This window comes from Delphinapterus leucas, chromosome 13 (assembly GCF_059928025.1).
Source record: "Delphinapterus leucas isolate spDelLeu-1000000601 "Yukka" chromosome 13, BTC_Dleu_Yukka2, whole genome shotgun sequence".
Lineage (NCBI taxonomy): Eukaryota > Metazoa > Chordata > Mammalia > Artiodactyla > Monodontidae > Delphinapterus > Delphinapterus leucas.
In genome coordinates, this window is record NC_143141.1 from 28,030,797 (window position 1) to 28,102,885 (window position 72,089).

Consider the following 72,089-nt stretch of genomic DNA (forward strand, 5'->3'; position numbering starts at 1 on the left):
GTTGCAAAAATCAGGGTTTTAGACAAGTGTAAAAGCTCGTTTCTGGGAGGTACCAGTGAGCTGTAGCAAGGCCAAGGGAGAGTGCGAAGATCATGTTCCCTGGGCTATGTTTCCTGAGACCTCTTCTGTAGCCTCTAGATGTGTGGTAAACCTGAAGCCTGCCCCTCAGGTTGAAGCTCCAGGACAAGTAAATAAATTCCTTTTTCATAGGAAGACTGGGATTATGTCTCATTTTTCTTTCTGTGGTATGCCCTGTGGGGTGGTAGCCTGCCAAGAACTCTCTCTCCAATTGTTTCAGTCCTGTAGGGCTCAGAAACACTAACTCTGCTGGCTACTAGTGCCAGATGCTCAAGGGACATTCCCTGTGTGGACTGTGTGTGCCTGCCAGCTTTAGCAGTGACACAGGAGAATGTGGAGGTACAGCCTGCCTGCTGGTTTTGGCAAGGCTGCAAAAGAGTATGGGGGGAGGGCATGCCCCCTGGCTTAACAGGGCTGCAGGAGAGTATGGAGGCAGGGTGTGCCTGCTCCTGTTAACAAGGTAGAAGGAGAGTGCAAAACTGGTACCCACCACCACCTCCATCCCTAGAGAGAACCCCAACAGGCCCTTGCCCCTTCAGCACACACTTTAAGATTAGCAAATGAATCTCCTTTGCATATAGTCTAGGTGCTTTTCAAATTATTGTTTTTGTGCTGGGTCCTGGGGTGAGTAAGCCTGCACACAAGCCCTTTAAGAGAGCAGGATCTCAATTCCATATAGCTCTTTGGGTCTCCTGGACATAAGCCCCACTGGTTTTCAAAGCCAGACAATTTGGGGGCTTATCTTTCCAGTGCAGGTCCCAAGGTTTGGAGTGCCTGACATGGGGAAAAAATCCCTCACTCCTCAGGGAAAAGCTCTTTACTTGTGAGATTCCTCCTGATTGTAGGTCACTGTGCTGGGGGTGAGGTTTTGGCAATCTACCTCTCTTACCTGTCTCAATGTGGCTCTTTTTTCCTTTGTTCTGGAAAAACTATTCAGCTAGTTTTCAGGTCTTTTCAAAGGGAATTTTTCCATATGTAACTAGATTTGGTGTGTCCATGGGAGGAGTTCAGGATCTTCCTACACCCCTGTCTTGAACAGCTGCCTCTGAGTAAAAGTTTTAGAGGACAATGCATCGTTCACTCAGACATTATGGAGTATGTGTGCAGGTAGATCACAGTTCATTCTGGGTCTCTGAGTCCTCCAACCATTGCTGACCTTATATAGCATAAGTAAAGTGTAACATTTTTGTGTTGCCACTGAGATTTGGGGGTGTTTATTATACTTCAGCATACGCTAGCCCATTCTGAGTGCTACAGTTGGTGATGCAGGTTTGAAATAGTAAAGTTAAAATGTCTCCATATTTCAGAAGATAGAAGAATTTCATAGTGACAGACATCTGTTAGTAAGAGCTAACTCCTAGTGATAAAGTGAGTGTAGATACCAAAGAGCCAGTAGAGTCACAGTAGTCTGAACCAGAAATATTTTGTTGGTCTTAATTGTGGAGTTTCCAGAATCAAAAGTTATGAATGGCCACTTAAGTTTCAACTTAGCTTATATAACCTCAAATTTCCATGTTTGTAAGGTATATCCTAAGCCACCACAACAGATCCTTGACCCCTAAGCCAATTTCTAGCTCTAGATAAGTTAATAGACCTAAAATCAATTGAGAAATGGAAGTTTAGACACACCTGAAGGAGACCACACAGTAACACTATAAATATATACTAAGGTTATTTCTCTTAATTATTACCAAGGGACTCTAGACAACTGTCAAAGTCATTGGATATGGAAAAAAAATTCAGCACTTTGAGGAAATATTAGACCTGAATCTGAGCTATTATAAATTCTTGTGAACTAAAGAAAATTTTAGTTTATAACTAAGTTTGAGAGCATATGGGACTTAGGTGATAATTACAATTTTGAGAGAAATGCCTCAGTATGTTGTAAATCAACTATACTCTAATAAAAATTCAAAAAAAAACTGTAGCCATACCCATACACAACTGTTCAGATTTTCCATTTTTATGATAATATTTCATCTGATTTAAGTGGAAACTATCAACTCCTTAGATTTTTCTATATACACTCAATTGTGTACTGAAAGTTAAGAGCTAATTTTTTTTTTTTTGTGTGTGGTACATGGGCCTTTCACTGTTGTGGCCTCTCCCGTTGCAGAGCACAGGCTCCGGACGCACAGGCTCAGCGGGCATGGCTCATGGGCCTAGCCGCTCTGTGGCATGTGAGATCTTCCTGGACCGGGGCACAAACCTGTGTCCCCTGCATCGGCAGGTGGACTCTCAACCACTGCACCACCAGGGAAGCCCCAAGAGCTAATTTTTGATGCTTTAAAAACAAAAAAAAAGAAGAAATGCCTCAGTATGTCCAAATAGATCACCACATATATTCTCACTGTAATTTCTGGGACTTTGTAATTGTAAACATATATAAATATATAAATATAAATATATATAGCTTATTTTGGAATCTGTATTTTGGAAGAAGAGTCAGATGGAAATCCCTAGAGTTTACAGTCCATTTAAAAAAACAACAAACCAAAACAAACAACACACATACAACCCTCTACAAATGGATCATTCTTGGTGGAACTGCAGAGATCTGTCCACATTAAAACCTTGAAATACATGAAAATGATGATTGCTAACACAGTCTCATTAAATTATCCACTTCAATTGGCTCAATAGACAGATGGGAATTAGAGAATGACAGATAATCATCAGTTTAATTGGGTGATGAATCTGCTTACAGATGCTGTCCAGATGTAGTCTCCCTACTTGAGCAAATTAATAAAGCTACTTTTATCTTGTATTATATATCTATTGATGAGATTAGTTTTTTTCCCACCCTTGTGATAAGAATTAATAAGAGGAGGAAATGTTCTCAAAAGACAGTGACAAAAGTACATATTTCATTCTACTCTTAGGGAATGAATTACCCCTCTAGTTTTGTACCAAAATTGAGTCTCTAGGAAGGATAATTGCTCATCATCACAGATATTCTGTTCAACATGTTGATGACATCATCCCTCACAACCTGAAGGGCAAGTATCCGACCTTCTAAGAGAGCTATGATTAAGTCAATTGTCACAAAAGAGAGAGATGCTTTAGGGATAATTCAGTGGTCTGACACTTCTTTAAAGTTTCTTGTCCAACCAGTGGTGTAGACAGGGTAAAATATTACCTTATAATTGAAGGAAAAAGTTATACTCTATCCCTTCCAGCACTAAGAGGACTAAGTTTTAGTTGGACTGCCTTTGAGGAAAAATATATTCTATTTAGATATGCTATTTTTACCTATTTAGTAAGTAACTAAAGAAGTTTCCAGCTCTGAATGCATTCAGAAGGGTTTCCAGCTTTTCACACAGTGGTAGAAGCATTTGACTACGTGGACTATATGGACTAGTTGTGGAGACATGATTAATTCAGTGTCTAAGGCAAATTCTGTTGCAGCATGGGACCCATAGCAATCATACAACTGTGCTTTACTGTTTTTGGTCAATAAATCTTCTCATTTATTTTTAAATCTTATTTTTAAATCTTCTCATTTATATTAGGGCCAGTGGTTTTCCACTGGCCCTAATATAACATGAAGCCCAAGTGAACATGAAATCCAGGCTGCCTCTCCCAAACTTACTCTGACCCACCTAGCCGTTACATTAGGTAAATCTAATTAACAATGCCAATTAAAGTGTACAAAAGAGATTGGGCACAAGAATGTCCTGAAGCCATATGTATACTGTGTAAGCAGATTCTTCACCTTCCCACAGTGACTTTTCCTGCTGAAATATCCTATACGTGTGCTGCAATGGGGGTTATTTTTAACTAGTTGCCTGCTGAGGGTAAAAAACAATTGGAGTTTGGTAAACGGAGAGTTATTTAATTTATTCCCATCAGCCAGAGTGACCTGCTACAAATTTATATCCCGGCTCATTAGAATCTCTGAAGCACCACAAAGCTGTCAAATACAAAGATTTATCTTTAAACAGTACATCTCTACTCTGCTTAGAGTGTGAGCTCCTGTATATAAAGAACAAATGAATTCATAGGAAGGTGGAGTTTGGGGACATCTCAGAATAAGTTAAGGGTTTGCCCCTTAGGACTTCTATAGTGAAGATACCTTGAATAGAAAGGTTAGCAAAATGACTTACTGCCTGAATGTTAGTAAGCTTTTATCCCAGTTCTAGATAGTCTTGTCCAATGAGCTCATGATCAAATTGTCATGATGGTAAAAATGAAAACTGAATAATATGCATGGGTTAAGTACATTTAACTTGTACTTAATTTTACTGCTAAATGTTTCATTTGCTGGCAGAAGGACAATTCATTGGTTTCTATACTTAATCATACCTTGGAAATGCCAGCCATTTACCTACCAGCAAATCGACAGTACCAAACTCCTCCCATCGTGAAATGGAGTATTATTTACTCTTACTGAAAGAGACACTTACTCTAAACTAAGGTGTGATTTCCATCTGTGCATTAATCTACCATCTGTGAGCATACTAAATATCACTAATACAAAATATATTTTCCTATATAACGTTTCCCTGACCAAAGATATGTAAAGCGTCCAATTAAAAAATTCCATTAATTAGTATCTTGGAGACAGTATTTCGTGAAGTTGAGATATACAAATGTATGCTATGCTCTGACCCAACACACAAGATTTCTTTTCTTCCATTATCAGAATATTTAGGTATGGAACAAAGAAACATAAATAGGGGGGAAATCTCTTAAGATTACATCTAATGACCCACTTACAAAAAGTGCTTTCGTTTTCAGATACTCTGGGCTCTGATAGTTACAATATTTTATGTTTTAATAAATGCTTAATATTTTATTAAATAAATGCAAGCATTCAAGGAGACAAATATTGCCAAGAGTCTAAGAACAGAGATGTGTGAAAATGTTTGCCCAGTTTAAAAATTTTAAAGTAGTTCAATATTGATAGATAATTTATAACCATTCAAAATATATATTGAATACATACTGAATGATAAACATTATTAGATGCTTAAAAATGACTACTGAACAAAAAAATTCGAAGATCCACATCTGTTAGAATAATAAAATTGTTTTATACCAGAGTTTTGGGGTGGTTTATTATGTAGCATTAGATAATGAAGGTTTTTTTTTAAAGTTAATGAAAAGCCATCATTTTTCAAGACACATATTTTGTGTATAGGATAATAGTCAAATTGAATATGGCTGTGGTAGAAATCACTACTCTTGCATCTTTCAAGTCCTTGAAGGCAGCATTACTCTTTGGAGTCCCTCTATATTTGCCTTTAACTTACTACTTGTGTAGATAAAGGCATTTGGCCTTCCCTACAGTATAAATCATCATTCCATGGATCATAAAAACCAATGAGAAATTGCTGCCAGTTGTTTAGTATGTCTGTTGAAACAATACATTCTGGAACTGGGGAAATAACCACAGAGAGGTTTGAGGAAGACCTGAGCCAACTGTAAAATGAACCCCAGTTGAAACTCTATTGATTACCAGATATTCGTAAAGCTATTCTCTGACTGGTTGAATACAATGACAGTTTTGGTCTCCAGATAGTAGTTTCAGTTTAAAGCCAGCATTTCATAAACTCTGTTTATTTCCCCTTCGCTAATGTACAATTACCCTTGTAAATTGTCCTCAGGTGCCTCTTTTGTTACTGTGGTAAGAACATGGGGTATGAAATCTATCCTATTAAAAAAAAATTTAAGTGTATGATACAGTATTGTTAACTATAGGCACAATGTTGCACAGCAGATCTCTAAAACATTCACCTTGCATAGGAATTTTATATGTGTTGAATAGCAACTCTGTATTTTTACTTCCCTTAGCCCCTAACAACAACCATTCTACACTGTTTCTATTATTTTGATTACTTTAGATACCTCGTATAAATGAATTATGCAGTACTTTTCCTTCTGTGACTGGCTAATTTCTCTTAGCATAATGTCCTCAGGGTTCATCTGTGTTGCTATCTATGGCTGGATTTTCTTTTAAGGTCTACTAAAGGGAAAATTACAGGGTAACACATGGTTAAGTAGCAGGATACTTCTGTAAGAGGATATAACTTCACCTTTATTTAAAGTTCTTTGACTCTGTTAGCTGGCTCAAGTCTTGGAATTAAGTACTATAATTGTAACCAGTATGGTGATTCTAGTCAATTCTGTTGAACAGATATGGATATTTCCTGCATATGCAAAACAAATATAACTTCTGTAGGCTGCCCATCTGTTTCCATTGTTGGGATCTTGGTCAACCAGCCACATCAAAAATCTCTGTGACCCAAACAATTCTAATTCTTTGACTCTGCTGCCCATTATGGTAACCATGCCATTTGGCCACAGCCGCCACAGATTCTGTCATCTCCATTCATTTCAGTGAGCTCAGTTTCATGGCATCACTTCCACTGGCATTCTCTGCCTGCAGATAGTAGCCCCGTGTTGTTTGAAAATGCTGAGAAATCTCAATCACAGTCTTTATAAAGAACTTTTTTCCTTCTAGAGAAAATGGGTAGAGAATGATTAAACAAGTTTTGTATGATAGATCCACTTTAAATTTCTGATTTCTCTCACTCCCTCTTTTTCTCTTGACATCTTTTTCTACAGAATAACAAGGAAGTTCAGGAGTTTCAACTATATTTTGTTAAATCACCTTTGGGTTTATGATTACATCAGCCAACCAAGAAAAACGCTAATCATTCCCAGGCACTTGAGTCAACACATGGAAACCAGAATTTCTCCTTGTTCTGCATAAATCAGCACATTTCAAGCTGATCCAACACTACATTCCTTAGATCCTGATGCAACTCCTTTAAGACCTGTTCCTATATTTTTTCCACAGGCTTAGTATTAAAAACATACTCAGAAAAAGGTAAAATTTGAAATAAATTGTTAATTATAATTTTATGAATTTGGATGATATAAGCAAATGATAAGCAAATCCCAGGGAAGTAGAAAATCGAAAATAATTATATGACTAAAAATTAAAGAATTTGAAAAGAAGAATTAATAGAAAAAACAATCAAAAACATTAGAAATTCTTTAAAAATACCAATAAATTTGAAATAGGAATTAAAAATTAAACTAATAAGGATTGTCAAAATACCAAACTCAGGAATGCAGGTTTTATTCCTCCAGATTCTACTGATACTAAAAAGATAAAAAAAAAAAATAAACATGTGTAAGTAAATCAATTTAAAAATTAAATAAAATTACAAATCCAGAAAAAAAGAGAACTTAAAACCAACAAAATAATAAATTTAACACACACATGTGCATGTGTGCACACCCACACACATGTATATAATTCCAGACCAAAATTATTTAAATGATTTAAGGGTGAATTGTGTCAAATATTTAATAAGTAAATAACACAAAACAATGAAATATGGAAAATGAAGCATTTTCCAACAAATTTTATGAAAACCCAATAACTTTGCTAAAACTAAACAAATAAAATAAACAAAAGACAAACCTGAAAAAGGTAGATCATTTTGGTTAATAGCTCAATTTCTGTCATGAACATGATATAAAAATCCTCAGCAAAATATTAACATATCAAACTTATTGATACATAGGACACTATGCCATGGCAACTCTAGTTTCCAAGAACTTAAGGAACCTAAAAGAACCTCAGGAACCTAAATAAGACATTAGGAATAGCTAAGTAAATGGAATATATGAAGTTCATAAAGCTGAAGCTTTTAAATGGAAACAACTTTAATCTTCTTCAAACATGAATAATTAGTTTAGTCCCAGTAAAAGTCTTAGCAGATGTGTGTAAATTCACAATCCAAATTACATATCAAATTGCGAGCATCCCATGATAACCTAAACATGTTTGAAAGAACAAATTTGAGGACTTAGGGTGGCTTTTTGAAAATTGTTAATATCTATTTAAGATAGTGTGGTTATTGTCACAGGAATAGCTAATTAGATCAAAGACACCAAATATAGAGATCAGTACACATAAGGTTGCACTACAATACATTGTGAAAGGGATGGTGCTGATACATTCGATTTCCATATGGAAACAGTGAATGGTGTATCAAAGATTCTAGAAAGCAATAGTATAGCTTCCTCAAGTTCAGATGGGCAAGTATTTCTTTAAAAGGACTCAAATTTCTTGCTGTAAAAAAAGATAAATGAATTCCATTAAAAAATTTTAAGAATTTTGGTGCATCAAAAGGCATACAGAAAAAAATAATAAAAAGGGCAAAGAATAAAAGTGGAAGAAATATATATGTAATGTTTTATATATATGTATAAATGTATGTTATATATGTGTGCATATGTACACACACACATTGGGAAAAAATGGTTATTATTACTTTAATTTTTCTTCTCATCCCCACACTGTCCTCTGTTGCTTGGTCTGCAATCACACATATGTTGGACAAATGGAAATTTCCTCATGGATTACAGAGGCTCTGGTACTTTTTAAAAAATACTTCTATTTTATTATCTTGCTATGCCTTTACATTTACTGATACACTTTTGGGAAATTTTCTGCCTCTTGTCATATTTTGGTAGGATACTGGTCATGGTATTTTCTTGTTGAGTGACTGGATTTTGTTTTCTTTCTTAAAGAGTGCTGTAGTTTGTTTTGTCTGGCTGTTAAATTATTTGCAAGTCAATATGATACTAGCTGTTGTAGAGAATATAAACTATAACATTTTCTCCAGGGATAGTTCAGCCCTATTACTAAGACATGAGTCTTCTGGTGTCTCCACTAAAGGGCCCAGGTGGTCACCAAAAACTATTCATTTGGCCTGTAAATACCTCCAATAGCTACTTGCCCTGCGTGATTAGTGAAAATAGTTTTAAGTTTACAATTTTTCACTTTTTCTTTTCCTGGGCTTTTAGAATTATTCTCCACACTTGCATAATTTCATATTCAGCAAATATCAATTGGGACACTAAGCATATTTCTGGATTTATTTTTCTTCGTAGTTCCCTTTTTCTAGAACCTAACTTTGTAAGTTTCAGCCATCTCAGCCTCTCCAGATTTCTAGTCTCTACCTCCTCATCTCAGTAAGGCTTTGGACTCTGCTTGGTTTCCCATACCTGATCTTAGAATAAAAAAAAAAAATGTAATAGGCAGAAAATCTGAGTTAATATCAAAGATAACATTTGTTTTCTTTGTGTCTGTAATCAAAATCATACTTTAGTGTCTAGTGTCTGAAACATTCGTTTGTCTCTTGTCAAGCTTTTTTTGTTTGTTTTTACTATAGTTATTTTTAGGGCATAAGTATGTCTTGTTCTTGTTACTTAATCATGATGTAATTGGATAAATTACCTTAAATGTAGACAAATAAAATGAGAATTAAAAGTATGGTTTCACAGTATTTTATATTTTATAAATACAAGTGCAATGCAGTCATTATTCTCAACATAAATGTTATTAATTCTCCTAAAAGTTAGCATGACAGAATTTTGGCAATTGGCATGTCACCTAAGTAAATAAGTAATACCTGAGGCATATTAATTTTTTATGGTTTTTATTGTAACTAATGACAAACCTGTGAGTAACTTGGTGGAAAAAAAATTTTTTTAATGAAATATCACTGTTTTATGTGATCTTCATGTGAAGAGAAACTATATCATTTCCCATCACGTATTATATTTTAATAAAGTCAAGAAAAATAAGCATAACATTGGTTAAAAAGTAATCATTCTTTTCAAAAATCTTCATGTTAATTCATAGATTTTACACTGCAGTCAAACAGAAACATATATATATATACATAAATATATGTATGTATAGTTGAAATGTCAGAATAACCCAGAACAGTACACAGTAGGCAAACTACATTATTCTTTATTGTTAAAATATTGGTTTCCTACTTAATAACATATTTAAGGTTCTTACTTAATCCCTCAAATAATTTTAAGTGAGTGTATTTATTTGTTCTGATGGTTTTATAAATATGATAATTTAAGCCAATACATTTCTTCTTTTTGCATTAAAATGTCATTTATTTGTTAAATTTGTCTAACACGCTGGTAAAAGTAAGAAATCATTTTGTGTAGCATGCTGGTAAAAGTAAGAAAAGCTCAGTTTGAAAGAATTATGTTATTTCACATTAATGTTTTTAAGAAGCTAAGCCTTGCAACTATACTACTCGTGGCAGATTGATTCATCTTTCTTTAAAGAGCATAATTAGATATTACAAGCACTCCTTTTTTGTTTTTCCTTTTTTTAAACGTTTTTATTGGAGTATAATTGCTTTACAATGGTGTGTTAGTTTCTGCTTTATAACAAAGTGAATCAGTTATACATATACGTATATCCCCATATCTCTTCCCTCTTCTGTCTCCCTCCCTCCCACCCTCCCTATCCCACCCTTCTAGCTGGTCACAAAGCACCGAGCGGATCTCCCTGTGCTATGTGACTGCTTCCCACTAGCTATCTATTTTACATTTGGTAGTGTATATGTCCATATATACGCTACCACTCTCTCACTTTGTCCCAGCTTACCCTTCCTCCTCCCCCTGTCCTCAAGTCCATTCTCTAGTAGGTCTGCGTCTTTATTCCCGTCTTGCCCCTAGGTTCTTCATGACGTTTTATATATATGTGTTACATACGGTATTTGTTTTTCTCTTTCTGACTTACTTCACTCTATATGACAGACTCTAGGTCCATCCACCTCACTACAAATAACTCAATTTCGTTTTTTTATGGCTGAGTAATATTCCATTGTATATATGTGCCACATCTTCTTTATCCATTCATCTGCTGATGGACACTTAGGTTGCTTCCATGACCTGGCTATTGTAAATAGAGCTGTGATGAACATTGTGGTACATGACTCTTTTTGAATTATGGTTTTCTCAGGGTATAGGCACAGTAGTGGGATTGCTGGGTCGTATGGTAGTTCTATTTGTAGTCTTGTTTTTTTTTTCTTGTTTTTTTTTTTTTTTTTGCGGTACGCGGGCCTCTCACTGTTGTGGCCTCTCCTGTTGCGGAGCACAGGCTCCGGACGCGCAGGCTCAGCAGCCATGGCTCATGGGCCTAGCCGCTCCACAGCATGTGGGATCTTCCCAGACCAGGGCACGAACCCGTGTCCCCTGCATTGGCAGGCAGACTCTCAACCACTGTGCCACCAGGGAAGCCCTATTTGTAGTTTTTTAAGGAACCTCCATACTGTTCTCCATAGTGGCTGTATCAATTTACATTCCCACCAACAGTGTATGAGGGTTCCCTTTTCTCCACACCCTCTCCAGCATTTATTGTTTGTAGATTTTTTGATGTTGGCCATTCTGACCAGTGTGAGATGATATCGCATTGTAGTTTTGACTTGCATTTCTCTAATGATTAATGATGTTGAGCATTCTTGCATGTGTTTGTTGGCAATCTGTATATCTTCTTTGGAGAAATGTCTATTTAGGTCTTCTGCCCATTTTTGGATTGGGTTGTTTGTTTTCTTGATATTGAGCTGCATGGGCTGCTTGTAAATTTTGGAGATTAATCCTTTGTCAGTTCCTTCATTTGCAAATATTTTCTCCCATTCTGAGGGTTGTCTTTTGGTCTTGTTTATCGTTTCCTTTGCTGTGCAAAAGCTTTTAAGTTTCATTAGGTCTCATTTGTTTATTTTTGTTTTTATTTCCATTTCTCTAGGAGGTGGATCAAAAATGATCTTGCTGTGATTTATGTCATAGAGTGTTCTGCCTATGTTTTCCTCTAAGAGTTTGATAGCGTCTGGCCTTACATTTAGGTCTTTAATCCATTTTGAGTTTATTTTTGTGTATGGTGTTAGGGAGTGTTTTGATTTCATTCTTTTACATGTAGCTGTCCAGTTTTCCCAGCACCACTTATTGAAGAGGCTGTCTTTTCTCCATTGTATATTTTTGCCTCCTTTATCAAAGATAAGGTGACCATATGTGCGTGGGTTTATCTCTGGGCTTTCTGTCCTGTTCCATTGATCTATATTTGTTTTTGCAAGCACTCCTTTTAAGAAAAGAAGGATAAGTTAGCTTATGTCTCATATATATCACATACCTAACAGTGATTTATTATTCTAAATGTATTTGAGTACTGAAATTTAGAAAATCCTAACATGATGTAGGTTTATGGTAAATTTTACGCTATTGGCACCCAGGTGTGGGTAAAATCTTTGAGGAGAAATAGCCAGAGGACATAGAAGTATAACTCCTCAGGATGTCAAAGAGAGGAATGGTCAGTTGGAAACAAACAAAAATTTATTTTACCAGTGGTGTATCTTTGTTATACATTGAGTTGATTTCAAAACTGGAGAATTCTAATTATTGAATGGAAACTTAAAAGAGTAACAGGACTATATATAAAAAATCTTACTTAGCTCTGAAGTAACTCAAAATTAATCAAAATTATTAAAAATTATGAGAAGTATATATTTCAATAAATGTAATTGGGTATTGCTTTCAAATTTTAAAGAATAAATATGAATCAAAATACTATTTGAACAAAATAAGAAAATAACAGGTGCCTATAAAATAAAAACACAGGGTACAAATACTAGACTATATTAAATATTATAAATTTTTCATTCTGTGTAAAGTATTAATTGGCTATATTTTAGCCATTTAAAGAGTAGAAAAATGCTATAAAAGTTTAATATAAATATTTAGAATAAGCAGTAATACAAATCAAAAAAAGCTAAGAATGAGCATTAATGCTTTTATATTCTACCAAGGTAACAAATTGTTCTATTAGATGTTTGGGTTACTCTGAATTCTGACATAATAGGAAATGCCAGACAAGTGTGTAAGTGTATGGGCACGTGCACACATACACACACACAGACCTACACACAGATTCATGCACAGGGACCTAAGTACAATATATTTCTTTGTAAAATCTTAGTGGGCATTTTTCAAGTCATTTTTTCATACCTAAATGCAAAGCCCTCTCATATGTAGCATAAACACATGGCACAAGAAAACAATTCAACAATTGGCATTCCAAATTTCTCAATAATTTAGTTAAATATTTATTCATAATGGAGTTCAATGTTATACTATTTAAATATTATGATTAATTCAATATCACATTATATTAATTCAAAAGATCATATGTGTTTACATTTAGCCTTGCTATTGGTCATCTATCTCCATCTCTAGCTGAAAGACAACATATTACTATGTTTATGTTTTAATGGATATTTTTGTGATTTTATTCATGATTTCAAATCCAATGTCTCAGTTTTTTTTTAATAAATTAATCATTTGTTTTTTGTTTTTTTGGCAGTACACGGGCCTCTCACTGTTGTGGCCTCTCCCGTTGCGGAGCACAGGCTCCAGATGCGCAGGCTCAGTGGCCATGGCTCACGGGCCCAGCCACTCTGCGGCATGTGGGATCTTCCCAGACCGGGGCACGAACCCGTGTCCCCCACATCAGCAGGCAGACTCTCAACCACTGCGCCACCAGAGAAGTCCTAATCATTTGTTTTTATATGTAGTCTGGAACTTTTCCACAAGTAAATCATGTATATTAGAATATTTCTGTCCCCATTGGCATAAAGTAAAGGGAATGCTTTATGATATTTGGCTACCCTTTTCAGTGTTTCACAGAGGTATTAGAATCTATGATATCTTCTCTGTGTCTTGCATCCTTACAAATTTTAGGTGGATTCTGTCTGTCTGGATAACTATATAATAGTGATGGTGATGACAGCAGTTATGAATGCCAATCCTCTTAACAAACATAATTTACTTTTTCTCAATTTATTCATACTTTGCTTTCAAATTTATCCAATATGCATATAGGAAAGATAATAGCACATGGACAAATTAATATGAGCACAGTGCATTCCAGGTGGCTTACTCTGGGAGGAAAGAATTGTGACCAGAAATGAGTTTTCTCAAATCTGTACAAAAAGAGCATTTCAGAACAATACAATTTAATGTAATGTAATGGATATATATGGTTATAGAATTTTAAAATTAGTATTCGTATTAAAAAAGATTGATTAAATAATGCAAGAAGGGCTTCCCTAGTGGTGCAGTGGTTGAGAGTCCGCCTGCCGATGCAGGGAATGCGGGTTCGTGCCCCGGTCCAGGAGGGTCCCGCCTGCTGCAGAGCGGCTGGGCCCATGGGCCGTGGCCGCTGGGCCTTTGCATATGGAGCCTGTGCTCCACAGCGGGAGAGGCCGCAGCAATTAGAGACCCAAGTACCGAAAAAATAAAAAATAAAAAAATATAATACAAGAAAAGGACTCAATGAGTTAATTACTGACATTAAAAATAAATGTATATATGCAAGTCTTACTATACAAGGCATAAAAGAAAATACACTATAAAATTCTGATTATAAATATTCAGATATAAATCTAAATTCTATTTTCCCCAAAGGCTTGTGGTTTTGATGGCATTATTTTGGATAGCACATTAATTTTAATCAACATGTATGTCAGGTTTTAGCAAAGCTGGATGTAATTGTTATGAATTTGCTGAAATGAAGTGATAAATGAAAGAAATAGAGGAAGAGAGGATGAAGCAGAATGGAAGACAGGAGAGAGGAATGGAGAGAAATGTAGAAAGAAAGTTCCAGGCACTGTGGTAGGGAACTTAGCATGTATTAGTTTATAGAGACAGAGGGACAAATAACTTAAGTATTGATGGATATATATTAGATAGGTAGAGAGTAATGTGGAGGGTGTTAGTGGTGGGATGAGCATCATGATCAATATTTGGGAGTTGAAATGAGTACTGTAGAAAGATCAGCTCTCTAATCAGTGCACCTTTACTCCCAGAGCATGGGATTTTTCTAAGAGCAGTTGTTAAGCTTTGAGAATATTGTTGATTTAGTTCTGTCTTCCTGTTGAATATCAGCTTTCCGAAGGAGTAACACATTTATCTGAATTTCTATCTTCAGTGTGTAACATTTCAATGTCTTGTAAAATCAGTGTCTGATGTATAGAATATCAATAGATTGATAGTGGCCAAATTAATGGGAGAGTCAACATAGGAAAGCAATGTTGAATAATTTTGAAATGCAAACTGACTTCTAGTTTTGGAAGCCTTTAATGTAACATTAAATGTTTAGCTCCATTAATCTATAACGATTGACCAGCTGACATATATTGAGACTCTGATGTGCCAAGCAGCTAGCTACTAGACAAAGTTAAAAGAGAAAACAAGATTCCTCCTAGAGTAGTGGGAAAAAAACATACAAATAGAAAAGTTCAATAAATTCCCATATGGGCTATGAATCATTTATGTAGTTGCCATATTAGGACACTCTTATGGGTTGAATTATGTTTCCCTAAAATTCATATGTTGAAGTCCTAAACTCCAGTATCTCAGAATGTGACTTGATCTGGAGATAGGATCTTTATAGACTTAATAAAATTAAAATGAGGTCATTAGGATGGGCCCTAATCCAATATAGAAGGGAAAAGTTGGACATACACACACAGAGGGAAGATAATGTGAAGAGACATAGGAAGAAGACAGCCATCTACAGGTCAAGGAGAAAGCTCTAGAACAGAAACTTCCCTCACAGCTCTCAGAAAGAACTAACCCTGCCGACACTTTGGTTTTGAAATTTTGGTCTTCAGAATGGTGAGAAAATAAATTTCTGTTGTTTAAGGCCATACAGTCTGTAATACTTTGTAACAACAGCCCTAGACAATTAGTACAGGCACTCTGACAGATATTGTGTATTGGTTCCAAGTTCTGTTCCCATCCTCCTTAGCTCTCCACAGTTTCACAGGGGACCTAAAAACCACACTGCCTAGACTCCCTCAACAGCTGTTTTCTACTCAGTTGCTGTTATTGGGATTCCCTGATAGGAAATAAGGGAATATAAAAGAGAAAGTGTCATTTCTCACTCTGACTGCAGTAGAAGAATCAGCAGATTTGGGTACCTCCAGGAAACTGTGGGCTGCAACACCATTGGCAGTACAACAGGGGAGGCTCCAGATGAAAAGGTAGACTAGTGGGCTCCAGCTAGGATGGTAGCATCTTCCACATTTCTATGAAATCTTCATTTTTCCTTTTTGCAATTTTAGGCCATCTAAAATAATTTGTGACTAAATGTTTATGTGCTTGAAACATCCAGAAGATGTTTTAGTTCTCCTGTCTGTACACTGACTGATACAGAATAGGCTACAGAAATGAGTAGAAGAGAGAGAAATTCAGATGAAGAAACACCTTCAATGGGGAAATAGGATTACAGGCTAGAAGGTGTGAAAGTTTCCAACTGGTTGTGGTAACAGTACATAATATAATAAAATTACAATAGCCTACTTTGTTGAATAGAATGTGTTTGGAGGTGAGGATGGTAATATAGGGGTAGGCCAAATCAAAAAGGGCAGCACAGATAGATTAAGGAGGTTTGATTTCTCCATAGTAGTTTATATTTTCATATTTGTCAACAGCTTTGATGTTGTAAAATTTTTGTGAGGAAGGACAGGCAGGCATTATTATTTCCATGTTACAAAAAAGCAAATTACAGGTCAGTTGAAGTTAGCCAGTTGTATGGCTAATTTAATATTCGAGTTTTACTATTTTTTTTCACAATTTTTAAAAAAATTAACAAAAACATATTTTTGAGGCATTACAACTGTCTTATATTGATTTGGTTCTGAATATCATTCCCTGTGATGTTATCCAACATGTTTTAGCCTGTTTCTCAATATTATTTTTTAAGAAGATATTACAGCTTCTTTCTTATTCAACTACTTTAAAAAGTAGTTGAAACATGTTAATCTTAAATCTCAATTCTCTGTTTTCTTCAAATTTTATTTAAAAAATCTTATTTACACAGATGTTATAAAGTAAATTCAAATGCAAACTATCAGTAGAGAATATACAAGGGAAGGATGGAGAGTCTCTTTTATGCTAAAAATGAATGTCTAGATATTAGTCCGTTCAAGAAATATTTAACTCTATTACAAACTAATTTATGGTAGCATTCAAGAAATGATGTGGAAGCTGAAAGTCATTCTGCTTTACAAACTTCAATCCACATAAGTAAACTTACTTGAGACGATATAGTTTGACAAAGAACATCCTTGAATATCAGAGACCACAAACTATATACCTGGGGAAAAGCCAAGCTCAAAAGAATTTCAGAGCATAAGAAGTGTATAAAAATGAGCAGGAATTAATTACATTTCTGTGATTGTGTGTCTGACTGCCAGCACAGACTGCCCTGCATTTGATCTCTTCTTTATAAATTATGTCAGTGTACATAAAAACACATTTGACATCCTGGGAAGCAATTAAATCAATAGAAAAGGTAATAATTATATTAGACTTAGGCTAATATTTTAAAACATTTAGGAAGATGGACATTGTGAAATGACACTAGCCACAGTAATAAATATTCTTAGGTTAACTGATATGTACACATGGGTTTTCATTTCTCAGTAATGAGAATGGGTGGGAGAAATTTGGGGATGTCAGTGGGCAATGAGCTCATTCTCTAGTGGAAGAAAATATTGAATTTATATTCTGGATAAGTCACTTACTAACTGGATAAACTTCAGTGAGACATTTATACTCTGTAAATTGAATTACTTATTTATAAAAATATGGGATAAAAAACCTCAAACATTTGTGATGACTGAGATCTTATTTAACATATTAAGATTTAGGAAGTGCTCAATAAATATTTGTTAATAGCCTATTTTCAAAATGCTTTCATCTTTTATGAAAGGAATTATATATGGTAAAAAACTGTTTGGAGGAGAAATAACAGTGAGCCTGATAATGGTAATAAAAATGTCAATTGTTAATGTTCATTATATTTACTTTATTTTGTCGCTAAAATCAGCCTTAAAAAATTGGAAATTTCTACCTCAGTCTATCCTTAGCTTTGCAGTACAAATTCAAGTGTTTTCACTTATCACAATTTAGAATTCTTAGTAAATATTTCACAGTAAACTCGAGGAAAAGGCTACCCATAAATTAAAGAGTGATTAAGATACATAAAATTTAACTTTTATTATTTCCTAAATTAAAAATTTTATTTTCCTCTCTGTTTTTTTCTACATGACACCAAAATAAACTAAGTGCAACTAATTAGAGGGTGATAGGTTTATGGACAAAACCTATGGTGATAGGTTTTGTGTGGATCTATAGTGGTGTAAGGCCAGGGGAGGGGGATGTTGAAATTTTCGATAAAGGCAAGATAGATCTGAGTGAGAAGGCAACATTTGAGTGAAGTTATGTAATAAGAGTGTGATCCAAATGAATTTCTGGTACAGGAAAGCTCTAGTAGGAGGGAAGAGCCAGTGCAGGAGGAGGGCCTGATGCAGAATTATGCCTGGAATCTTTGGGGAATATCAAGTTCAGTTTGAACAAATGGGAAACTAAAAGGAGAATGAAGTAAGAGAAGTCAGTGGGAAGTAGGGAGAGAATGGGTGCAAACATTTAGGGCTTCTTAGGTACCTGCTACTGAGAGATAATATATTATCATGGCTGGAAGCGTAGACTCTGCAAAAAGACTTCCTGGCCTCAAATCATATACTACCATTATTAGCCAGAGAGTATGGGTCAAGAAAATGACCCTTTTGTGCTTTAGTTACTCCATTTGTAAAATTGTGATAATGCTGCCAACATAATAAGATTGTTCTTAGCTATTATTTTATACTAGAGACATAGGGAGCCATAGACTTTTTAGCAGAGCAGCAATATAATCTGACTTATTAAAAATTTACTCTGGTTCAAGTATTGATAATATGCAGTAGGAAGGAAGCATGAAAAAGTAAAACTAGGAACACTCAGGAAGCTATTACAATAATTCATGTGAGAGACAATTGAATATCTTGTGCTGATAGTGGGGGTATTGAGAAGTTTTAGATTTTAGACATATGTTGATGAAATGTAAACAGGAGTTAATGACTGATTGGATATGGGACTATGATAAACAAGAGTCAAGGAAAACTTCAGTATTTTTCACCTGAGCAACAGAAATGATGGGACCACCTGAAATGGAGAAGAGTGGTATAGAACAAAAAATGAGATATAAAGCCAGTAAGTTTTGAAAGTAGAAAATTTGAGCTTTCTATCACATACTGATTGGACAGTTGGATATAAATATTGACTAGACAGTTGGATTGTATGAGTGGAGAGGGAATAAGGCTTGAAATATAAATTCTTAAATGTCAGAATATTGATGATATTTAACCCATGAAACTATATGAATTCACGGACTAAATCGACATGCACACACATGCTATATATATATATATGTAATTTCCTAAGGAGATATATACCCACACACTTTCTTGAACATAATTGATGAACTGATGTGTTTTATAATATACACCTGGAAGAAAACCCTTAACAATATAGTGACTTCTGTTATGAATCAGTCATTAAATTATACAAGTTTCTTCCTGGGCAAACTTGTCTTGTATATATTATTTGGCAAGTGGTAGATACTTGAAAAACAGAGAAAGCCAGTATCTATTTCTGAATCATGGCTTATAGCATGAAAGGACAAATTGAGTGAAGGGTCAATAGAGCAGAGCTGAGCACAAGATCTCTCCTGCTGTGAACACAGACTTGCCATGGATGTCACATTCAGCTTCTTGAGTAGCTTCAAAGTGTCACTATGAGCCATCCTCACCATCAACTGAAAAAGACAGCCTCACAAATCAACCAGACCTCTAATGCTGAATTCCTAAGGAGGTGCATGAAAGTAGGTAAAGCTAGAAATTGTTTCTCGGTTTATTACAGAGAATCCGCTAAAGGATAAGCTGGGAGCACAATGTCAAGCAAAAAGATATAACTTAAGACACATTAGAATATTTCCACCTGGTAGATGAGAAGATAGAAAAAAACAGAGTTTATTTTGAGGACTGAGAAAATCTTTGCCTAGTGCAGCAAACCAATAACCAATGTAAATATAGGTCTAAAGGATTGATTGAGATGTGAACAAATATAGTAGCACTAAAAGCTTAGAGATTTTCATAAAGGGTAATGAAAAAGGAAATACACCCCAGTCCTATTTAGTAAGTTCTTTATCTTGATGAACACATATCACTATTAAGAAATATAAATTATGGTTTCTTTATAACATTACTTAAATTGTGTGTTGGACTTCAGTAATAGAATTGCAATTATTTATTTTTATTCTGAAAAACTAGATTACAGATAAAATGATTTAAAAATTTATGCAATAGTTTGCAAAAAAAAAGGGGGGGGCATTCTAAATGCCAGAAGTGAAGAATGCACTGAGCACTAGACAGAGGTAAATAAGATGATACAGCAACAGTCCTGTGAAATTATTGAAATAGTGATGGTTTGAGTACTGTGCTTTCAGGCGTACAAAATTCCTATAGAGTAGATTCTGTCAAAGGCCTTTAGTATTAGTGGTAAGGGAACTAACTAAATCTGCCACCAGAGAAAATTAAGCTTGCCTTTGTCATAACTCTGTGTGGGGCAACAATTCTCACAAGAAATCAAAAGAGTAGCCCTGCAACTTTGATGTGTTTGAACATGAATTTACACTATGCTCATAATATGGGGATATCCTAAGCTGAGAAAGTAGCAATTAAAAAATGATCCTGGTGTCATGAAAATCCTAGGGAGTCTAGAAATCAAATGCAAAATTGTTCTGGAGGGACACATTGGTCCATGTAGGATTTATAAAGGGGAAAATCAAAAGAGGCCAGATTAAGATGAGCTCACAAGCTCAAAATCAGAAATTACAAAGTTCATAGTAAGTGAAAGTCATCAGTCACAAGCACCAGGAGAACTCAAGCTATTGGATTTAAAACCTCAAAGTAAAACCCAAGAGCATGAGATCATGGGATGACAGAAAAACTGCACACACATGTATACATACATATAGCCTAAATGTCTAAAAGGATTAAAGAGATAGCAGTGCCTTCTGCTTACATGCAGTAAGCTTGGGAAGACAGAACCTTAATTTAGCAGTGGGGAAATTTAAGAATGAAGTAAACCTATCCCCATAGAGCTTCCAGAAGCCATACTAATTGGTGGCAGTAAACTCTGAAAGGTAAAGGAAGGTGACCTTTACAGCAGGTGGACTGGTTGAAAGTCTAAGTGAGAAGAAATTATACCCAAGTATCCTCCCCCATTCCAAGCAGGCAGGAGATTGTAACTTCCCTACTTAAGAGAAGACTCAGAATTATACTCTAGAGTGTAAAATATAAATTTTCTTTCTTGGAGGAAAAGTTGAAGCTTGGGAGACAATCACATGAGGATTAAGGAACACCCAAGGGCTTTTTCTGCTACTTGGTATTCTAACTGGGACAAAGGTATTCACACTCAAGGCAGGAGACGGACATTATCTTCTCTACAATATATGGGAAGTCCAAGCAAATGAAAAAATAACTAAATAAAAAATATTATCACCAGGGATTTCTACACTAAGTGCCAGCAAGATCAGTCTACAGTAAGGATAGAGAGGCCAAGTATTCCCACACACCTGTTAGTTGACCTTGCTTTTTAGTATCCCTATCTTATACATAAGATGCTTGATCAAGATCACCAGGAAAGAAAATAATATGAAAACAAACCAAAGCAACTTGAGAGAATCAATTTATTTATGGGGAAGAAATACTGCTATTATCCTTAAAGATATGAGAGAATACTGCATCCTTCAAAAGTCAGATGTAATATACCTTTATATTAATATATAATACATATATATGGCATAAATATATATATGTGTGTGTGTATATATATATATACACTTCTGATACAATGCTGAATAGAAAGCAGACAGTCTTGTTCCTGAGCTCAAGGGGAAAGTATTCGATCTTCCATCGTAAGGAAGATATTTGTTGTAGCCTTATCAAAGATGCTCTATATCAGGATAAGGATGTCTCTGTGGCAGCCAGGGGAGTGCTCCACTCAGAACTCTCTTCAAGAGAGAATCTGTGTTGGAAAGAGTAAAGTTACTTGAGAGCCTCCAATTGCCATAACTTAAGGATCTTCCAGAACATTTTATCAAACCACACTCTTCCCAGACTACTCCCAGCCAATGACTGAACATTGTTCAGGTACTTGAGCTATGATACATATTCCTGCCTAATATGTGATTCCTTAAATGGGACATCTTTGTCCTGAGGCTCTGATCATCCTGGCCAATACTTTGTCAGAGCTGCATTACAGGCTGAAGCTCTTTCTATCCTTCCTTTTCTTCTCTCCCTGCATTTAGGTTTGAGGGTCCATTTTTCTCTATGCTCCATTTTTCCACTACTGCTCCATTTTTCTCTATGCTCCCCAGTGTAGAATTCTATACCTAGTTAAATATCATTTAAAATGGAAACAAAATAAATATTTTATAACATGAAATATGAGATAATTATCTCCAGGAGATCCATACTGAAAAATGTTAAATGTTGTTCTTCAGACAAAAAGAAAGTAACAACCAAATGGAAATAGGGATCTACACAAAAGAATAAAGAGTACTTGGAATAAACATGGGTCAGAAAATAGACTCTGCTTAAATTATACTAATATAGAGTTGTTTTTATGGTCCATCTTATTAATTACCTTAGTTAATTGTACTATGTACACTTGAGAGGAATATTTAAGCTTCAGTGGTAAGTTGTATTTGTCCTTTAGATGTCAGTTAGGTCAATTAGATCCACAGAACTTAAGTTGGTTGATAGTACTGATCAAATATCTGTATCTTTACTCATTTGTCTACACTTTCTCTATCAATTACTAAGAGAGTATTATTGAAATATTTAACATTTATTATGGATTTGTCTACTATTTTTAGCTTTGTCAATTTTTCTTCAAGTATCTTATAGCTCTGTTAGTGGGTAAACACTTAAGATTGTTAGATCTTCTTGAATAATTGATCCTCCTTTAATTATAAAATACCCTTTTTAACTCTGGTAATACATTTGACTTGAAATCTACCTTGTCAGGTATTATTATAGCCACTACAGCCTACTTTAGCTTAGTGTTTTCATAGTATGTAATTTTCAACATTTTAGTTTCAGCCACTATGTCTTTTTTTTTTAATGTGTTTCTTATAAGCAACATATAATGTGGTCTTACTTCATCATCTGGTCTGAAAATCCTTGCCTTTTCATGAAGAATCTTAATTCAAACATATAAAATTAATAATGGATTTGTCTGGGTTAAGACTCCTGTCTTGGTATTTGGTTTTAATTTATCCCATTTGTTTTTGTTTTTGATTTTTTTTTGTTCATCCTCTTGAACAATTTTATACAAGTTTCCTGGTTAAATATTTTATTCTTCTTCATTAACAATCTTGTCTCTTACTTTCCTGGCAATACCTTTTTTTTAAAAAAAAATTTAATTTTTTATACAATTTTTAAAAGTTACTTTCCATTTACAGTTATTACAAAATATTGGCTATATTCCCTGTGTTGTACAATACCTCTTTGATCCTATCTTACACCCAATAGTTTGTACCTCCCACTCCCCTACCCCTACATTACCCTTCACCTCTCCCACTGGTAACCACTAGTTTATTCTCTTTATCTGTGAGTCTGCTTATTTTTTTAATATTCACCAGTTTGTTGTATCTTTTAGATTCCACATATAAGTCATCTCATACCATATTTGTCTCTCTGTCTCACTTGTTTTACTTAGCATAATGCTCTCCAAGTCCATCCATGTTGCTGCAAATGACAAAATTCTGATCATTTTTATGGCTCAGTAGTATTCCATTGTGTGTATATATATACCATATCTTCTTTATCCATTCATCTGTTGATGGACACTTAGGCTGCTACCATATCTTGGCAATTGTAAATAATGCTGCTATGAACATTGGGGTACATGTATCTCTTCAAATTAGTGTTTTTGTTTTTATTTCTTTGGTTTTTGTCCTCTGCCTATTTGTGGTGAGTGTACCCTTTATTGACTTATTATCTATATATTTTTGAGTTTGCTATGCTAGAGATATTAATACATAATAATATGATATTTCATAATCATTTTACAAAACATCAAACCATATCACAGTAAAATATATTTACTTCCCTTCAAATATTTGTGGACATCTTATATTTTACTTCCTTCTGTATTATAAACCCTCTAACATATTTTACTCTAAAGAGTCACTAGGTTTTTAACAATTTAAAAAATATAAAAATACAAATACTAAAACAATGATGTTCTGTTATTTCCCTAGAGATATTCTTTTTCTGGGTCTTCATCACATATATAAATCTGGCTTTTTATCTGTTTTCCATTCCACTTGAAGAATTTAGTTTAACCATTTATTATAGTGCATTCACTAGATGCAAATACTTTCAGGCTTTGTCTGGAAATGTCCTTTAAAATCCATTAAAATTTAAGCAATATTTTTACTGAATATAAAATTGTAGCTAAAAATTAGTATTTATTTTCTATTTATTTATGTTTTATTTTTTATTTATTTATGTTTTCCCTGATGGGATGTTGACATCATTAGTCACTCGTTTTGTTGTTCTACTATATGTAATGAGTATTTTTAGCCTTGTCCCTTAAGATTTATCCTTTTTTGGTTTTAAATAATTAATTTATAACATGCTGGGTGTGGTTTCCTTTGTATATTATTTGCTTGGAGTTTTGCTGAATTTCTTGCACATATACAATAATATCTTTCATCAATCTGGAAATCCCCAACTCTTTATTTCTTCAAAAAGTTCTTCTGGTTTATCCTATCTTTCCTCTCCTTCTTGGATACTAGTTACATACAAGTTTTTCATTTGCTGATGTAACACATATCAGCCATGCTCTATTCTTCTTTGTTTCTCACTCTTTTTTCTCTTTCTGTTCCACTTTGACTAGTTATTTTCAACCTGTCTTCAAGTTTTCTGGCCTTCCTATTTCAAATCCAGTCTGAAGTTAAGGCTATCTAGTGGAAAATATTCAAAATGAAACACAGAGAGGAAAGAATAAGGCAGCACAGAAAGGAGCATTATAGACAAGTGCAAAGTGGTGAAAAAGTTTAGCCTGCATACAATTTGATTTATAGGGGAAAAGGAGAGAAGAAAATGGAGTAGAAGTAATATCTGAAGATATATTCACCATGAATTTTCTAAAACTGAAGAAAGATACCAAAACACAGATTCATAAAGCATTGTGAACACCAAGTAGTATAAATGAAAATAAAATGACATCTATAAACATCATAGTAAAATATTTGGGAAAAACAGGGAAAATATTCAAGAAAACAATTTTTTAAAGACAGTATTTTAAATTAAGAACCAGTAAAACTGACATCTGACTTCTCAGCAAAATCAGTGGAATCCAGAAGACAGTGGAATTATATCATTAAAGCAGTGCAATAAATATAAAATTCTACAAATAGTAATCTTCAAAAATTAAGATATTTTATAATACTTTAAAACAAACAAAAATAAAAGTAATATTTCATCAGCATTCCTATACTACAACACAATTCTGTAGAGTGAAGGAAAAATGATCCCAGTCAGATATGGGGATTAAGGGGAAAAAAGTGTACTTGACAAGGAATTGAATGTCAGGGTAGACAAGTTTGAAATTTTTAAATTAATGTGCCAAGTAGATGAATGGATTGATAAAATGAATTTAAAGCAGACAAAGATAAATTAACAGAGAACTAATATACAAAGAAGATAGCTGTATAAAGGGAATAGAAACAATTATTCTACCACTTTATATTTTTAACTATCCCAACTTTAAAAAGTGATGAGATTATGTGAATTGAAAGGGACCATTCGTTTTCAGGGAAGTGAAATGTTGAGGAGCAATGTCCAGGCTGCCAGTATATTGTTCCAGGGAAAGTTAATGAAAAGTGAAGCAGGTTGAAACCAATCTTATTTTTTTGGTTTTTTGTTTAATTAAAGTGCATTTTAAATAGTTGATCATAAACAAGGGGAAGGGAAGCACAATAGCAAAATAAAAGCAAAACTATCATAGCTTTCTGAAAATCTTCTTCAAAATATTTCTGGTTTAGTACCTTCTGATTTACTCATATCCAAGATGAGAGATGGGTCTCAAAATTTCAAGTTTGTTTTCTTAAGTCCATTAGTGTCCATTTATTGGATTCTGTTGAAATGTGACACTAGTATTGCCCACCCTTACTTAATTGCACTCTCCATAACTACCAGCTGATCTACTTGACAATCTAAAATTGTCATCATTCTTACGATACTAAAGTTTTGACTGCATTTATCTCTACATTCAGTATTTCTCAGGTGGATCAACCTCCCAGAATGCAATGTTACATTATTGGCCCCTCTCACTCACATCCTGTCTTGTTTCTTAAAGTGTCACCACACAGGGACATAAAATAAAAGAGCTACTAATAAAGGATAGGTACAAAATCCATTTTTGAAGAAAAGTGTGGCTGCCATACAGCAGCAATTGCAAGAGAGGTGTGGCTATTTGGGTTTGTAACCAGCTTGAAGGCAGTAGAAAAGCTTTTTTTTTTTCAAGCAGTAAAATTTCTGTATAGATTAATTAGTCAATTGTATCCTTTATTTATTGCCTATAAAATGTATTTATCTATGAAACCTTGAAAAACTGTTTAACACTTTTCATTGTATCTGTGCCTTTGTGTGCCTTAATTTATCATTTTTCAAGTGTATTTAAAATATGTCTTTTATCTCATTTGATTCTTACTCAATGCTCTGAGATAAACTAAGTGTTACTAGCCACATTTTAAACATAAAGAAACTAGAGACTAGTGAGGTTTTAATAGCTTGCCCTGGTGAAAGAAAGAAAACGGGATTGCAGAGGTTGTTGTCATTTCTATTGGGTTGGCCAAAAAGTTCATTTGGGCTTTTCTGAAACATCTACTCCTGCCTCTCTGTCTTAAGAATAAAATGAGGCCAACTGCTTTTTTTGAAACATATTTGGATAAAATATAGATCCAGTTTTTAAAGTCTATACTTCTAATTGCATCTATTGATATTGTCATTTAATTTGCTTTTAGTAGGCTACAGTTTGAATATATGGGAGACTTTTTGTGTATTCTTATGTTTCGATTATTTCCCCCAGGATTCCTTCCTTCCAGAGTATGATCTTATTTAATCAAAGAGAAATAGTCCATCATCTCAGTACTTAACCCTAATATAATGTGCATCCTCAGCAAACAATATATAAAACATGATGCCAATATAATACATACTGGTTTCTATCATGAGAATAATGTTATGGAAAAGTAGCAATGGCAATGTTTTACTGAGTGCTTACTATGTGTCAGAATATTTCTCTGTCTTTTACATACATTAGATCATTTAATTCTAAAAAAAAAGAGCAAAATAAATTAGAAAGGTATTATTGTTTGGTATCCATCCTCTAGAGATGAGGAGTCATTGGGAGGAAAGCAAATAATTTGCCCAAGGTCATCCAGCTAGTAAGGACAAGGTTAGGATCAAAACCTAGGCAGTCTGGTCCCTGCTCCTCTACCTTCACACTCATCCACATTTCCATGTCCAGCTCCCAAATCTGCTTCTCCCCAACTTGTCTTATAAGCAGATTGAAAAGGAATTCCTTGATACTCCTATAAAACTCAGCAGTTTCCTCTAGGTTGCAACAAGATGTGTTGTATTTCCTGTTTTTGGCTTCATCACACTAAGCTCCTTGACCTTATTTATACTTTGCAACCCAAGCACATCCCTAGGTAAGAATTCTTACTCAATAAACTATGGTTGAATAATAAATGATAGGATGAACACATTATCAAATTTTATTGAACACCTGCTATGTACTGGGCGTGATCTAGATACAGTGAAAGCAGCATTAAACAAAAAACTAGCAAAATATTTTGTTGCCATGGAGATTATAATTGTTCCAAAGGTCTTAAACAGCTTCATATGATCCTGAAAGACTAAATCCTATTTCAAATTAGTTGAGTTTCCTGGCATCTGAGGCTGAAATAGACAATATTTACTAATTTCAAAATGATGCAAATGTCAGTTCATTTAATTTTTTTAAAAGTCTAAACCTGTGAACCAAGCTTGTCAAGATGGTGCAACATAAGTCTTTCTCCATACAGTTTAATTAGACTTTGTTAAGTAGAGTCATTTGTGCTTTTACTTACCACTTTTTTTAATCCCACATTAAATAGGGCTACTCTGCTGTCCTTATCTACTTTTTCTTTCTGTATTTTGTTTCCACTCTGTATAAACACCTAGTCTTTGACTATTTCAATTCAATCATAAATTTAGTTTAAAAAAATCTTCTTCTGCATGATCAAACCTATTTGAAGTGCAGGAATCAGAAATCATCCTGGTCGATCTTATAGTTTTTGTCAGAACTGAATTTACCTCTGAGAAGGGAGCTAAGTGATTCATTGAAATATTGTAGAGTTGTCTCCTAAAAACCTCAGTATACTTGTGTGATTCAACTCATCACAAAAATCATCTATTATTTAAAAAATATATGTACTTACCAAAGGAAATAATTTATTATATCATCTCTGAATAGATAAGTTCAGTTTTTACTACCTTTAATATCACTTGTATATATATGAACGTTTGCTAATTTATTTATAAAAATACATTTTAAAAAATGCTTTAATTTTTCTATGCTTTGTCATTTTACGTTCTATAGCAATAGGGTGCTACAAACTACGAGCCAAATTATGTGTCTGAATCTACTTAGCGTTTGTGTACTTTCTGTGATACCTTGTGTGTTCTTTCTTTTTAAAGTTATCTGGTTGATTCCCGTTGGTGTGTTGAAAGACTTACCATTTCTCAACCATATAATTTTAGGCCTTTTACTTAATATCGTAATGGCTTATTCCCTACTACCACCACTAATGTAGAGATAATAATACTTGCCTCAAAAGGTTATGGAAAATGTCATCATATTAAACAACTAAATGTGTGAAGTATTGCCTAACATGTAGTTAAGTATTTATTAAATCTAGTTTTATTTTCATATCCTGATTTCATTCATTCATTCATGAAATCTTTTTGGATAACTTTTCATGCCAAGAACTGCATAATGGTTGGAAATTTTAAAAATATATATATATATAATAAAACATTCTCTACTTCATGGTGCTCCCTGGGTATCATAGGCGTTTAAGATGATGACACAATACAATATGCTGAATGTCAGAAGTGGAATTATCTGCAGTCCCAAAGTAGGCCATTCCATGTGTACGGGCACACAAAGAAGGGGCATTGATCCCAGTTAGAGAACTAGAGGGAAAGGAAGGAGAGGAATTGGGATTGGTAGGAAAGAACAAGAAAAGCAGGTACGTAGGATGAAAATGTGGTGACCACTAAAATCGCTGATGTAAATAGAGAAATCTAGAAAGCAGTTGAGATACATGTCAGAATCTAGAGAATTATTCTAAGCATGAAGTATACTTGGAGATGTAATCAACATCTAGAGTGAATAATAGCATCAGGGGAGGAGGGCAAGTAGAGTGAAACAGCCAGTTAGTGGCTAGCGAAGGGAAAGCTAGGGAACCCTAGCCTTTAAGGAGCATGGAGAGGAACTCTTGAAGAGTGAGAGGAGGCAGCCAGAGCTGTCTCAAAACTACATGATGGGGCTTCCCTGGTGGCACAGTGGTTGAGAGTCTGCCTACGAATGCTGGGGACAGGGGTTTGTGCCCCGGTCTGGGAAGATCCCACATGCCGCGGAGCGGCTGCGCCCGTGAGCCATGGCCGCTGAGCCTGCGTGTCCGGAGCCTGTGTCCGCAATGGGAGAGGCCACAACAGTGAGAGGCCTGCGTACTGCAAAACAAAAAACAAAAAAAACAAAACAAAAAAACTACAAGATGGGTATAAAGTTTCCAAATACATAAGAACTGAGGAGCAAAAAATTTTGCAAAAAGGTCAGTTGATTTATATAAGGATTGAAAACCTTTTCAGATTTAGAATTAGAAGTTCCCCAGAGACTTCATTTTTTTTAGTAGTAATTTTTAAAAATTTTATTGGAGTATAGTTAATTTACAGTGTTGTGTTGGTTTCAGGTATACAGCAGATTGATTCAGTTATACGTATGTTCATTCTTTTTCAAATTCTTCTCTCATATAGGTTATCACAAAATATTGAGTAGAGTTCCTTGTGCTATACAGGAGGTCCTTGTTAGTTATCTATTTTATATTTAGTAGTGTGTGTATGATAATCCCAAGCTCCTGATTTATCCCCCCCCCCATTTTTCCTCTTTGGTAAACATAAGTCTGTTTTCAATATCTGTAAGTCTGTTTCTGCTTTGTAAATAAGTTATTTTGTGTCATTTTTTTAAAATTAGATTCCTTATATAAGTGATATCACATGATATTCGTCTTTGTCTGACATACTTCACTTAGTATGATAATCTCTAGGTCCATCCATGTTGCTGCAAATGGCATTATTTTGTTCCTTTTTATAGCTGAGCAATATTCCATTGCATACATGTACCACATCTTCTTTATCCATTCCTCTGTCAATGGACATTTAAGTTGCTTCCCTGTCTTGACTAGTGTAAATAGTGCTGCAACGAACACTGAGGTGCATGTATCTTTTCGAATTATGGTTTTCTCCAGATATATGCCCAAGAGTGGGATTGCTGGCTCACACATTAGTTCTATTTTTAGTTTTTTAAGGAACTTCCATACTGTTCTCCATAGTAGTTGTACCAACTTACATTCCCACCAACAATGTAGGAGGATTCCCTTTTCTCCACACCCTCTTCAGCATTTATTGTTTGTAGACTTTTTGGTGATGGCCATTGATTTTACATTTCTCTGATAATTAGTGATGTTGATCATCTTTTCATGTACTTTTTGGCCATCTATATGTCTTCTTTTGAGAAATTCCATAATGATGAATATAAAAGCATCAAATCTCTTTGGACAAAAAAGTGTAGAGACTGTGAATGGCCTGTGTAGTGGAAAATACAAAACAGTGGAGGAAAGTGTAAGATATGGCATTCACAAAAACTGATCTAATTATATGCATAGAAGGATGGTTTATTATTGCCAAGTAAAGGACCTGACAATTATCATCCTGTTTTTCTTTCTTTTTATTCTCTCTCCAGAGACTTTAAAATTTGAAAATTTCAGTAAGATTATTTTCTAGATTATTTCAGTAGAGTAAATGTAAACTACTCTCTCAAAACACAAGATAAAAAGAGAACATATAGGTAAATTTTTCCATTTGGGTTATCAGTCAATATTATCACTAAATATTGACCACATGCAATTTAAAAGCCTGTTTCTATATTTTTTCTATTTAATGTTTCTAAATATGAATATGTAAATTGTAAATGTAAATTTTTAAAAATTGTTATTAAATCTAAATATTTTCTGAAAAGTGAAGATATTCCTTTTAAGTTCTTTGCTCAAACTCTCCTATTTGATAAATTCTCTAGTTGGATTTTAATGGAATTTTTCTTCCAAATTGTGCATTTTTCCTATATAAAATTCAGGTCATTATCATTCATTTCTGCATTAAATTTCTTAATCTTTGAAAATTTTTTCATTTAAAAATTAATAACCTATATTCTGTATAAAATTCATATTCAATTTTTCAGAATAAAGAAAAAATTGAGTATTAGGACTTCAAATTGTAAAAATTTACATATACATTTTAAAATGTTTTTCTTTGCTATGATTTTTTCACAATCTATTGTTTTTTTCTTTACATGTACCCACTTACTTCCTGACCTAGTAAGGCAGCTATTCTATTTCATATACAAATGAAGAGAGGAAGGACGAGCAAATCTGAAATGTTAATTGTATGTGCTTTAAAAAGTCAAACAAAAACCCTTAAATGATCTTGGTGCTTAGACTATAAATTCAGTGACCCTATTTTGGTCTTTTTGGTGGTTAGTTTCTTAAAGTCTGAATATCATGTATGCTGAGTTGATAGTTATGGATTTTTTAAAAATCATAAACCACTCAGGTGATTGTGGGCTTCTATACTTTTTCTGCACCTATTATTCCTATATTCTACCCTGTCTTAATTTTTTTTTAAGTTATAAAAGGAATTCTTTGTATCATCTTTTTGTATTCTCTCTCCCACGTCTGCCTCTAACTGTAACCCATTCTCTCTCTATTATCACTTAATTTTAGCCTCTAATTATGTCCCTGCTGTCTTTTTATTTCTCCCTCTTTGTCCATATTAGCCCTTTGAACCATAACTTTCTGAGAAGATGGAAATGCCCTCCATCTGCACTGTTCAATATGGTAATGAGTAGCCATGTGTAAATACTGAGCACCTGAAATGAGGCTAGCAAGTCTGAGGAAGTGAATTTTTAATTTTATTTAATTTTAATTAATTGAAATTTGAATAACTTCACATGGCTAATGGTTACCATATAGGACAGTGCAGCTTTATACCCCTTATTCGTTCTCATTTTCTCATTCTTTCTCCTCTGCCTTGGTATATATTTCTTCTTTGTCTCTGTCTCTAATTCTAACTGTAGTTATTTTTTTTTTCAGAACTTAGGGTCACTTGCTTAACCCAAATGAAAGGCAGAAGCTATACTTCAAGTGCAACCACAAGACAATGATCCTGTTCATAACATTAACTCCTCTTCCAGCACCTCCAGGGGCTGCTGACTGGAGCTGTTTGAATCTTTTGCTGGTTCAGTTGTGATAAACTCTGAGGGGGTTTATCATACACTACTTTTTTTTTTGGTTATTGTTCTTGAACTCCACAAAAATCAGAAGCCATTAGGACACTTTCAAGTTTATGATTCTTGAAGTGAGTTGAAGGCAAGGAAATGTTGCAAATGACTTTAAGCTTGAACAATGTAGGCCTTTACTCTCATGATCTTTTACTCTTTCCAACATTGTTCCTCGCATTATTTGCCCTAACTCACTTATCGATCTTATACATTTTGCATCTCCTTTCAGATACTACTCTATTAAAATACATCTTCAGTCTATTCTTTCAATACTTAAGCCATGTCCAAAATTTGATATATCCCATATTTTAGAGATCAGGTGAAGCCTCAACTGAAGCAAAGACCATTCAGTTTTAACTTTTACAGCATTATTTCTAAAACCACTGTATTATAAAGCTGTTTACTTTTCAAATTCTTAGATCCATGGGAAATTTTATTTTTGCTTATATACATTGTAGGATTTACTGCTTCGTTTAAGAAAAGTTAACTTACTAATCAGGAAAATGAATCAAAAGCCTTTAAGTATTTTGTATAACACTAGTAAGAACAGGCTAAGGATTTTTTAAAAGGGCTGGCTAAGCTTGGTCCCAGAAAACTTGTGAGCACATTACAATTGCATGTTAAATTGTAATCTCTCAGTAAACTGATTCTGTCATTTTAAATTGTGTGAATCTGTGCCTTCCTAATGATTTTATTTTTCTTTGTGATAGAATGCCTCCTTTTCCCTTTCTGTCACATATACATGTGCAGACACACACACAAAGGTTTTCAAATTCTTGTGCTGGATTTGAAAAGCTCTGAAAGCCAACCAAACTAGTTTCACTCCCTTTGAAATAAAATAAGCAACCTGTCATCTACTGAGTTTAAAGCACTATTCCAAAAATATGTTCAATAAAATTTATATGTTTTAAAGTTTAACTTTGGATTTTTTTCTTTTTGTTTTGTTGCTTTTTAAAAATGGAGACATTCATATTTCATGACTATTTTTTTGGAAGAATTTTCAGAAACATTTTAAAGAAGAAACTTTAAATTTAATTCAAAATTAATTTATTTATACATTCACATTTATAGACAAGTTTTAAGATTCCTGAGAAGCCCCAGTTTCCCAAACAATACTAACGCATTTATTTTCACCACAAAATGAAATCGATCCAAAAAAATGACTTTTATGATTCTATAAAACCAATGCTTATCATCTTACCAACAATGACCAAAACTATATTTGCCTCTGAGAGGTGGGATAGGGAGGGTGGGAGGGAGGTGCAAGAGGGAGAAGATATAGGGATATATGTATATGTATAGCTGATTCACTTTGTTATACAGCAGAAACTAACACACCATTGTAAAGCAATCATACTCCAATAAAGATGTTAAAAATAATAAAAGCTAAAGTGATATACACAGTGTTTCACTGCTCCAACTTCAGGTAGTGGGTAAATAAGAACGACAGTAAAATACAGTGTGTGACAGGATGAAGTCAGGTAACAGGAATCCAGTAGATCTTACTGAAGTCACCATTCATCCTGCTTATACAGGTAACAAAGCTTGGCTGACATGCAGGTGATAGATGGCTGGCTCTATCCACTCACTGAGTGGAACATGTAGATGAATAATCGTGATTCAGATCTGTGCCTTAGTTATTCAACAAGTTACTCTGTATAGTGATTTTGGGGGGTATCTTGTGGGTATCACAAGAATAAACACAAAAGTAAAATCTGCCAATATTAAATATGTAAATTCTAATTTTTTCTTATCTGGACTATTGTCTCCTGTAAATAAGAAAATTTAAAAACTGTCAGTGTTGGCTAAGAGAGTTTCATATATACTGTATCCATACTTTTTGTGCTCTTATTGTTGTTTTAAGATTTTATGATTTTTCTTGTTTCTGTTAACTCAGGCCAATTAAAGCAATTCCTTTTGTGGGCATTTGGGTCATTGTTTTCAAGTTTATTGATTCAATCGCATTCTATAAATATTTGTGAAAAATCACTTCTTGTCATACTCCATGCCAGATGCTGGCAAAATAAAGATAAATGAGGCACAATTACTATGGTGAAGGAAGTCACTAGATACCATAGTAGATGATGGAGTTCTACAACTTGAGTATGGAAGAGGGCTGCAGTCTGTAGTACCTTATTACCCACAGAATTATGAAGACAGAACACATCAGTGTGGAGATTTTGGTGTGTATATTAGATGTCACCTCCAGAAAGAATTGCAGTCTTTTTTTCCAGTTTGCCTGGTGCTATTAAGAAAGTACAGATCCACTGAATTCTGAATACTAATCTTGTGACAAGTACTTTCAAATGTATGACAACTATAGGTTTCATGTTGTGGACAGCTTGGCTACAAAACACTAAATAAATGGAGAGCCTAAGTATAGTGACACTAGGTGGGAACACTTAGGCTTTCCTGAGAGTAGAGTAATGAGTATCCACACAGATCTGCATTGCTATCAAGGAGCAAGGCTAACAGTTTCATTGATGTCACTCCCCACTCCTTGATTGCAAGTCTGTTAAATAAAACAATGTAGGCTGTCTTGGACACATCATGTGCTATGTAAGATATTAAGTTTCAATTCCTTGTCCCATAAAGTTGACAGGTTCTTATATTATACCATAAAAAATCCTCTGTCTCTAGCAGAAACCAATCGACATATAGGAAAGAGAAGATACTTAATATTATAAAAAGAATGTAAAGTTAAAGGCAATGTAGTAAAGAATTATTGGCAAACAGTTGCTATTTGTGTTGATCTTTCCTTTCTTTCCAAGTTTTGATTTTAGATTTTAAGGATTTTTAGGTTAGCAACATCATATCTAGGTTTTCTCATATTTTTGTATATCAGCAAGATTTCACACTTCTTGATATGTTATGATTTTAGACGTTTGTGCTTTAAGAGTCCCCCCAAAATGTATCTTGGGTATTGAAATTCACAGAACAGGGACCATGTCTTATTTTTTTTTGTATCCCTCACAGATTGCTTTGTAAATAACTATTTATTTACTAAGATATAGGGTTTACTAAATAATATCTGAATGACAAGTCAAAAATAAGTAGTTTTTTTTTCTAATTTGTCCAGGCACTTAGGAAAAATTCTCGCTAACAATTTATAGCATAACACCAAATGTAACACGTAGGGAACATAATGCATATTTAAATGCTATGTAAGCGGGATTAGACATGAATTATCTGTGGAAAGATCATGTTTTCCTTAATTTACAATCCCTAGGTACATATTATTTATTATATGTGAAACAGTGTTCTAACACACTGTTTTTCCAAATAGTCTGAGACTTGGTAGGTAAATTAAATTTCACTGGTGCTACTTTCCTAGTGATGGCTCACACTCCTGTTTCTTGAATTCAATGCTGCCCACAACCTGGGGTTATGCTTTTGTTATTTGATAAAGCAATGACCATGTTATTGAGGAATAAACATCTAAGTCCCTAAAATAAGCTCATATTTTTCTCCACTTACCCCAAACATAACTACCGTGTAATATAATAGATGCTGAAGAACTGAACATTTCCCACTGACCCTTGCTAAACACTAGACCCAACTATTCCTCACTACCCCTCTTTTTTAAAATTAATTTTTTATACTGGAGTATAGTTGATTTACAATGTTGCATTAGTCTCAGGTGTATACCTATTCAGTTATACAAATACATATATCCATTCTTTTTCAGATTCTTTTCCCATATAGGTTATTACAGAATATTGAGTAGAGTTCCCTGTGCTATACAGGAGGTCCTTGTTGGTTATCTATTTTATATATAGTAGTGTGTATATGTTAATCCCAAACTCCTAATTTATCCCTACCCCACCACGTTTCTCCTTTGGTAAGCATAAGTTTTCAAAGCCTGTGAGTCTGTTTCTGTTTTGTAAATAAGTTAATTTGTATCATTTTTTAAGATTCCACATATAAGTGATATCATATGATATTTGTCTTTATCTGACTGACTTCACTTAATATGATAATCTCTAGGTCCATCCATGTTGCTGCAAATGGCATAATTTTGTTCTGTTCTATGGCTAATATTCCATTGTATATATATACCACATCTTTATCCATTCCTCTGTCAGTGGACATTTAAGTTGCTTCCATGTCTTGACTATTGTAAATAGTGCTGCAGTGAACACTGGGGTGCATGTATCTTTTCGAATTATGGTTTTCTCCAGATATATGCCCAGGAGTGGGATTGCTGGCTCACATGTTAGTTCTATTTTTAGTCTTTTAAGGAACTTCCATACTGTTCTCCATAGTGGTTGTACCAATTTACATTCCCACCAACAGTATAGGAGGATTCCCTTTTCTCCACACCCTCTCCAGCATTTATTTTTTGTGTGTAGAACTTTTGATGATGGCCATTCTGACCGGTGTGAGGTGATACCTCATTGTAGTTTTCATTTGACCACTCCTCTTGTTATACCCAAGTTGACTCACCAACAGAGGCTAAGCCTGGCTTCAGACATAATGTCTTTATATATGATCCTGTATTTGTCATAACCACATACAAATACTCAGAACAAACAAATCTGACTGATCATCTTCAATCTAAGGTATATAGATTTGGCTGAGAATCAGAGCATGGCCAAGGAAGACAGAAGGAGAAACCAGAAAGTAGTTAGCTGAAATACAGGGCAAAGCTGATGAAATTGGAAACTTGAATTTATGTGGTTTTCAAGGTCACATATAATCTTTATCAAAATTGTCTATATTGGTTGCTGAGAAGTTATTAACAAAGATTGAAATCAGATATATATATATATTAATCTATATGTATCCCCTTTTCTATAAGTTATTTACATGTTAAAATGACCAAAAATTTTTGTTATATAAAGGAATGATCAAGGTTGAATCTGGAAACAATTTTAACTTTTATCTTTTGCACCCTCCTATATAGTAATATACACATATGTATATCTTTATTTTACCATGTATATGTTTATATACATATATGTACATATATAAAATATATCCATATGTGTGTCTATATACACACACATATATGCAAAGATGCACATTTTCTAGAAATATATCCCAAAATTTCTATCCCTGTGCTTCTCCTAAGTGTATAGTACCCCAAGTTAGTTTTCTTTGACTCTTAGAAGCATGTAATCTGTTGGAAGAGAAGATATTGCATTAATAAGTAATTTTTATCTTTAAATGTATAACTTCCTATGGATACTTACATTTGTATACTCAAAAATAGTTCAAGTCAACAAAACCCAGTAGCAAAAACTACAGTTGATGGCCAGATCTTGTTCCGTAATACCATTCTCCAAAATGCAACCAGTACTCTTTGGAGAAATGGCTGTTTCTAGGACTGGGACAGAAAATGTGTATGATGATTGTAGAGTATTTTGTAGTGCCAGAGAGTAAGGAAGTGACACACACACACACACACACACACACACACACACACACACACACAATGATGAAGAAATACAAAAGTGATACAGGGGCCAGCCAAAAGACCTGGCACAATTTGAGAAACAAAATAGAATACTTTTAGATTATAAGGTATAAAATATCCATGCATTCATGTTGATATAAAGAAATGGTTGAATAAATGAGGAATAATAGACAAATTTCCTGCACAGAAGAATTTAAAACCATTTATGTAGATATGCTACCCTTCAGAAGGTACAGATTAACTCCCCACAGCTTAAGTGTGAGCTGTGCATAGTGACTGTTTTCAGGAGTACAGTATGGAAAGGGAAGAAAGTTACTTGACAGTGGAGAAACCTAATAAACACTACCTCAAGTTACATGAACAAGGTTAGCATCAAAAATGGTGTCATATTGACAGTATATACTCATGAAGCAATGTGCTAAGGATGGCATTTTACTTCTGAGATCTTCCTCCAAAAAATACACAACCCCAGTCTAATCATGGGACAAAAGTCAGACAAATCCCAATTGAGAGACATTCTACAAAATGGTGAACAGTAATCAAAACTGTTAAGATCATCAAAACCAAGGAATGTCTGAGAAACTGTCATAGACAAGAGGACTCTAAAGAAACAACACTATTAGATGCAAGATGGTATCCTGGATGAAATCCTGAAACTGAAATGGGGCATTAAGAAAAAAATGAGGAAATCATAATAAAGCATGAACTTCAGTTAATAAAATATATCAATATTAATTGTGACAAATGTATCATACTAATATAAGATTTTAATAATATGGGGGACTGGGCATGGGGTATATGGGAACTCTTTATCTTCACAATAATTCTGTAAATCTAAAATTGTTCTAAGTTTATTAACACAAATAACTCAATTTACCAGAAAAATTATATTTATATCAGTCCTTAAAGCATATTTTTGTGTATATGTATTAGTTCATAATGTTATTTGCTTTCACCCACTATTCCATATCCCTTGGGGTATAGTATGCTTTTCTTCTGCACAGATTAGGGATTTGCCTTTGACTTGGTTTGTTCAATGATCTGTGAGTGGTGTTGGTTCTTGTGTGGTTTGGCTTGAACTCTTTTACTCCTGGGTCGACCATGAAAGTAATATCCCTGGGTAGTGCTTGCCCACGGAGAATGCGAACACATGTGGAATATATCTGAACCCTACTCAAATCCCAGAGCCAAGTTGAGCTCACTGAAATATGATGCAGTGTCACCCAGTTGTTAAACAGACCATGAGTAGAAGAATAAATGCTTGCTAGATAGGCCACTGAATTTTCTGGTGGCCTGTTAGTTTATTGCAACAATAACAGAATAATTTAGTGTGTAACACAAATCTTCATGGAGATGACCGTTGCTCTTTGCTGTAATGTATGTGCATCCCTATTAATTGTGTGTGTGTGTGTTCAGTATGAGCACAAGTCAAATTTCTAAAAAACTTGTTCTACTGGGAAAATGCCAGCTAAGTGTATAATACTATTATAACTAGTATTCAATAAATCAGTAAAACCATATGTAACTGACATACTTTGATTATAGTCTTTTATTTAGGAAATAATTTTAGTTCATCATAGTTACGTGGTTTTTTTATTCAAGATTTTGTGAAGCAGACCCAGTCCAATTTCACAGTCATGCCATTTGTAAAATGGTGTAATCCAGTGAATTATGAATGTTGGAATGGACTCATATATTAGGGGCTCTCTCTCTCTGTGAATATTGAAATGTATTTTGCTGATATAAGTGATAATTGTTTAAAAAGAAATTTAACAGCATCAGCAGTAAATGAAGTACTATTTGAATATATGTATATGTCTTGATTTTTTAAATACATGGTGCATACTCACGATATGTTTTTGTGCATATATAACGTCATGCATTTAACACACAGAGATATATAAAATCTCATGTACGCCTCCCTCCAAATATGTATAAATGAGTAAATACCTAGGCAGTGAGCTAGATGGCGATATAGCATATAAAAATGTAATTTTACTTTAGAATCCATGGATTATGACCCCATAGGTCTAGGTCTTGAGAAACTCTAGCAACAATAGTCTGTATGAAATGCATTAAGTATTATTTTTCTCTTATTGAATAGAATTTAATTGTAAATATATGGAATATAATCTTCCTGAGTCACATAAAAATGGCACTGATAGTAAAGGAAAAAGTTTTAGCAAAGAGTATTTCTGTTATGCTCCTTATATGTTGAAACATTTTTCATAAGAGTTTATATAGTTAAATACTGAACTATCAAAATGTGTTATTTTTGGCAATGTGCTTTGCTGATGAGATAAGCATATGTTTATTGTTTTAATTTATATATTTCACTTTTTATTTTTACAAGCTTCTTTCTTTGAATAATGAAAAATATTGGGGGCATAATATTTAACTTAATATATGATATTACGTTGAATGGCAAGTAAAGTGTTTAAAAGTTTTTCTTACTGTGGTTATTATATTAGCCATAATTTCAGGTTTCAGGGCCAAAAGAAGGATATCCTAAAAAGCACAGAATGTTTCATAGCTTTCCATCCTTCTTAACCTTCTACATTGTCCTCCTGGTAACACATCACCTGTCAGGAGATCATTAGGCAAATGCAGATAGTTGGCAATTTTGATTAAACGTGAAAAAAACTATTTTGTAAAGAAATAAAAACATGTATCATAGTGGACTAAGTGTCCCTAATAACTGTGAGTAGGTTGACACATATAGTAACTAGAAAATGACTCTAAAATAAGACATTCTGTACACACACAGACACACACCCATAATTCCATTGATTTTTAAGTTACATGTAGCATCCTGAAGGAAAACTAACAAGAATAGTAAGTCAATACTTTTACAAAGGTCTGAAAATTTAAGGGACAAACTTAACAGTAATATCCAACATCAAATGTATGTGTGCAAAGCATTTCCTGAACAGAAAGGAAAGAAAAGGCATGGTGAGAATAGGTTGAGGATGGAATAATAATATTTGTGGACAGGGAAATTATTTGTCCAGTACTGTGTTAGTTTTCTTAATATTGACTATAATTGTATCAAAACTCCTTTCATATTTATTTTCTAGCCATCTTTCAAATATGCCACTGAGAATTATTCTATTCCCAAAGTGATTTTCAATGTGTTTATTGAGATGTCAAATACCATAAAATTTGTGGCCCTTGTTTTCTAACAGTCACCATCGTGGAGGGTAAAAGTAGTTGGCTCTGTACTTTCATGATGCTGGATGTCAGCAGTGGAGGATTCCATGCTTTATAGTAGGAGATATGAACCTCCCTCCCCATTTTTTAAAAAATATTTATTTATTTATTTTTGGCTGCGTTGGGTCTTCATTGCTGCACGCAGGCTTTCTCTACTTGCGGCAAGAGGGGGCTACTGTTCGTTGCAGTGCACGGGCTTCTCATTGCGGTGGCTTCTCTTGTTGTGGAGCACAGGCTGTAGGTGCACAGGCTTCAGTAGTTGTGGCACGTGGGCTCAGTAGTTGTGGCTCGCGGGCTCTAGGGCGCAGGCGCTCAGCAGTTGTGGTGCACGGGCTTAGTTGCTCCGTGGCATGTGGGATCTTCCTGGACCAGGGCTTGAACCCGTGTCCCCTGCATTGGCAGGCGGATTCTTAACCACTGCGCCACCAGGGAAGCCCTCCCTCCCCATTGTTTTTACCCACTCTGTTATCTTATCACTCTTAGTCTTCAGTTGGCTCTATACTTAGGGCCACACGGAGACAATTCAGGTATCCCTTTTAAGTTGCACCCTATTAACAGAGCCTACTGAATTGAGAAGTAGGAGTGTAAGGCCAATTAATAATCAAATGCTTTTGCTTTTTGTTTTTGTTCATGTTTGATGTTTTTCTCTGTTGAGAATCTCAGGAGAAGGAGTGTTGTCTTATCTGGTAACAATCCAGTATTCAGTAGTCTTAGGATCATCATATCTTATATTACATTTTGCCTAAAATGTATAATTGTGGGCTCTAAAAATAAATCTAAGATTAAAATATGATTGAAGTAAAAAATATATATATAAACAACATTTTTGAATGCTGTCAGAGACAATTTTCTTAAATAATTTTCTCTAAAAGAGAATAATAATGGTGGTTGAAAATGTTGTTTCATGATCCAGGCAACGCAGGAAAGCAAAATTTTAGAATTGCTTAGAAAATAACACATTGATTAGAATTAAAAATTTTATTTTCTGCTTTTTAAAAAAATTTTGGGTTTTAGTGTCTTCACTCCTTTATGTCTTGCTTACTTTTGACTTTTTCTTTTTACCTGGATTCAGTTGTCATCTCCTAGATGAACCAATCTTGCTTACCTAAACAAGTTATACTTAATTAATTGTAATATTTGTACTAGTGTTATAAGCTGAACTGTGTTCCTCCAAATTCATATGTTCGAGTCCTAACCTCCAGTACCTCAGGAAATGACTATATATGGAGGTAGGGTCTTTAAAGAGGTAGTTAAGTTAAAAATGAGGCTGGTTTGGTGGGCCCTAATCTATTCTGACTTGTGTCTTTATAAAAAGAGGAGATTATAACATACAGAGAGACACCAGGGGCACATGTGCACAAAGGGAAGACCAGGTGAAGACACAGAGAGAAGGTGGCTATTTGCAAGCCAAGGAAAGAGATCTCAGAAGAAATAAGACCTGACCATATATTGATCATGGCTTCTAGCCTCCAGGATAGTGAAAAAATAAATTAGTCTTCTTTAAGCCACCTAGTCGGTGGTATGTTGTTATGGCAGCCCTTGCAAACTAATACAAATAGTAAGCATTAACCTTAACATTTTGGAATGTTGACTAATACTTTATGCATTTTACGAGTCAATGCTCATGTGAAAAGTAGTTTTTCAATCACATAGCACATTTCTCTTCTTAGGAAATAGTAAGATGGGCTGTTTTGCCCAAGAATCATGGTAGTTCAATATTACTGGCATGGTGCACATTTGATCATGCTCTTGAGTTTCCTCCAGTTAAATATTATGAAAATGTAGATGTCCAACATGACTAATGATATCACTAGTTTATTCCTTTTGTATGTCCTGAATTTACATTTTACAATTTGATTGTATTAATCAGTAAATATATATATATATATATACATTTAAAAAATTCTCTCTCTATATATAGATATAGATAGAGTTTTAATACTTTCAAAGCAAACGAAAACCCTGCCGCCCTCCACATAAAAGAGTTTGTTTCCTTATTGAACAATTTGTTTTCTGCTTTGTTTACTAAGTTCCTAAAATATCACAATAATATAAGGCAGGTCATAGAGGAATTAATTTCTAATATAGCAAAATTAACTTTAGTGTTAAATAAAACCCACCAATATTCATTCATTTATTCAAAAAAATACTCAGCACCTCTTAGGTACTAAGCACTGTGTTTTACATTGCAGATACAATTTTGAACCAGACAGAAATGGCCCCTAATCCCCTAGAGTACAAACCATATTGACTGAATAGAGTGTGATTTTCTTTTCCCGACACTGATAAGTAAAAAAGTTTTGAAACAGTGCCATTTATTAATAGTCTTTTATACCTAATGATTATCTAATTTATACGTGTACCTCAGAAAATCAAACATTAATAATTTAACCTGTTATTATGATTTAATAGAAGAGATTGCAAAATTTGGAACGAAGACATTCCTTAGTTTACAACCTAGCTTTGCTGTGTCATAGTTTTATTATTTTGGGCAAATTACTTAAACTATTCAAACCTGTTTGCTTATGTGTAAGCCCTCATTATTAATATTTACTTTGAAGCTTGACTTAAAGTCAGAGATCATAAGAAGTACATGGTGGGCCTATAATAATTATTACCTTTATTTTTATATTAAAATTAATAGTATTAGGTTTAATCAGATAAAATTATGTCAGAACACATATGTCAGAATTACTTTCAAAGCAATCTTGGGTTCCAGATCAAGCTACTTGTTTTTTGATGGTCAGGCTTTTAACCATTGTGCATTTTACTTAGCAAATATATAAATTTTTTAAGAGACAAACAAAAAAACCTTTTATTATATTCACCAGAATTAAACACAGTATCCGATATGGCAATATGGTTCCAGTTTTTCATTTCCAAGTGTCATTCTAACAAGATTCAAATATAATATTTGTTAGTGAGGTTCTATATAAATTCACTAATGAGAACAGTTGTGTTGTTTTAGCTTAATTTTTTTTCTGCCTCACATTGTGCCTGAGAATTCTTTTTTATTCTTATGGTGTGTGTGTGTGTGTGTGTGTGTGTGTGTGTGTGTGTGTTCATGCATGCATGCATGTGTTTGTGTGTGTTTAGTGTCCTGTTCTGATTCTATTACCCTAGGGCTTGATTTTCTTTTGTGAGTTTTGAGATTCCGTAGAAAGAAGACTGCTTTCAACATGTAAATGCTTCTGCCACTTTACATTTAGTGAAGCAGGTCGTTTTAGCTTCCTTCCTGCAGTAAGATTCATTATTTTAGTGAGTTTTGACATAGGCTCTGATTGGTTAAAAAATCCATGTTCATCATTTGCAGTTTTACTTTTGTTTTGGTATTAGGAAGAATATAGAACATATTCAGCAGTAAAACCCTAGTCAAGTGATTTAATCTGTAAGAAAAATAAGCCTTACCTTGAAATGCTTTTAAATATGTTTTTTGTTTATTTAGGGGTTGGAGGAGGGAAAGGTCACTGTTAATAGAGAGCTTTAACCAATTCTGACAAATCTGTAAACTAAAATGATGGTTCATCATAAGATTATGAAAACTCCTAAAAAGGACACAATGAAATATTTAAACTTTCTACTTTAGGATAAATGGTATTAAATCATGACCCTCATAGTCATCCTACATAAAGTTATGCTGCGATCACTGATCTTTCCTCAATCTCCTCTGGAAAGTGGTATCAACAACATTGACACATTAAAAAAGGAAAGATAAACCCACTAGCATTTGATGAGTTAATGTGATAATAATTGGCATTATGCTATTCATTTAGAAGTATTTAGAAAAAGAGTAAAAACCTGCAGAAACCTATCACCTTTATATGAGGCTCCCAAGCTGTCTCTAAGCAGACTGGCTGTGCCTCAGTGGTCACATGAAGCCCCCTTTGTCATATGACTTTAGGGGCATGAACATATAACTACCCTCTTGAAAACTGTATCTGAATTTAAGTTTTAAATGATACTAATTAAAATGGTACTAATTAAACGTAAATGGTACAATTACTCTCACAAGAATAGGTACAAAATATTTTTGAAGTAATCTGCACTTCTCAAATTTAGGACTATGTTTCTAGTTATTTTTGTATATTTTCTTGAACATTCTTGTTTTTCTTATCTTCCAAATGATGCGCCACTGGTTCTTTTTTTTTTTTATCTTTATTTTTGGCTGCGTTGGGTCTTTGTTGTTGCGCGTGGGCTTTCTCTAGTTGCAGCGAGCGGAGGCTACTCTTTGTTGTGGTCCGCAGGCTTCTCATTGCGGTGGCTTCTCTTGTTGCAGACCATGGGCTCTAGGCATGCGGGCTTCAGTAATTGTGGCATGGGGGCTCAGTAGTTGTGGCACATGGGCTTAGTTGCTCCGTGGCATGGGAGATCTTCCCGGACCAGAGCTCAACCCCATGTCACCTGCATTGGCAGGCGGATTCTTAACCACTGTGCCACCAGGGAAGTCCCATTCCACTGGTTCTTGTTTTGGATTTTCATATTACCATTACTCGTTTTAGTGACTCTAATTCTTATTGAAAAAATTAAAAAGCTACATACCCATTCCTAACAAAAACAATTGGACTTCCCAAAAAACATAAATGGACTCCATAGATCAAGAATCCCAACTTTGACAACCTTTAATAAACTTAGAAAATGATAACCCATTTGTCTTAATATATTTATTCTAATATTTTCTACAATATACATTTTTGAGGCTGCTAAATACTCTGTGTGTGTGTGTGTGTGTGTGTGTGTATACACACACACACATATATATTTCTGAGATTAAATTTGACCAGCTCCTAAATCTGAGACTTGGAAGATTTGGATATACTTTTCTCTCTCTCTTTTTTTTTTTTTTTTGCGGTATGCGGGCCTCTCACTGTTGTGGCCTCTCCCATTGCAGAGCACAGGCTCTGGACGTACAGGCTCAGCGGCCATGGCTCACGGGCCCAGCCGCTCCACGGCATGTGGGATCCTCCCGGACCAGGGCACAAACCCGTGTCCCCTGCATCGGCAGGCAGACTCTCAACCACTGCGCCACCAGGGAAGCCCCTACTTTTCTCTTTATGTTAGAAGATGAAAGTCCCTTTGCATGCCGTGGAAAAATACACAATTCCCAGGCTTTTAAAATACTATATCCCATATAGTAGTATTTATTGATTTATTACAATATAACACAATTTCCACTTCATTGAGTGGACATTTATTACTATCTAGCCTTCAAGTTAATTTCAGTGATATTATTAGGTCAGTTTTAACTTTTTGCACAAAATGTGAGCCCATATCCATTATTGGATGTCATTAACGTATCTAAAGGTGTAATCTGGCCATTGAATGTGAAAATAGGTATGCTTTTCATCGCCTGTCAGTGCTATTAAACTACAGTATTTTTCACTTCCATAGTAATTTAACTGTATTTTTTTACTTGATGTTTCTACTATGATTTTTTTTAATTGAGCTTCATACTATGTCTGCCATCAAATTTCATCCAAAAACCTATCTCTGCCAGACTCAAATGGATACAACTATTTTCCTAGAAAAAATGTGAGCCTGGAATATGTCCACTTTGCTTCCGTTTGAACTAATCTAAGCTTTTATGATTTTAAAGTTCTCCATGGATATTCTTGGGCATGTCAGAGATCTTTTACCTTTGTTCATCAGTATATGTTGCTGTGAGTTGGTTCTGGTTTGTTAAGCACTTTAAAGAAATGGAAAACTTTAAATTCTACAGGGTTAAGAAAGGGAATCTTATAGAAGAAAATATGCTTTACTGTTATCCATGAATTTAATCTTTATCTTTTAAATATTTATTATTTATACTAAGTGAATTTAACAATATATGTGATCAATAATGAACTTTTAAATATAGAAAGATGTGTGGAGAACATGAACTGAACATTTTATGGCTATTTGACCAATGTGAAACTATCCCTGGCTAAAGAAATTTCATTTTCTGGCTCCTAAATCTTGAAATAAAGAATGTTTAACATAAAAACATCTTTATAATTGGCTCTAATATGGGCAGAAGGAGACCGAACACACAATTAATACATAATCTCAATTTAGGAATGATTTCAGAAATTTCTGGAAAAACAAGTGATTTCACAAGAAAAATAATAGTTGTAGAGCATCTTGGTCTGATTTCTCTGAGCTTTATTTGCAAAGGAAAGAAGTTATGAACGACTGTTGAAAGAAGGTAAAGTCCTATCTGATCCAAAAAGACTAAGCTTCCTGAAACACTATTTTTTATAATACAGTCAGGCCACCATTCAGTATGGTGTTAAAATAACAATCTGAACTCTTTTATTTAACTGAATATTCGCAAATAATAGATTTTCCTGTGACCTCACCAAGCTCTACAATGTCAAGGCTACCTCCTTAAGAAAGGAGGCAGAATTAATGCCCAAGCATGCCTTCCAGTTATATCTCACTTTGGCTTTCCTGTGTCCAAGGAAATACATTTCTGTCTCTTGTACCCTGCTTTGAGTGGCATTAATTTCTATTGATTGATTATTCCATTTCTAATTATTTCCATAAATGATACAGGGAAAAACATTAAATACATTTTATCTTCTAATTTGTGTCTGTAAGATATTTCGAGTAATCCACCTATTTGTTATTTGTGTTAAAATTTGACAGGTCAATTTGCCCAAATAAGGGTAACCTGGATGCCTCAGGATCTGAAAATAATATCAAATGAAAAATGATTTAAGAGTTGGAAAAGGCATTTAATCAAAAATCATGTGACATATATGGACACCTTATCTTTGATAAGGGTGCCAGGAAAGTACAGTGGAGAAAGGACAGCCTCTTCAATAAATGGTACTGGGAAAACTGGACAGGTACATGTAAAAGTATGAGATTAGAACACTCCCTAACACCATACACAAAAATAAGCTCAAAATGGATTAAAGACCTAAATGTAAGGCCAGAAACTATCAAACTCTTAGAGGAAAACATAGGCAGAACACTCTATGACATAAATCACAGCAAGATCCTTTCTGACCCACCTCCTAGAGTAATGGAAATAAAAACAAAAATAAACAAATGGGACCTAATGAAACTTAAAAGCTTTTGCACAGCAAAGGAAATGATAAACAAGACCAAAAGACAACCCTCAGAATGGGAGAAAATATTTGCAAATGAAGCAACTGACAAAGGATTAATCTCCAAAATTTACAAGCAGCTCATGCAGCTCAATAACAAAAAAACAAACAACCCAATCCAAAAATGGGCAGAAGACCTAAATAGACATTTCTCCAAAGAAGATATACAGAATGCCAACAAACACATGAAAGAATGCTCAACATCATCAATCATTAGAGAAATGCAAATCAAAACTACAATGAGATATCATCTCACACCAGTCAGAGTGGCCATCATCAAAAAATCTAGAAACAATAAATGCTGGAGAGGGTGTGGAGAAAAGGGAACACTCTTGCACTGCTGGTGGGAATGTGAATTGGTTCAGCCACTATGGAGAACAGTATGGAGGTTCCTTAAAAAACTACAAATAGAATTACCATATGACCCAGCAATCCCACTACTGGGCATATACCCTGAGAAAACCAAAATTCAAAAAGAGTCATGTACCAAAATGTTCATTGCAGCTCTATTTACAATAGCCCGGAGATGGAAACAACCTAAGTGCCCATCATCGGATGAATGGATAAAGAAGATGTGGCACATATATACAATGGAATATTACTCAGCCTTAAAAAGAAACGAAATTGAGCTATTTGTAATGAGATGGATAGACCTAAAGTCTGTCATACAGAGTGAAGTAAGTCAGAAAGAAAAAGACAAATACCGTATGCTAACACATATATATGGAATTTAAGAAAAAAAAAAGGTCATGAAGAACCTAGGGGTAAGACAGGAATAAAGACACAGACCTACTGGAGAACGGACTTGAGGATATGGGGAGGGGGAAGGGTGAGCTTTGACGGGGGAGAGAGAGTCATGGACATATACACACTAACAAACGTAGTAAGGTAGATAGCTAGTGGGAAGCAGCCGCATGGCACAGGGATATTAGCTCGGTGCTTTGTGACAGCCTGGAGGGGTGGGATACGGAGAGTGGGAGGGAGGGAGACGCAAGAGGCAAGACATATGGGAACATATGTATATGTATAACTGATTCACTTTGTTATAAAGCAGAAACTAACACACCATTGTAAAGCAATTATACCCCAATAAAGATGTTAAAAAAAATCATGTGACATAAAAACCATGACTTTTTATCATCTGGAATCCTAAATTCCTGCTTCCAGCTCCACTATCTAGAGCCAAACCTGGCTAGTTCAAATCAGACAGGTTTAATTTTTCCCATATTGTGGAAGAGATACTCATATGCCTAAGAAGTTCATAAAAGACTGATGCAAAATAAAATCTTACCACATGGTGAGGGACATGAATATATCCTGATAAATTGTGGGAAGAAGGCAGAGGTTAAGCAAACAGTAAAATAGTGACCCCGTCTGCTCATATTACCTATGTAACTTGGAAGAGAATTAAAAGTTATCAAATGCTTTACAGAACATTGTCTTTAATATCCTATTCAAAATCAGTGCTTCAACTTGTCTTAGTAACAGAATATCTATTCCCATTTCCCAAATCTATGTTATAGAAAGGCAGCAGGGCTCCATGCACTTAAACACAGCTGTACAATAATACTTATTGGTTTACTATTCAGTATTAGCCACCTGAATAATATTTGGGCTTTCTTAGAAGCTCGATTTGGTTTTAGTATATATTACACTAAAGACACAAAGTTAAAATGTTGTATTCTAAAGTCATTTGAAATAATTATCTTTTGTGCATGTATGTTTAGGTCCCCAATATGATATATGGTTGGATTAATTTATTTTAGTTAGTTTTCAGTTAGAGGAAATTGCTTTTGTAATTAATTTGGTTTTTATTTTTTTAATTGAAATACATTTAACATACATTGTTTAAGATGTATTACATGTTAAATATGTATTGTAATATGACTGACATTGTAGTGATAATTAGTAGCTCTTTCACATCACATAAGTATTTCTTTAGTTGGAATAATTAAGATAAGTTTGATGATTATAATACAGTATTGTTGTCTATATTGACTATACTGTGCACTAGATCTCTAGGGCTTATCTACTACTGGTTGCAAGTTTGTACCTTTCAACAACATCTATCCTATCCCTCCCACCTCCATTCTTAGCCCCACCCCCTGGTAACCACCATTTCACTCTCTGTTTTTACAAGTTTGGCTTTTTTAGATTCCACATATAAGTGATATCATATGGTATTTATCTTTGTCTGACTTGTTTCACTTAGCATAACATTCTCAAAGTCTATCCATGTCACACATGGCAGAATATTCTTATTTCTCATGGCTGAATAATATTATATATATATATATATATATATATATATACACACACCCCCACACCCCCACACACCACATCTTCTTTATTCATTCTTCCATCGATGGACACATAGGTAGATTCTGTATCTTGGCTCTTGTGAATACTGCTGCAATAACATGGGAATGCATATATCTCTTCAATGTCATGTTTTTATTTGGGTATTTACCCAGGAGTGGAATTGCTGGATCATATGGTAGATCTATTTAATTTTTGGATAAACCTCCATATTGTTTTCCATAGTGGTTGAACCACTTTATATTCCCACCAACAGTGCAGAAGGGTTTCCTTTTCTCTATATCCTTGCCAACATTTGTTATCTCTTGTCATTTTGATGATAACCATTCTAACAGGTGTGAGGTGATATCTTATTGGGTTTTGATTTGCATTTCCCTGATGATTAGTGATGCTGAGCATACTTTCATGTACCTGTTGGTCATTTGGATGTCTTCTTTGGAAAATGTCTATTTAGTTCTTCAGGGCATTAAAAATTTTTTTGTTGTTATAGAGGTGTATGAGTTCTTTTTATATTTTGGATATTAATTCCTTATTGGATATACAGTTTACAAACATTTTCTTCCATTCTGTATGTTGCCTTTTCATTTTATTAATTGTTTCTTTTGCTGTGCAGAAGTTTTTGGTTTTATATAGTCCCATTTGTTGAATTTTGCTTTTGTTTGTGTTTTTGGTGTCTTATCCAAAAACTCATTGCCAAGATCAATTATTTTCTTCTAGGAGTTTTGTGGTATCAGGTGTCATGTTTAAGTTTTTGAAATTTCAAGTTAATTTTTGTGAGTGGTGTAATACAGGGGTCCAATTTTATTTTTCTGCCTGTGTTTATCCAGTTTTCCCAGCACCATTTGAGGAAGAGACTATCCATTCCACAATGGGTGTTCTTGGTTCTCTTGTCATATATGAGTTGACTGTATATATGGGGGTTTAATTCTGGGCTCTCTGTTCTGTTTATTTGTCTATGTCTATTTTTATGTCAGCATCATACTGTTATAATCACTATAGCTTTATAGTATAGTTTGAAATCAGAAAGTGTGATACCATAATTTGGTTTTTAAATATGTAAAATTATACCATTCCAAAGGCAAAACTATAAAATGATATTTAGAAAAACAAACGCCATATTTCTCTTCCTATTCTCTCCAATCTATGCCTTTCACTCTTTAAAAGAAACAATTTGTATTATAATTGTGGTTATTTCAGTGTTGCCTTTTTCAAATATATATTTGCATATTTTCCTTCATTTCTTTCATAAAATACAGCTAATATGTGTACATACACATACAAACTCTCTTGCACCTTTTCCTTGTCTTCTTAAGAATATTTGCATGAAGGTATGACTCCATACCAATGTATAAAAATTTTCCCCATTCATTTTTATGGATTCTTTGTATTCAATTGGGCAGGTATACCAAAACTTATCCATTTAAGCCCTTCCATTAATTTGGGGTTGTTTTAAAATTTTAATGTCATAAATAACGCCAAAATGAACATATTTGTGTATAAGTCATTCTTGGAGAAGAGATCAGTATTATCTTTTACAGCTTAAATTTTTTAATTTATTTTAGGTTTGAGAAGAGAAAATAAAATTTATATATTTGAGGTCAGTGTGTACAGACAAAAATGGTTAACAGGCTGATTTTATCTCTTGCAGCCTAGGTTAAGTTGGAGGTCCAATATTTAGGTGGACACTGTGATAATGCTTTTCTTGCATTAGACTTGTGTCTCCATTGTTACACTGTAGTATTCGTATATTGAGTAGAAGTACCCATATAATATTCATATACTGAGTATAAGTACCATAGAATAACTAGTCCAAAGATAGAAGTTATACAGTGTTCAATTGCCAAAGACACTCCAAAAGTAAGCATTAAATGCCCTAACATAAGAAGAATGAGGTCATGTTGTTGAGTACAGAAATTCCCTATGCACTAAATCACTTACAAGATTGTATTTAGTGAATTCTTAATTTTATAAAAGGAAGTTTTCAAGAAAAGATGAAGAAAATGTTGCACAAATATATATCTCATTATAAAAAGCAGAATGAGTAGATTCTTAGAATTGAAATTGCTAGGTGAAAGGGTAAATGTATATATTGTTGATATCATCAAAGGAATATAACATTTTTCATTTTATTGTGGAAAAATGCCTATTTTCCCATAGTCTTGTCATTACAGTATATTCTCAAACTTGGATTTTTCCAGTCAGATAGGTAAGTAAATTTAATATTTATATGAGTTTAATATTTTTAAATTCTATATTCAGTTCTAAATATATACTTAATTTACATAATCTCATTTTCTTTATTGATATTACAGATTCTAAGTGTGTGACATAAATTACAAATACTTTTCCTTTGTTTCCTATTTGTGATTTCCGTTTTGATTTTTATTTTTAATGCATGTAAAGTCTGATTTGGTTTGTTTGTTTGCTTTTTAAATGAGTTGTATTTATCAATCACTATTACTATTGCTTTGGAATTTTACAATGATATTACGCATTCCAAGATTACAAAGGAATTTAACCATTTTTAACATCTGTATTATTTCACTGTTTACTATTTAGATCACTCATCCATCTGGAATTTATCCTTTATACAATACCATACAGGTTCAATTCTATACTCATCTGAATATCTATTAAATAATTTATTTAAAAAGTTAAGCTTCTTTCATTGTAATGAGATGCCAAGTTTATCAGCTAGCAAATTTTACTATCTTCTGTGTATATTCCTGGTATTTTAAATTTTGATATGTTGCTCTTATATTTGTGCATTAATACCACACACAATTAATTATAGAAGCTATACGTTTAAATAGCTGGAAGAACAACCCCTAATATTGCTTTTCTACTTTTTCTTTGTCTATTTATTTTGCTTACTCATGTTTTCCAAATGAACATCATAATCAAGTTAGCTGGCTCCATGAAAAGCAATTGTTGGAAATTTTATTTTATATGAATTTAATTAAATCTATAAATTAGGTTATGGAAAATTGACTGTTTGTGAAGTTACAACTTCCTATTCAAGAGCATAGACATTTCTTTCTGTTTAATAATATATACTCTTTGCGTTCCAGTTTTGCACATTACTGTTTAGGTTTGTACTGAGGCACTTTTCTGTAACTGTTTTTTGTTGTTAACTCAAATTGAATCTTCTCTCTCATTATATCCCGTATTTACTGTTTTACTTTTATTGTCACATTTCTGGTAGTTATTGTGTTGATATTGGTTTTATCCTAATATTCAGTCATATACTCTGATGATGAATGTAGTTTTATTTCCTTTCTAATTATTTAGATTAGAACTGAATTTTCTTACCTAACTGCATTAGTTAATACCTCGAATGCTGAGTAAAACTGTACTAGTCATAGTGAACATCTTTGTCTTATTCTTTAGTGACGTAAGGGTTTTGTTTCTGACACTTGAAAAACAAAACAAGTATTTTCCTTTTCTCTTGACAAAAATAGTAATTACATTTTTATTGACAGATTTTGGAAGGAGCAAAGAAAAAGGCTTTATTAAAGAAACCAGTGAGCTTTACCCAAGGAATTTTATTATATACAGGAATTTATCTCTCCCTATCAGAATCCATTTCAAATAGCAGAACAAGTATAAAAATATTAAATCCGCAATAGTTCTAGAATTAAAAATCAGAACCCATTTGTTCTTGCTTTTAGCAGTATTTCATTTCTGTTAAGTTCTACAGCAAATTGGACCAGAAGGTGCTCAAATCCAAAGACCTATAAAATCTACCACTCAACACCAATAAGAATAAGTCCATCAAAAAAAATACTCTTAGTATAATTCCTCATTATTAGCAAAATATATGTGGGAGAGTTGAGAGCTGGGCAATGGAATGAGCCTTGGATTTTCATTCCCAAACAATTGACTAAAGAACAATGAAACCACTCTGATATAATGAATGTGAGAGTAGGATTAAAAAGTAGTTCCCCCTCTTTAAACAAAAGGGAGAGAGAATTCAATGGAAGAACCTGTTCAAATGTGAGTCCTCTCAACTCTCATGTAGAATCATGGAGCAAAGACATTTTATTTCTTATCAGAATTGTCTCCATACTCAGGAAAACATCCCTCCTTTAACTAAGGAAACTAACTAGAGTGATATCCCTCTAGATATCTGTGCTGATCAAGCAAAGGTCTGGATTACAATAAGAAAAACACATATCTGAGGTAGCATAACTATCAAAGAAACAAAGTATCATACTTAAAGACATGAGCAATACTCAAAATATCTTTTAGAGAAAAGAATATTTGAAAAGTACATACAGTATTATTATCTATATTGTATTATAAACAGAAAAGCAAAAATAGATGAATAAGCATTTATTTTGGAAAGAGGCAAGTAGAGGTTTCAGATGATAAAGCCAAATGTTTTTTGATGTGGACCATTTTTAAAGTCTTTTATTGAATTTGTTACAGCATTGCTTCTGTTTTATGGTTTTATGGTTACGGCAGCTGGACATGTGTGGCCACCCTGGTGGTGTTTGGCCCCATCTGCAGTTCCAGTTCCAGCTGAGAAAGAGCCTCGCTGTGTTATTTTCTCCTGGTTGTGTAAGGATCCCCGGTGTCATTTGACAGAAATGTAGATGGTGTGTTCTTTCTCTCTTTTCTCCCTGCTTCCTCTCGTCCCTCTCCTCCTCCCTCTCTCCCTCTCCCTCTGTCCCTCTCTCTCTTCCCTCTCCCTCTTTCCTCTGCGTCTCTCTCTTTCCCTCTCTCCCTCCCCCCTCCCTCCTCCCTCTCCACCTCCGTCTCCCCCTTGCTCTCCCCCATCCCTCTCCCTCTCCCCTCCCCCTCCCTCTACCTCCTCGCTCTCCCCCGTCTCTCTCCCTCCTCCCCCCTCCCTCTTCCCGCCTCCCCCGTCCCTCTTCCCTCTCCCTCTCTTACTTCCTCTCTCCCTGTCCGTTTCCCTGTTCCGCACGCTCTCCCTCTACCTCTTTCCCTCTCCCTGTCCCTCCACCTCCTTCCCTCTCCGGAGAGGGAAGGAGGTGGAGGGACAGGGAGAGAGAGCAGGAGAGGGAGGGGGGAGAGGGAGAGAGAGGGGTGAGAGGGAGAGAGGGAGAGAGGGAGGGAGCGAAAGACCGTCTCTCCCTCCCTCCCTCTCTCTCTCCTTCCCTCCCTCTCTCTCTCCCTCCCTCCCTCTATCCCTCTCTCCCTCCCTCCCTCTATCCCTCTCGCTCCCTCCCTCTATCCCTCTCGCTCCCTCCCTCTATCCCTCTCTCCCTCCCTCCCTCTATCCCTCTCTCGCTCCCTCCCTCTATCCCTCTCTCGCTCCCTCCCTCTATCCCTCTCTCCCTCCCTCTCAACCTCTCCCTCCCTCCAACTCTCCCGCTCCCTCCATCTCTCCATCTCCCTCACTCCCTCCCAGAGAGGGAGAGATAGAGAGGCAGAGACAAGGGAGAGGGAGAGAGGGAGAGGGGGAGATGGAGGGAGAGGGAGAGGGAGGGAGAGAAAGAGAGGGAGAGAGATATGGAGAGGAGGGGGGGGAGAGGGAGATGGAAAGAGGTCTCTTCCTCCCTCCCTCTCCCTCCCTCTCTCCCTGTCCCTGTTTCCCTGTTCCGCTCTCCCTCTCCCTCCACCTCCTTCCCTCTCCAGAGAGGGAAGGAGGTGGAGGGAGAGGGAGAGGGAAAGAGGGAGAGGGAGAGCAGGAGAGGGAGGGGGAGAGAGAGGGGGGAAAGGGAGAGAGGGATAGAGGGAGGGAGCAAAGACGTCTCTCCCTCTCTCCCTCTACACCTCTCTCCCTCCCTCTCTCCTTCTCCTCCCTCTCCCTCCATGTCTCCATCTCCCTCACTCTTTCCCAGAAAGGGAGAGATGGAGGGAGAGGGAGAGAGGGAGAGGGAGAGATGGAGGGAGAGGGAGAGAAGAAGAGAGAGAGGGACAGAGGCAGAGAGAGATAGAGAGGGAGAGCGGGAGAGGGAAAATGGTCTCTTCTTCCCTCCCTCTCCCTCTCTCCTCCGTCTCCCCCTCTCCTTCCCTCGCCCTATCCCTTCCTCTCTTCCTCTTCCTCCCTCTCCCTCCCTCTCTCCCTCGCCCTCACTCCCTCTCCCTCCATCCCTCCCTCGCCCTCACTCCCTCTCAGAGAGGGAGAGATGGAGGGAGAGGCAGAGACAAGGGAGAGGGAGAGAGGCAGAGGGAGACTGGAACAGGGAAACAGGGACAGGGAGAGAGAGAGGGAGAGGGAGAGAGGGAGAGAAGGAGGAGAGAGGGAGAGGGAGGGAGGAAGAGACCTATTTCCCTCTCCCTCTCTCCCTCTCCTTCTCTCCCTCTCCCTCCCTATCCCTCTCTCCCTCTCCCTCTCTCCCTCTCCCTCTCTCCCTCTCCCTCCCTCTCCCTCTCCCTCTTCCTCTCTCCCTCTGCCTTATCTCTGCCTCTCTGGGAGGGAGTGAGGGAGAGGGAGAGATGGAGGGAGGAGAGTTGGAGCCAGAGGGAGAGGGAGGAGAAGGAGGGAGGGAGAGGGAGAGAGGGAGGGAGAGAGGGAGGGAGGGAGAGACATCTTTCGCTCCCTCCATCACTCTCTCCCTCTCCACCCTCTCTCTCCCTCTCCCCCCCTCCCTCTCCATCTCTCTCTCCCTCTCCCTCCACCTCCTTCCCTCTCCAGAGAGGGAAGGAGGTGGAGGGAGAGGGAGAGGGAAAGAGGTAGAGCCAGAGCGTGCGGAACAGGGGAACAGGGACAGGGAGAGAGGAAGGGAGAGAGGGAGAAGGGGAGAGGGAGAGGGAAAGGGGGAGAGGGAGAGGGGGAGGGAAAGAGGGAGAGAGAGAGAGGGACAGGGAGAGAGGGAGGGAGAGAGGCAGAGGGAGAGATGGAGGGAGAGGGAGAGTGAGAGGCAGCGAGGTAGAGGGAGAGAGGGAGAAAGGGAGAAAGGGAGAGAGAGAGAGAGAGAGGGAGAGCGGTAGAAGTGCTGAGGAGGGGGGCTCCCTCCCCCTCCCACTCCCATCCACTCCCTACTGCTTTCTCCTTTTTCTGCTTCAACAAACACCAGGCGCCTTTTAGATCAGCCCTGAAGTCAACGTTGATGCTTGGACAGCCTGACCTCCCCGCTGACTTCCAGCCCAGGACCACCGCTGGGAGATGAAGTCTGCGGGGCCCTGGGCGCAGGCTGCACAGGCACCTCCTCTGATGCCCAATCTCTCCTCGTTTACGAGGCAGCCGACACTCCCCTCCCTGACTCCCCAAGATTTGGGGCCTTTTTTAGTATGTGTCGATAATGCCATGAGCGACTATTTAACTCTTCCACGAGGACCCATCTCCCAAAATGCCGTGGTTTTCAGCCTTGGCTGCACTAGAGAACCCCCAGGGAAGGGAGAGACGTCTCTCCCTCCCTCTCTCTTTCTCTCCCTCTGTACTTCTGTCTACCTCTCTCCCTCTCCCTCTCCCTCTCCCTCTGGGGTGATGCCCGATGAGCTCAGAATCGCAGATGGACCCCCCCATCCCCTCTCTGTGGCTTGCATGGGGGATGCACCTTCTCACTGTGGCCCGGGCATGGCCTTGACATTCAGACATCGGGTCCTGCATGGACACTTGTGTTTGTTCCATAGCGCATGTGGCTGCAGTCTGTGCTTCTGTAGATGGGGGCTGTGCGTGAGCCCTTCACCTTCCCCGCAGACACCACTGGTGCTCGCTCGGCCTCGCGGGGGATGCGGGGGGCACGGGGGACAGTCTTGCGTCCCCACCTTCTTGGGCTACAGACAGGCCACGCTGGTGCTGTGGTGACGGGGGGCTCCCAAGAGAACCCCACTGCAGACCGGAGAGGTGGCCCCCGAGAAGGTGGCGTACGCCTGGGGCCGGGCCTCATCAGTGAGCCACGGGCCACCTGCAGCAACAGGTGTCTCACCGTCCAGGGGCTGGGTGTTCGGGCGCCGTGGGGTTGAGCTACTGTCTGCACGGCAGCCGTGTTTGTCTTGTTGAGCCCGGGGAGGCCCCTTGGTGGCTCCTGGAGAGCCTGGCCGCATTTCTTCCTGCCCTTGGCCTTAGAGCCCATCACGTTCATGCCGTTTCTGCTTCCAAAAGGACCTGTGTTAATAAAGGCCACGTGTTAGGACAGCACCAAAGTGTCTAGAAATCCGGGCCAGGAGGAGGAGGGAGGGGGATTGGCTGTGCCCGCCAGTGGCCTGGGAGCCCTGCCCGCCTGCAGAGACCTGGCCCGGGGCCCGTGGGGAGGGCGTGGCCCTCGGTCCCCAGCGCCTTCCGTCTCTGGCTTCCAGGAGAACTGCGTGATCCTCAGGGAGCTGGTGAGGCTGCAGGCCCTGAAGTCCCGCCTGCTGGGGTTCCGCACCATGCCGACTCTGTGCTGGAGATGAACACGGACAAGACCAGCCAGGTGGTGGCCACTGTCCTAGGTAACACCGCCTCCCCCTGAGTCCCAGTGGGGACGGGGTCAGGCGGACCTTGACCGGACGTGGTGCTGCCTGAGACCCCACTGTGTCAGCCCTTGGGGGTCACCATCCCAGACCCTTCATTCTGCCTCGAGGGGCGCAGGGTCGGGGGTGGCTGGGGGGCCGCCCCAGGGACGTAGCCGAGCCTCTCCCCTCCGCCCGCAGGTGAGCTGGCCCAGAAGCTGAAGCCCCTCGGGGAGCAGGAGCGGCCGTGATCCTGGAGCTAAAGAAGGCCGAGTGCCAGAGGCGGGGCCTGCACTTTGACGGCCCCATCAACGCCTGGGACCTGCGCTACTACGTGAACCAGGGGGAGGAGACGCGCTACCACGTGGACCAGTACCTGCTCAAGGAGTCTTTCCCCGTGCAGGCAGTCACGCGCGGGCTGCTGGGCATCTCCCAGGAGCTGCTGGGGCTGACCTTCGACCTGGAGGAGGGCACGAGCACGTGTCACGAAGACGTGAGGCTCTAAACGGTCTGGGACGCGGCCTCGGGCAAGGTCATCCATCGGCAAGTTCTACCTGACCTCTATCCTCGGTGCGTGCGTGGTGGGGGAACCTGTCGGCCGTGGGCCGGGGCTCCTCTGTGGAAGCGGGGCCCCATCCACGTCCCTCCGCAGGGTGGGGAAGTCCGGGCACGCGGCCTGCTTCGGCCTGCCTACAGCACGATGGGAGCTGCCAGATCGCCATCGCGGCCATGGTGGCCAACTTCGCCAAGCCTACGCCCAACCTGCCCTCCCTGCTGCGGCATGATGAGCGGGAGACCAACTTCCACGACGTCGGGCATGCGATGCACCAGCTCCGCTCCCAGGCGCAGGGCTGCAGGCGGGGGCGGGGAGGGCCCGGGCATGCGTGGTCCTCAGGCAGGCCCTCGCCACGGGATTCTTTCACTGACATCACCCCACACGTGGTGACGCCCTCGGTGTCAGCTTCCATCATCAAACCCCAGGCACTGGGCGCGTAAATAACGGAAATGGATGTCCTCGAGGCTCTAGAGGCTGGAAGACCCAGATCAAGGAGTCAGGGCTGGTTCCCTGCATGTTAAATACATGTACTCAAGAGTTGCCTTTAAAAAAGACAAAAGAAAAGAAAGGAACGTTGCCTGCAAGTCTGCTGACAGCCGGTGATGAGAACCAGAGGGAAGGCTCTGGGGCCGGGGGCGCAGTGCCCTGTGAGCTCGGGGGCTGCTGCCAGTCTCCGTGGAGGCTCAGCAAGTCCCAGTGACTTCCCCACGTGGGGGGGCGCCAGCTGAGAGTCTGGGCCCAGGACCCACTGCTCGTTCAGTCTTCCTGTGGTCAGCCCTTCATCCTGAGAGCGATGCTCTCACAGGCTGCACCGGGGCGTGTGGGGACAGTTTACTGAGCCGTACAGACGTCACTACTGCTTTGGACCATTTCCATCATCCCGAAAATGTCCCTCACGCCCTTAGCTATCACTCCGTCCCCTCGCCAGCCCCTGACAACCAGGAACCCACTCGCTGACTCTGTGGATCTACCTGCTCTGGACGTTTCTCCTCAGTGGGGTCACGCCCTGTGTGTCCTTCTGTGTATGACTTTGCTCGCTGAGCATCGTGTTCTCAGGGTGTACCGACGCGGCAGCGAGCGTCAGGGCTTCACCGCATTGCGTGGCTGAGGGACGTAAAGAAGACAAGAGAAAAGAAAAGCACGTTGCATGCAAGTCTGGTGACAGCCGGTGATGAGAACCAGAGGGAAGGCTCTGGGGCCGGGGGCGCCGTGCCCTGTGAGGCCCTGGCGCTGCTGCCAGTCTTGGTGGGGCACGGGCAGCACCGTCCCTCAGGAGCTGCTGGACAAGCTCATCAAGTCCCGGGAGGCCAACCCAGATGCGGCCGGACCGAGGGAAGGGAAGGGGGCTTCCGGTCTGCCCGGCTGGCAAGCGCGGCCTGGACACGGTGCCAGCCCCCCGTCTCCTTCAACCTGTGCCAGATCGTCCTGGCCAAGGTGGTTCAGGCCCTGCACACGCAGACGCCCGCGGACCCGGCCCAGGAGAATGCCCGCCTCTGCCAGGAGATCCTGGGGTTCCCAGCCATGCCAGGTAGCCAAGCGCGCGCCGGGCTCACCTTAGCGGTCGGTTGGCGGCTACTGCCCAGGTCAAGAGGATCGTCTGGTGGTGTGTGAATGGGGACCGACTGACGGGCTCCGGCCGAGGCCCGCTGCCCTCTGGCCTCCTCCTGCCACGGCTCCTTGGCTGGTCCCTCCAGCTGTGGCCCACGGAGTCCGAGGGTGGAGTGGGAGCCTCTGCACATGCTTTCTAGAGAGCCTGGAAGAGGCAGGAGAGGGCTTCGTACCCCGGACAGAAGGCATCGACGAGGTCTGCCCATGCGTGTCGGTGCGGACACGCGGTTCACTCCCTCGTGAGCGCTTTAACCAGCGATCTCCCCGTGGTGGAGGGAGAGCCCTGACTCATCTCTCGCAGCCTCGGCAGCTGACCTTGTAAGAGGCTTAGGAGTGAACCCTCGTAAGCTTCAGCAGAAAGTCGGCAAAGATTTATTTGTGTCCCTCCACTGAACTGCCAGCAAGGTCCCCGTTTTCTACAAGTGTTGGGCCAATACTCTCTCTAGTGGCAGGGGACTCAGACAAGGCTGCTTTGAGGCCCCCACCCCCGCTCTGGGGCAGGGGCACTGAGCGGCCAGGGGGCCGGCCAGGAGCCCCTCCGCGTGTGTCCCAGTGACCCACCTGCCTGCGACCTTCGGTCGCCTGGCAGGAAGCTACGACGCCCAGTCCTGTGGCCAGTCATTCCTGCAAGAAACACTGGAACCAGTTTCTGCCAACCCACCAAAAAAAACGACTTCAAAGGCAACGTGGTGTCACAGGAAGGGCTTGTTTCTGTGCTGGTTTGTTTTTAGTTCATTAGGCCTCACTTAAAATTCTGATTCCACAATGCACTTGCTTTGGGATCTTGAGCAACACTCATAACCTCTGCAAGTTTCAGTATAGTAAGTTTATGTGATTACCTTCATCTGTAATATCCCTGTGTTGCAATCTTAATTAATTCAGATTAATTCATCTTAATCTTAATCTCAAGTTCAGATCAATGACTAGTTCCTCTGTGACTTCTCCTCTGAACGGATTCAAAAGCCGCCTCTCCCGTCCTCATTTGGCTTCTCTTCTCTTCTGGAATCTCATAAGAACTTCTATGACCTCTTTGGTTTTTTGTTGTTGCTGTTGTCTGCTTGTTTGTTTTTTAATTGAAATATAGTTGATTTACAATGTCGTGTCCGTTTCAGGTGTACGGCGCAGTGATTCCGTTTTCAGAGTCTTTTCCCTTATAAGTTATTACAAAATATTGAGTACAGTTCCCTGTGCCATAGGGGAGATCCTTGTTGTATCAATTCTATGCCTTCTTTGAATGACCGTAGCACTTGTTGTCTGTATCATTTTTATGTCTGTTGTGGCTTTGTGACTGAAAATGAAAATTTTCTATTTGTTCATGCCCTGGCCCTTCCTTAAAAATGTGTTCATTTACCTATTTCATATTTATTGACTACATCTTAGACACCGTGTTAGCTGCTTGTTCTAGATGTTAATAAAACATAGACCTTCCTGCTCAAAGGGTCACAGTATTTGTGGGAAAACAAAAAAATGAACAACTTACGACTCAAATAGCTTTGTACTTCCCAAAGAGAGCACACCTCGTAGGTACAATAAATATATGTATTATACATAAATGTATAAAGAGTTAATGGCATTAAAAACGTGAGATAACTGCTTTTCTATTCTGAGGAAATGAGGATTACATTTCACCAGGAGCTCAATACCACTCTGAGAATGAGGGCTTAACCCCCGACCTGGCTCACTGCATCGCTTTCGTATATGAAAATAGACAAGTCTGTACACGCTCTCTACAAAAAGGCTTATCTGGCATGAATTTCAGATAGCAAGAAGAAAAATTCAAGAGGTTCAGAGAAGCATCCAGAAGCTCAGATGATTGTCTGGCACTGATACAACTTGCTTGACAGGAAAATAGAGCTGTAAATCTCACAAAATTCGATGATCTTCTAAGAATTTCAAAACCGCCTGCTATTAATTAGAAATCCTAGAAGAACCGCTTCTTTTAAAGCACACTGATAATATGCTTTACAGCTTAATATTCAGAAGCCTATGTTTTGGCTAAGTGAGCTTCAGGAATGAAGGAAACTTGTGGTTCAGTTCCCTCTACTCTGGAACCTCTGGTCAAAACACCTACTTCTGTGCTCAGCCATCTTATCATCTGAAAAATGGAGGCAACTCTAAGAAAACATCGTTACAGAGATGTTGCACAGTTTCCTGTGTCACTGTCTTCATTTGTTTCAGAAAACCAATAACGTCTAAGCTACTACTGCAAAGAGCGCAGTGTTACTTGGGGTCATCTAGTGCAGCTCTGTCAAAGTAAAGAAAAGGAAAGGGGCCTAGAACAACTATAATTTTCCCAAGAGGACACTATTATTTTATGGTAAATCTGAGTCAAGAACCCTGATCTCTTTGATGCCATTCCATTGTTCTTTCGTTGGGTTCTCAACAACCCAGAGAAAGAAAGAGAAATAAAACTCCTATGTGCTGTGTCACTGGTACAGGACGTGGCAAGATTGGAATCGGAGAACTACATATTAACAGGTATTTGGGAAATTCTTCAAACTGGTTAAGATATACACCAGGTACCTAAAAAACAGTATGTTTTCCCAAGATGATTCTGTGGAATGAACAGAACTGGTAACTGAAGGTGCCTGTGTGCTGCACTTCCAAACAGGATGGGTGAATGCTTCTTTTCTGGCACCTTTAAGACTCCACCCCAATATACACATTAAAATAAAATTAACATTTCAACTGGGTCATATTTAATTCTGCATGCTCTTCTAAGTCAGCAAAATATTCCATATATCATTTAAGTTGTCACTCACTCTCTTTTCTTTTCTTTCTTTTTCTTCTTTTTTTTTTTTTTTTTTGCGGTACACGGGCCTCTCACTGCTGTGGCCTCTCCCGTTGCGGAGCGCAGGCTCAGCGGCCACGGCTCACGGGCCTAGCCGCTCCGCGGCATGTGGGATCTTGGCGGACCGGAGCACGAACCCGTGTCCCCTGCATCGGCAGGCGGACTCTCAACCACTGAGCCACCAGGGAAGCCCGTCACTCACTTTTTAACTTGAGTTTTAATTTCTAAAAGTCTTTCCAAACACAAAACAGAGGTGGGAAAATGGTATATGGGAAGCTGCAGAGATGAAATAAGCTTACTTCATTCGGCATAAAGATGAATACCCAAACAACTTCTGCATAGCTGCAAGTGTCCAAATCTACTATCTTCGTTTCGTAGTCAAGGCTTCCGGAAAAATATGCTAACGGATTCCTAATTACCCAAATGCCCCATATCCGTTTCAGTAAGTATCGTTATACATTACGGAAAATTTTCTCAGTGACACAGAAAGACATCCTGGCCGAGCATCCCCCTTCCCATGACACAGAGATGATGGGTCTCAAGCTACGTTGAAGGCGTTGGAGCCCACTTTATCCATTACTAATATTAATGGAGGACAAACCTTCATATTCTGTTTGTTTGCTCTGTGTTTGTTAAATCACTTCTTCCCTTCATTAAAATGGATGACACATAATTGAGTCTGTAGTGTGTGTATCACTGGAACCTGAACACATTTTTGTTGGTTTTATTAACGTCATAGGTTTCTAGGGAGGGTCTACTAAATAACTAAGTCTAGTTTCACAGTTACAAATAAATTAGGATGTAATTTTGAATAAATTAAGCTCATCATAAAGGAAGGATACTGATAGTTGCTACTACCCCTTCCTTGAGGGGCTCTTGTAAAGCACTAAATAAAGTAACAGAGGTTTATATGCATGCATATATTTTCAATGATATTTGAACACACTCGAAAAGAACTCTACAGAATGCATTATAAAACCTCGATGCTGTGTGTCCCTAGTTCCCAGCTCTCTCGTTAAAACTATTTAAATGAACAAAATGTTATCTATTAGGAGAGCTATCAGAGTACTCCAAATACTACTTCTTGCAGTACCCTGTCCCAACCATTTGCCTTCCTCTTCCCATTAGTCCTTAATTCAGAAACCCCAGAGATTTGTTCATTAATTTATGAGCATATTTCTTCATTCAGCCAAGAAAACTGATGGCTCCCTTACCAAATTTCAGGCACCCTTCTTCAGTATGTTTTCTAGGCATGTTCAGGAAACACAGCAGTGATTAACACAGATGAATATAGCCTCTCTCGAGCTGAGGGGAGAGACAAAAGTAAAGAAGCAAATATAAAATCGTAAGTGTAAATACGTAAATAAAAATTGAATAAATGGGTAGAATAACTAGTATATCAGGTAAGTGCTGGAGAAAAACAGCAAGCAGGGAAGGGGGATGGAGATTGTTAGCTGGTAGGAGGAGGCTGCGATCTGAAACTAAGTGATCACTGAGGGCTTTCTGGGGAAGATAAAATTTAAGAGGGAACCTAAGGTTGTGAGAGGGAGCAAGGTGCATATCTGGGAAGTGAATAGTACAAGCAGAGGGAACAGTCAGATGGAAAGGCAATGAGGCAAGAGTGGGCTTGGAGTATCCAAGGAGCAGAAAGGATGTCAGTGTGTGGAAAACAGAGGGAGCAAAGTGGAGAGGAGAAGGAAACCGTCAGAGAGGAAACAGAGGCCCAGATTTCTAGGGCTGTGGAGGCACTTTGAGGACTTTGCTTTTCCTGTGAAGAAGCCACTGAAGAGCCTGGAGTGACATGATCTGACTTACGTTTTAACAGGATCTCTCTGGATGCCATGTTGATTAGAGACTGCAGGAGAATAAGGACAAGCCCCAGAAGACCAATAGTTGATTCAAATGTCAAGAAACATTTATGCCTTCACCCTTCAACTTCACAAATGATGCCATTTCCATTGAGCTATTGAAAAATATAATCTGGCTTTCAAAACAATAAACCAGAAGGCATTTTCTCACATAAGCAAGGTCACAAACAACTGTCAGCTAAAGTTGAAATAGCAACAAATCAAATAATAACAAAAAACATTTTTTATAGATTTTAAAACCTTACCAAGCATTTTCTTGTCCATTATCTAAGTTAATCCTCAAATCAACGCCATGAGATAGTTACTATTTTCCCATTAGAAGTGACCGCATATTAAATCCTTAGTGATTGCTCAAGAAAAGCTGAAATCTTGAGTGTACATCTATTAATGCCAAGGTTGGGTTTTTTACCCATGGGAACATTGGATGCTAAAATCCACAGGGATTTTCAGCTCAAGATGGCAGACTAGGAAATATATTTACTTTCTGGTCCTCCTGAAACCAGGTTTAAATAAAACTGTAGAAATACCCAAATTAATCAACCAATAAGAGCCAAGACATTGTGGAAGTCATCAACCACAGAAAGATTTCAACACATTTCGAGAAGGCAAACAATGAAATGGAGGGGCCATGAATAAAATAATGAAGAAAAGACTACCCTAAGTAGGGTCTGCACAAAGCCAGTCAGCTTTTGCTGAGCCCTGGTTATAGTAAAGGACAGAGGAAAGAAGAGGGGCTGAAAACAAGGAGACAAAAGTCATTTCAGGAAAACACGTTCATTTAATGAGCTCCAGGGAACACTCAGCCTGCTGCCATACTCACTCACGTATTACAGTGGATTGTTGGCACGCAAGACAAGAAAACAGGGAACCAACGAACAAAACTCAAGACACTGTTTCTTACTGAACTCTTCTCAAACGAGATCAAGAAATTATGGTTCAATGCCATAGCTGTAAATCATTTCTGCTCCTGGAGAGGTTAGAAAGGGCTTATAATAGTTACCCTTTTTTTTTCAGACAGAATTTAGGTCTGAGCAAAAGCTTTTGTGTCCTCCAACCTCAAAGTTTATTGGGGATGGAAGTCCAAATTTGCTTCGACATACCATAAAAAGAATCTCATGAGCAGAGGGTCAAACTACTTTTGGAATATATGAATTATGCCCAGTGTGATTTTAAATAGATTTTAAACAAAAATATATAGATTTTTACTGATCTATATGATTCTGGGTTCTGAAACTTCTACATGTCACATGCCTGATACAGAACACACAATGTCAGTCCCAGGAGAGAGAAAACACTCCAATGAAGCAAGCCAAAGAAACAAGATTCGGACAAGGTAAAGTGACGTGTAGACCAAGACCAGGATTTTTCAATTCTTTCCTGTCATGCTGTAGCTTCCAGCTCCTGAATAACAACACATGTTTCCCTTGTCCTAGACACACAAGAGTATGTCTCCTCTATGGGGCATAAGAAGCTCTAGAGTTACATATGTGTAGTAAAGAGTGGACCCAGCCAGCATACTCACAATGACCAAATTGTGTTGCTCGTACTTTATTTTAAACCAATACATCGCTCCACGCTGAAGCTGCAATAAATGATATATTTGCTTTCTAGACATGAATGAGATGCCTTACTGGATATACTCCAGGAAGGCCAGAGAAACTGGCTTCTAATCCATACAGAATAATTCATTGATGAATTCCTTTCAGGATAGCCCATGATTTATCTAGAATATAAGCTTTACATACCTGGATCCTTCAAACTAGACCAAAGGGAAAAATCTAGGCTCCAAGCCTCAATTAGAAATGTGGGATGGTGCTATGCTGACAACTGGTGGTCCCTGACCTATCTTCTGAGATTAGAACCCAGTGTGGTGGATGACCAATTCACGCGTTGAACAAAAGAACACCTCCTACAGGGCAGTGGATGTGTTCATTACAGGTATGGCACTTAGGGCTAAGTATCATAAGGACTTCAAGAAACAAAAGAAAAAGTAACACATGAAGCATATATGATAAGGAGGCGCCAGAGTCCAGAGCACGAGCTCTGGAATCACACAGGCTTGCTTCGAATCCCGGCTAAGCCACTACCATCTGTATACCCTGAAGAACAGTCGAAGGTTGAAATGTTCTTTTACCAAATTTCGAAAAACAAGTGAAGAAAGAACCTACCTGCCAGGAAGGGACATCGTGGGGTGCAGCATCCAGTCGGGTCAGGGCTCTGCATCCCCTGCTCAGAAACCTTCACCGCCTGGCTCACGGTGATGCTGGCAGCTCAGCAGCCCTGGAGAAGGCGCTCCTGCTCCTGTCTCCAGGGCTCGCGGACAAGCTGGGGAGGTCCACGGAGGAGGCGGGCCACAGCCTGGCAAGCTCTGGGTGCCTCCTGCACTCAGCTCTGGGCAGGCTCTGGCCTCTGGGCCCCGTTGCGGGGAAGGGCTGGCCGATACATACCCAGGGCTGAGGGGTCTGCAGAGCCGGTGCCCAGGCAGCGTGAGCTCTGGAGGACAAGGCTTCCACAGTCCCCAACAGTCTCCGCATGGTGGCCCATCCGGTGCCAAACACCTGCCACCCACAGCGACAAGTCCCAGCCGCTAGAAAGTCCAGAAGAGCTCGGGCTCTTTGCCCTCGGGCCGGGTTTCTCCAGGGGCTGGGCTTGTGTGGGGCCCCCAGCCCACCCCCTGACCCGCCCGCCCTTGCTCTGTGACACGTACAATGCAATGGCAACACCCAGGCTGAGCCGGCAGGCCAGTGTTCAGTGCGTGCTAGACCTTGAGAAGAGTTAGCAGCTAGGGAGAAGCTCTCCCACTTTCACTCGCTTTTCTCAGATCAGCCAGGCAGCCCATCTCACCCCAAAGCGATGGACACCACACCTCCTTCCCAGGCTATCGTTTTCCGTTCTGCCCCTGTTTTCCCTTTCCATTCTGCCCCTCTTTTCCCCAGCACCCCATCTACGGCTTCGGGTGTCATCGGTGCTGCAGCAGGCAGCACCTCTGACCCCGAAGCTATGGACACCACACCACCTTCCCGGGCTTTCGTTTTCCGTTCTGCCCCTGTTGTCCCTTTCCATTCTGCCCCTCTTTTCCCCAGCACCCCATTTACGGCTTCGGGTGTCATTGGTGCTGCTCCCGGCAGCACCTCTGACCCCGGAGCTATGGACACCACACCACCTTCCCGGGCTTTCGTTTTCCATTCTGCCCCTGTTTTCCCTTTCCATTCTGCGCCTCTTTTCCCCAGCACCCCATTTACGGCTTCGGGTGTCATTGGTGCTGCTCCCGGCAGCACCTCTGACCCCGAAGCTATGGACACCACACCACCTTCCCGGGCTATCGTTTTCCGTTCTGCCCCTGTTGTCCCTTTCCATTCTGCCCCTCTTTTCCCCAGCACCCCATTTACGGCTTCGGGTGTCATTGGTGCTGCTGCAGGCAGCACCTCTGACCCCGAAGCTATGGACACCACACCACCTTCCCGGGCTTTCGTTTTCCGTTCTGCCCGTTTTCCCTTTCCATTCTGCCCCTCTTTTCCCCAGCCCCCCATCTACGGCTTCGGGTGTCATTGGTGCTGCTCCCGGCAGCACCTCTGACCCCGAAGCTATGGACACCACACCACCTTCCCGGGCTTTCGTTTTCCGTTCTTCCCCTGTTTTCCCTTTCCATTCTGCCCCTCTTTTCCCCAGCCCCCCATCTACGGCTTCGGGTGTCATCGGTGCTGCAGCAGGCAGCACCTCTGACCCCGAAGCTATGGACACCACACCTCCTCCCTAGGCTATCTTTTTCCGTTCTTCCCCTATTTTCCCTTTCCATTCTGCCCCTGTTTTCCCCAGCGCCCCCCCCCCCCATTTACGGCTTAGGCCGGCATCAGTGCTTCAGCAGGCAGCAGCTCTGACACCAAACCTATGGACACACCTCCAGGGCTGTCATTTTCCAGTCTGCCCTGTCTCCAAGTAGAACCACTACCTATTTCACACGGCTGTTCCTAGTTCTGGGAACACACCACGCACTAGTAGCAATGCCTCAGCCCATGCCTCGACTCATTTCCCTGCAACGCTGGCCAACAGATAGACCAACACTTCAAAGTTATGACAGAAAGTTGAGTAAGTTATACGCTTGGAATTGCATTTATTATTACTAACAAGCACAACTGTAGTGCTTAGACTATAACAAGTAATATTCTAAGTGCTTAGCAAATATTAACTCACTTAATCCTCATAATGGCAACCCTATAGGTAGGTAATGTTCATAATATTCACCTTTTTGGGGGGAAACTGAGGCCCAGGGGGGGTTGAATAGCTTGCCTAATGCCACACAGTAAGTAGCGGGCAGAAACCCAGGATGAAAACCAGACCGTCTAGACTTTCATCACTTTGCTGTGTCACCTTAATAGATGTTGTGGTTAGGGAAGGGACTAAACTGACAAGACTCTGAACTTGAGAAGGGAGAAATTAGAAAGTGACTGATCCTAGAAACTAGAGAGGATTTCAGCTCAGAAATTTCTGGTGGTGAGACCCAGAAGAACAAGAACATGGTTGGAATATTAACTTGGGGTAGTATCTGAATCCATTGAGAAATGGTTTTGTTTTGTTTTGTTTTTTTAACTTAGAAAGGCCAGCTGGATGAAGATTAATGAAACAAAAAGTAGAAAGGGAAAGAGGAAGGTGCCTGAAGTGAGACATAACCTCTTCCCTGTAAGTACTAGGGGTGGGCGTCCTGTGGGAAAGGATGGAGCTCTCTCTACAGCTTTGTCACCAGGATGAACAAGGAGAAACATGGCAACCATTGTACTGGTTTTGATGATTCCTCAAAAACCAAGGCTTTACTTTCCAAGAACTACCCACAGTAGCATACCTACCGTGTGTCAGACATGCCACCAAGTGTGTTTCCAGTCACACATTTTAATTGGAGAAATAGTTCCTATGAGGTACGCATTAGTTCCCTATGGCTGCTGTAACAAATGACTACCAATGAGCTTGCGTAAAACAAAACACACTCATTCTCTTATGGTTCTGGAAGACAGAGGTCCAAAACCAGTTTCCCTGGGCTGGAACCAGGAGTTGACAAGGCCGTCCATCCACCTTCTAGAGGCTCTAAGGGAGAATCTGTTTCCTTGACAGCATTCCTTGACTTCTGGCCACATCAATCCAGCCCCAACTTGATCATCACATTCTCTTTGGAGTAAACACTCCCTCTGCCTCTCTCTTACGAGAACACCAGTGGTTACATCTGGGTCCATCCAGGTAGTCCAGAAGAATCTCCCCATCTCAAAACCCTTACTTTCATCCCATTGGCAAAGTCCCTTCTGCCATTTAAGGTGACATTCATAGGTTCTGGGGATTAGAAGGTGGACATTTGGGGGCAATGGTACTATTCAGTCTACTACAAGGTAGATACTATTATCTTTCTCAGATGTAGGAAATGAAGTTTAGGGAAGTAATTTATCTCAGGTCTACAATTTCCAGAGGAGAGATTTAAATTCTGCCAGGGAGACTTTAGGACACACTCTAAACAACTTTAACCTGTGTCCTTAATTACTGCATAATCCTTGGTTAAGAGTCACACTTAGGTATCAAGACCCAACTGAATATAACACAAGTACTGTCTCCTCTTTCACTATGTTTGCCTGGTGTATTTATGAATCTTGCCCAGAGCAGAAGAGTTCAGAAAATCGTTATACACGTTTACTAGGAGAAAGCATTTACCGTTTGATGTGCACGGAGTAATGGAAGGCTATTTAAAATAAAATAAAGTAAAATATGCCACCAAATCGTCAAGTGTCACAACAGAGGTAACCCCGTGGGAGTCTTGAGGAGACTAAAATTATCTCCAATTGTGCAGGTGAGAAAAGTGTCACTAAAGGCAGTTGTAGTTCAGCCAAGCCCTACGGCACAGAAGTAGGAATCTGGATATGTACGAATGGGAAAAAAGACATTTTAGGCATGGGAAACAGTTGAATGCTGAATGGATGAGAAATATGCATTAGACCTTTCTAAATCAACTGGCTTATTCACTCAGTAAATCAGATTTGGTCAGTCAAACTAGCTTTAGCTGATTACTTATCCAGGGCATAGCTGTTGAGAGTCATTTTTGTCATAGAACAGTAAATAAAATTGTTGAACTATAGCTTTAGGCTTGCTAAGTGATAACAGATTGCTCTAGCTGATGTTCAAGTGACTTACTTGGTACTATTCACGAAATTGGGGGTTAACAACTGCTTAAGACAACATAGAGAATTGATCTTAAATAGTACTTGAAGTAGTTACTCTGTAAAGTATCTGTTCAGTAGCTCACGGTAAATGGATGTTTATAATCCCCGTTGGACAACCAACTGCTTTTTTGCAAATGGTAATGTGAATTGCT

At 38.1% G+C, this 72,089-nt stretch overlaps 1 long non-coding RNA gene across 1 annotated transcript; it reads left to right on the forward strand.

The window, feature by feature from the left end:
- Nucleotides 1–2,145: 2,145 nt before the first annotated feature.
- Nucleotides 2,146–46,106, forward strand: LOC149747713 (uncharacterized). Its single transcript, XR_016395386.1, has 2 exons — nucleotides 2,146–31,641; nucleotides 32,348–46,106. It is a non-coding gene; the product is annotated as an uncharacterized LOC149747713 (long non-coding RNA).
- Nucleotides 46,107–72,089: the final 25,983 nt, after the last annotated feature.